The 64,812-nt window shown below is 31.9% G+C and overlaps 4 protein-coding genes across 4 annotated transcripts; all 4 read right to left on the bottom strand.

Moving 5' to 3' along the window:
- Positions 1-48,065: 48,065 nt before the first annotated feature.
- On the bottom strand, positions 48,066-49,351 carry LOC127739157 (ankyrin repeat domain-containing protein 50-like). Its single transcript, XM_052250750.1, has one exon. It carries the CDS (start codon positions 49,317-49,319, stop codon positions 48,339-48,341), a length of 981 nt encoding a protein of 326 aa, XP_052106710.1. The 5' UTR covers positions 49,320-49,351; the 3' UTR covers positions 48,066-48,338.
- Positions 49,352-49,354: 3 nt separating this feature from the next.
- On the bottom strand, positions 49,355-53,172 carry LOC127737189 (ankyrin repeat and KH domain-containing protein 1-like). The gene is made up of 3 exons (XM_052247721.1): positions 52,160-53,172; positions 51,082-51,655; positions 49,355-50,221 (listed from the first exon to the last, which is right to left on the bottom strand). Exons 1-3 carry the CDS (start codon positions 53,095-53,097, stop codon positions 49,355-49,357), a joined length of 2,379 nt encoding a protein of 792 aa, XP_052103681.1. The 5' UTR covers positions 53,098-53,172.
- A 3-nt stretch (positions 53,173-53,175) lies between these two features.
- On the bottom strand, positions 53,176-54,015 carry LOC127737188 (putative ankyrin repeat protein RBE_0220; the record flags this gene model as incomplete). Its single annotated transcript, XM_052247720.1, has 1 exon — positions 53,176-54,015. A coding segment is annotated over one exon (840 nt), but the record flags the coding sequence as incomplete, so codon positions are not given.
- On the bottom strand, positions 54,016-54,939 carry LOC127737187 (ankyrin repeat domain-containing protein 50-like). The gene has a single exon (XM_052247719.1). It carries the CDS (start codon positions 54,937-54,939, stop codon positions 54,016-54,018), a length of 924 nt encoding a protein of 307 aa, XP_052103679.1.
- Positions 54,940-64,812: the final 9,873 nt, after the last annotated feature.

Below are 64,812 nucleotides of genomic sequence, written 5' to 3'. Positions count from 1 at the left end.
ACAAACTGCCTAGGCATTAAGTTATTGCCTAAATAATGTTAGGCATTAGTCTTTTATCCTAGGATTTAAGTCTAAATCCTGAAAATTATGTCCAGGCATTAATGTTAATGCCTAAACTGAAAATGAGAACAAAACCTCAAATTTCACTTATTGCCTGAAATGATGTTAGGCAATTGGCTGAATAATCATCATCAGATTTCAGGAAATAAGCTTAATGCCTTGAAATTTCAGACAGTAACTTAATGCCTAGGCGTTAGCTTATTGCCTATGATTTAAGCTTAATGCCTAATTTCGCTTATTGCCGCAAACATATATATAAAGGAAAGATGTTGTTCGTTGGAAAAGAATGTAAAGCAAAACAAGGAAAGATATTGTTCGTAGGAAAAAAATATAAAGCAAAAAAAGGAAAGATATTGTTCGTAGGAAAAGAATATAAAGCAAAAAAGGAAAGATATTGTGGTCTTAGGAAAAGAATATAAAACAAATATGTTTTCTTAGGTGAACACATAATTTTTGAAAAATATCCTTAACTTTAAGTTACTAATAAAATCAAATTGGGGAGAATTGACAACCATTTATATGTACAATGACTATGAGACACTTCAAATTGGGATGCTCAGATGCTGCATAGAATGGGACATGCCATTATAATTTGTGAGGTTATCCTAATGACCAATTTTACTCACAAAGCACTTTTCTATTTAGAGAACATTTCCCAATTATGTATATAACAAATGTTAATCCAGTGTAATGAATATTGTATTAAAAAAAAATAATAAAATAAGTCATTGAAGTCTTCCAAGAATTTTTTTAATGCTTTTAAATAGAATCAGAACAGTTGAACTGTTCAATATGCCTATTCAGACAATTTGTATGTTTATATGTAAAATGTAATAGAAATCACATTGAAGTTCGCAGAAAATTTGTGTAAGGCCTCACTTTGACTTAAGATGAAGAACAGCAATAAAAGTGCTGTTCCTTTGCGAGAACAAACGAATAACTATAACTATAGCAATGTAGGCTGACCAGGAAGAAGGATTGGAAATTTGAACCTCCACTTAAAACAATTATGTGATCAATAAAGGCTGAAAATTTGCCTTGAAGAAGGCAATAGTGCTATGGACTCCTCATAGAAATGCTGTAAAAAGTGCTGATACCATGGCCCTAATTGTCCTAATTCTACCATGAAGGTGTCGCACAATCGGTGAGATACATTATACATCTTGCACAGCGAACGACTTCTTTAATATATAACAGAAATAATTAAATCCCCTAAAACTCAGGTTTAAAATTTAAAACAAAAAGCATATCTCAACTTGTCTTCATTTTGCATTTTATTACTTTGATCACAATAACTGATATTCGCATGATAGTGCAAGAAGCTCTATGACGACACACATAGCAACTGTGTAATCATACTATCCCAAATTTTAATAATAGTTAAAACAGGTATAAAATCCCCCTTTTGGTAACAATCGGAACATTTTGCAGTATACGTTTGAGTGATCCATATCAAAACGATTTGCATTAATTGTATAATTTCCGGATTTATTCATATGCATTCTGTAGCAAGAAAAAATTATCTTTATGCTCAAGTCGGTTGCAATATAAAAGAATATTTTTTATAAAATCATAGTGGGAAATAACCAAGTTTTGTCAATACAGGAAAGTTGGCGGTATTTTTATAAATTCAGGAAAAAAAAGTCACAGGAAACAAAGTCCCGGGAAAAAGTCACATTAGTTTTTGTATGAAAATTGTCATATGGTCTGCACATGACCAGGTTGTCTCATTGGCAATCATACCACATCTTCTTTTTTATATTTCCTATAAACATTTAAAAATCTGCCTTTTACAATAACTAATTTGATACAAGTGTATTACAACTTTTTACCATGCATTCAAAAAACATTTTAATGGTTTATTTCTTACATGTACATAATGATTTATCATGTGCATTCCAACATAGTTTTACTTAATTCCTATATCAAATTTTACTCAATCATATATTGTGACTTTTTTCTGTGATTTTTTTCTAGGGATTTGTGACTTTTCCGTTTACTATTTTTATGTAACCTAAAACATATTTACAAAACTGTACATGCAGTTTTTCGCTTATTAGATGTGAATATAAATTGTATGGTGATAGTAATCTTGCTGTATTTGAATTAACAGTGACCCAGATTTCTCTACCATAAAAGGTCAGATACCAGCCATTACTATCTCTATCTTAAGTTAAGCTTGGAGGCCTTTGCAGTGGAGGATAACAGATTAATATCACCGGTATATATTAAGCAATTCATTTTTATAGAAGTTTTAGATAAATCAGTAAACATAAAAATTCGAGGAATCACACTTAAATCTCAAAATAAACAACAACAAAAAATTGAATACATTAATGTCATAAAACAAGCAGATAGTTACGATTTCTGGGGGGGGAAATCTTTTATTTATTTTTTTATTAGGTTTAACCAAAGTATCATAACCATTAAATACTGAATGTTTTATTTTTTCATAAATTAATGAAAAAAACAACAACATTACAGCCATTAAACTAAGACAATTAATACTTCTATCTATTTGGAAAAAACAAAAACTATATAGAAAAAAAGAAATAATAATTAAAAAAACACAATCATCAATCATAGGCCGAAGTTATGGTCCGAATTTGGTATAGGCCGAGTTAACCAGTAGCGTCATAATCGACCCAAAATACAAATACAAAATGGAGTTGTCTCCCTTTCGGGTTCGGGCGACCTATTTTGGAATTTCCACGATAAAAAGTTTTCGGCAAAGTTGTAAGAACAATTTTAAGTAAAATATAAAAGATTATTACATTCAGGACATAAAATAAGAAAGCGAATTAAAACATTTAGGCAGATTTAAGTTTGGTTTAAGAAAAACTTTCAGGTTCGGGTTACCACTTTTACCGAGGTGGAAATTAATAAACCTTAAATTTATCATTGTTAGTGATGTTTGGACAAAAACCTTTTCTTACAAGAGATAAAATTTAATTATACATCAAATGTATACACGTTTGTAGAAAAAAACGAAATACAAAGAGCATAATATATGTAAAATAGATTTCCGGTTCGGCAAATTTCCAGCAAATTCCGGTTCGGGTTCGGGTTACCACTTTTACCGAGTACCTGTTCTAGTGCATTAGAACATGTTAGAGCATGTTGTTATTTACCTGGCAATTAAATAATTCATACCTAATACCAATTTTGTTAAATATATTACGTGTGTTGAACAAAAATTGTTTACTTAGAAAAAATTTTATTGTAATTATTGATGGTATATCATTTCTTTCCGAAGAAAAAAAACAATACATTTTAACTTTGTCGCTTTATTTTAATTATATGAGAATATATCTCGTTACAGAAGTGTGCCTAAGTGCAAAGGTATAATAGATAAAAGAAACCAGTGGCCATAAATCAGTGAACATTTCATATTAACGCTTTAATCACTTCACAATCTGAAAATCTCTCTTTTATGTGTAATTCTTAGTAACAAATTATATTTTGTTTGTTTCATAATTAAAAATTTAAATAAAATGTTTTTGACGATTGTTTAAAACTATTACGTAAATTTACACAGCCGTTGACATCTTATAGTCACTCCAAATCCTCGCAAGTTTCGTAAAATTTCGCTGCGACCTGGTGTTAAATTTGGTCATGTTATAAGGAAAAACCTACGATATTCAAATTCCTTTAGTATAATAGTCACAGATGTAATATGTGAAACGAAATAAAAACGGAACGAAACGAAATTGACCGATACAAAACAAAAAATCAAACGAATAATTTCTTTTTTTTTCTTCTTCATTCAAACTGGATCGTGACTTAATATTTCCTCAGATACAATTTTCTCATACTTTGCAAAATGTAGATTTTGCAATGGTTTTTTTTTTCAAAAATTATATTAAAAAGTATATGGGTCATCGTGTTATTTTTAAGTTACGATTAAAAATACTATAAGAGTTATCTCCCCTTATATGGCTTAGTTGAAAAAAAAATGAATCGAACAACATTGGTGTTTGTTAAAACAGTTTAAAACATGCCATGTAACATTTATTTTCTTCATCTTAATAAACAATATTACACATTAACAGCCAATCTGTCGCCAAATTTGCAAGGTCGGTGGTTCTCATTCCGGCTTCCTCCACCAATAAAAACTGACCGCTACGAAAAATTACAATACTGCTGAAAGTGGCGTTAGACACTAATCAATCAAACAATCAAAAATTGCAAAAGCAATGGACTAGAACGATTGTGTACTGCTATTTTACTATCCAAGATGGCGGTATACAGTTTATTTACCTTAAAATAAAAACTCTTTTTATCTTTTTAAAGTTTCAATGAGCTCCTTCTTATATGATTATACATAATGAAATATCCTGTGCGAACTTCGTTTTCTGTGTTTCTTTTTTCGTTAAAACATACAAATGAGTAGCTCAAGTCAGTGGTGAATTAATCGGGGATATAGGGGCACGCAGAGACATATATATATATGTCTCTGGGGCACGTGCCAGGGTCACCAAAGTATGTTTTAACATAATTTTATTGTGACTGAATCCAAATATTTACTCACAGCTCACAGGCACTTGTGATGTATTACAATTCATAGATGCATGGGTGTGTAAATATGAAATATTGAAAACTATATATATACATGTGTATTGTCTAAAAAGAACTTGTATTGTGTAGGAAAGAAATTCCCAACCAAAATCGATAAAGCTTTTGTTTGTTTAATTATAGGACTTAATATATATAACATACACATGTTTGTACAGTAGGGCAAATATCATTTTCTTTGAACATCTTGAAGGTAGACAGATAGATATAGATGGAAACCTGTGATTTAATTGAGACTTGAAGTTATCTATAAATTGTAACCCAAAACAATTACAGATGTTCATTATATAATTGTAACTACTAATTATTTCAAAGATGTATAAAATATCTTATAGAAGTAATATGTTTTACATTATTTCTAAGGTAACATAGCTTTTATCTGTATATTCGTATCAAACTTAAATAATTCTATGATAAAATAATGTAAAGATTCATAAAAACTTCATTAGCTAATTCAGCTAATGAAATTTGAAATAACTCTATTGAGTAATTCAAAAATTAAGATTTCCTTTATAGGTAATTAAGAAAATAACTTTTTTAAGTAACGCCCCTGACTGATGACATAGGCACCAACCAGTCATCTTTTGTGTGTGTGTGGGGGTGGGTGATTTTGTCGGACAAGCATTGTTTCGACTTTATTAAAAAGTATATTTTTTTATAACATATACAGAAACAAGAATGTTTTTTTAAAAACTCAATGTAGTATTTATTTTTTCCTTCATCTTCACTGAATGGAAACCAACAAGTCCTATTTTTATATAAAAGCAAGCTCCCAAAAAAGAGATAATTATAGGTTTCATAACGAGTGTTACATCCCAGCTCCTTTGTTCTACCAGCTGCCAGATCACCCTAGCTTGAGTTTCTTTTTTCTGCATGCTTTAAATTCCTTTGTTCTGTAACATTTTGGCGGGAATGTCAAATCCACAATAAAACTTAGAAATATTTATACGGAAAATTTATGTTGAAAAAAATCCAGTGTCTATGCTGGGAATCGGACTCGAGACCTTTAGAATATGGACCCACGAGTCCTACCCCTAAACCAGGACGACTGGATACACTCCCGTTAATTTAACATATTTAAACAATATTGTGTCCGGGGATCATAAAGGGTATACACTATATAGTAATATAAACGTATATTATAATGATTGTGTGGCGTTCTAAACTAGATTTTATGAAGCGTAAATGTTTTTTTATCTAATCTAGAACAGCTGGGATGTAAAATAGTTATCCCATTCGGACTTGGTGTGTCAGTGTAAAATCACCCTCTGGCCTCCGGGATGATCTTACACTGACACACCAAGTCCGAATGGGATATCAACTCGAGTTATTTAATTTCAATATAATAATGGACGAACCTTCGGCGAGTTTATTATTACTATTTGAATTAAATAACGAGAGTTGATATTAAGCGATATCCAATTCACAAGTTGTTAAAACTATTTCTCTTATGGTCAACACTCTCATTGTGTTGAATTAAAAATTCCGCGAATCGTTGATCTAGTCTTTTGCACATCCCAGTATAACGTCCTATGTCCTTTTCTGGTGTCAAACTTTAACATCAGACATTTAAGACTTTTTGTACGCTACAGAATGTAATAAAATTTGACAAAAAGAAGATTGTGAGGTGAAAAGTGTGAGTGTTTTGTATATTATTGAAGAAATCACATATGTCCGTTGCCATGGACGAAATGTACATTGTCATAACCTTTTAAAGTCATCAATGATCTAACAAATAGCCAATGGGAATGCCGTAATATCGTCTTATGATGCTGGATAAGCCAATCAAATTAACGTAGATTTTCGTATCACTTTTTCGTATCACACTCCGTGCAGTGTGATACGAGAAATATCTATCCATGCAAGAAATAGATAACAGACCACAACCATAAGAGAAATAATATTGTAAAAGATAGAATTAATAAAACGCCTTTATATTTTTTATAAGTAGATATAAGAAGATGTGGTATGAGTGCCAATGAGACAACTCTCCATCCAAGTCACAATTTATAAATTTAAAGTAAACCATTATAGGCCAAAGTACGGTCTTCAACACGGAGCCTTGGCTCACACCGCACAGCAAGCTATAAAGGGCCCCAAAAATTACTAGTGTAAAACCATTCAAACGGGAAAACCAACGGTCTAATCTATATAAAAAACGAGAAACGAGAAACACTTATGAACCACATTAACAAACGACAACTACTGAACATCAGATTCCTGACTTAGGACAGGTGCAAACAATTGCAGCGGGTTTAAACGTTTTAATGGACCTTCACCCTTATATCTGAAACAATAGTGTAATATCACAACATAGAAAGACACACTATAAAATATCAATTGAAATGGCTGAACTCAATCAAAAGACATATTAACACAAGTGAACATACACTGAACGAATAGATTTGATTTATGATACAATGTAAATACAAAATCAAGACTTATTACATATAATATCATTATGTTGTATGTATATTTTTTTTTTGTTACAATTACCAGTTAAAGAATAGAAAATAAATGGGTGCTTAGATATAGAGGATTATTATAAGGAAAAAAGACATACAAACTTAAGAATACAGAACACAGAAATGGATGACTTCTCCATTCTACCCCACCCCAGCCATACCTCTGAGCCATCCAGACCAACAGTGATCATAATTATGCTGTATGTATATGTTTCTTGTTACAGTTGACAGTTAAAGAATAGAAACTTGATAAATGGGTGCTTAGATATAAAAGATTATTATAAAGAAAAAAGACATACAAACTAAAGAATACGGAACACAGAAATTGACGACCCCTCTAGTTTACCCCACCCCAGCCATACCTGTGAGCCAACCAGACCAACAGTGATATCTGAACAAAAAAAATCCATGGTGACCCCTCCCCATCCCCCAAAGTCATAGAGGTTCTGTATCCGCTCCTGCAAGTTGATACTTATTTCTATTGAGGTACACGTTTTGAGGCTTGGGAACGAAAGAAAGAAAATGTGTGCGCTATACTATTTTCAAATCTTATAATTCAAACAAGATTTGTAATTGGAAACTACAAAAATCAGGTAGAGCAAAACTTAGAATAACAGGTGTACAATCTCATGTCCAGTGGAAAAATCAGCCAGTCAAGTTTGATTTTATTTTATTAAGCCGTTAAAAGGAGGGGTAGATTAACAAGTTTGGTCTTAAACCACACATAATAACAGAACTAATGCATATATGTAGCTACCTACAACTGAATGCTGTCAGGTAAAACAATATAGCCCAATAAGTCGAAAGGCAGTACACCTTAACAATACATCACCACCAGTACTACGTCACAAGCAAGGATACATTTCCATTATTTTAACAGAAATCGGCCAGCCTCAAGGTATGATGACAAATCTTTATACAACCGAAGATCATTCCTCACACTGCCATATATAGGGCATCCGCTTAATGATAGAGTGGAAGCTACCACAGTGGGGACAACTGTTTTTCCCCATTATTTTATTCAAACAAATGATCTTTGTTTTATTCATAATCCTTTACATCGATCATATCAAGGAATTTGTATAATAAATATTAAATTGTTAATTGATTATGTAAAATCGCTGATCAATTCCAGGGATTAAAAATAATCACTAGTGATTTTAATGATTCTGCTTAATCCTTGAAAAATCATATATATACTGGCCATTTCTAATAACAGGTTTATGTTTTGAGTTTCTTAAGGATGTTTGCACCTTGTTTCAAAATAAGCTTTTAAAAAGACTGTTATAAATTGATAGTATATAGATAACGGAACTTAAAAAGAAGAAAAAAATGACAGGTCAGTGACGTCCTTGTTTGTGAGATATATATACAACTGAAAATTTGGCTTAAACAATTCTCTCTAGATTTTCCATACATTTAATATTGGCACCTTTTTTCTTTCAAAAATGGTTTTTTAAACTAAATGTAATAAAATTAAGAAAAGTAAAGTAGGGGTTGGCGGGCGAAATCTTTATTGGCACTACATGGATAAAGCTAGAGGTTTCCGAATATCTGACAAAAAGTCAAAAGCAATAGTAGCATGCCAAGCAATCCTCGCTCAAAACTCCGGTGGACCACCTACCCATTAGTAGAAAGTAAAATAACAAAAATACCGAACTGCGAGTATTTAACTATTTGTAGTTAAATATTTGATTTCATTCAACAAACTAATTTATGACATGCATGTACATGTCGCTTAGAACACGACCATGTACCAAATGGTCAATATTAGTCATCCGTTTAATTTACTCTATTGGATGTTTGTAAAATTTCAACGGAGGAAATTTCTTGGCATGGCGAACATCCTTTTAGTGAATAATATTGTAAAATTTGAACAAATGTGTGTTTTCTTCCATATACTAGTAAGGTCTATTCAGCTCTGTGCGTGCACCTAGTTTTGGCGATGATTTTTTTTTACTCCAAGAACGTGTTCACAGAATGTTAAGTGAACTTTTCACAACGGCTCTTATCAAAAGATGTTACAAATAATCTCTTGCACAGGGATCGTACAAAGATTTCTTTGTAAAAAGGAAGGGGATACAGCTACCCTCAAAATGTAACTTTAACTAGAAAAGTCGAGTTTCATCATGGTAAGAAGACAAAAATTAAATAGCAAAGGAATGCAATAGTGCCATTTTCATAAAGTCTGAGAAGCGTTCTTAAATTTACGAATCAGTTGTCGACAAATGCAAAAAAAATGTTCTGTTGTTTATGTATTTCGTCGGATGTTAACACATTAATAATGATTTATGGTTTTATTTTAATTTAAAAATTTATCAAAATTTCTGATGTAATGTCACATGCGCTTGCGATTAAATCATCAAAACATTACAACTGTTGATAACAAAATGAAAATTTCAATATTTGACCATTCTCCTTCTTCGATAAACCTTTCATGGAATATAAACCTGGTGTTCACACCTTTGTGATATTTAATCTGAATTAGATTGAAATTGAAAGTCACAATTTTATGTATGTACTGGTTGAAATGCAGGAACTATAGCTTTTTGGCGGTGTTTACGCGGTAAGTGGAAACCGTATCTATTCAAAGTTTTCAAACTCTGTAAAGGTGTTCGCAAAAACAGAAGCGTTATTAGCTACTAAATGATAACAAAAATAAGCAGAAGTAGAGTGGAATGCAGTGCACTAATCAGTTTTTCTGAGGAATGATATTAATTTGCATAAAAGTGTGTGTCATACTTAAGGCGGGTCGATTCCTATTAAAATATTAGAAACGTATCCTTGCTTGTGAGGTTAACGTTGTATCCTGGACGTGATAATATTTTGTATGCAAAAGCCTTATTGTACGAAGTATATACTTAATGTTTTAATGTTGGTTCATTAACTCAATAACACACACATATATAAATATCTATATATTATATCCATTCACTATGGTTAATTTGTATTCTGCTTTATTTACTGATAGTTCTGCAAAGGATCATTGGACTTTGGCGAAGCTTGTTTTAAAGATTAAAAAAATAGTTCGGTATACGTCAATAAGACATCGACCAAACATCACAAATAATAACAAATATTAAAGCCTACTAATAGATGTATCAACATAGTCATTATCCTTATGGATTTGTATTAAAAGAAACTATTTCCTTGTTATAGTTTAAATTTGTTTATGTTTTAGGTTTTGGGGGTTTGGTGTTGGAATTCTGCAGACAATTAATATCAAATAAAGAAAAAACAAAAACACAAAGATTTACTTCGATTTAGGTCTATTAAGTAGTACATGACCTTGACCTTTATATAAGTAATTTCAAAATACAACAGATCTTTTTAATTCAGGTTACAAATTACTGTTGTGACCTTGACCATTGACCGAGTGATCTTAAAATCAATAAGGAATATCTTTTCAAAAAGATACTACATCGCAACTCGGCTTAAATAGCATCTATAGGTAACATATAATGTTCAACAATACACTGGTGTCCAACTAATATGTAAACTCTTTAAATATCTGCAACAAGATATGTCTCAACCTCTGACAAAGTTCTACAATGTAGACTAGGAACATGCATACAATGTATGATGTAGCTGAGTTTAAAACGTTTTTTTTTAGATCCTGATCCCTGTTTAAATCTAGACCCGTGGTGAACTGGGTAATGTCTATTGAAATTATGTAGGGTAAGTAGGCAGAGAAATATGGTAACATGGTCTTCTCCCGAACAACATTAATTTCCGTGTCTGAGAAAGTACCTTTAGCAATGTGGAAAATATAAATATGCAGTCATGACCGATTCCAATCGGGAAAAAATGCAATGACTTGTTTTGGGAGTGTGCTAATTGCAAGCTCTCTGCATACTCAAAAAGCCTCACAATCAATCCGGAGTTCACCGCTTTATTTTGGTGGCGGTCGTGTTGTAAACTCTTGGTTTAAAGTGTAAATTTTTTTTATTGTTGTTTGTTTCTTCGTTGCTTGTCTTTTGGGCATGGGGTTGAACTCTTATTGCCATTTGGACTTCTTCTCTTTTTGAGGTTATCCAAGGCAAGCTGTTGTAGTACGAACAATCAGTAACAAATATTCTTGTTTTTTTTTTCAAATAAGTTGTGATTGAGGGGTTTGCTCTTATGTTATTAAATGTTTGACGTATTTATTGGTCAGTTAACTTCTATTTTGTGTGCTATTTCATTTTCTCGCTTTCGCCCAGACTGTTTATTGAAATCGAATGCATTCCACAAAGTAATATGAACTATTCAGAGTAATTTTCAGGTTGATGTTGAAGATGATGATGATGATGATGATGATGATGATGATGATGATGATGATGATGATGATGATGATGATGAAAAGCATGCAGCAAGTATCAATTTTAAAGTGTTTGGTTTGATCCAGCCGAGGTTCGAACCAACGACCTCCCGCATTCGAGGAAAACGTGCTACTAATGAGACCACCGAGACGGTTTGCTAAATTTTGAAGTCCTTTCTATATACTTTAAAAGAAGAATAGTGAAACAAGCGTTGCTCCTAATCTTTTGTTTTACATCTGCGTGTGTGGCGAATTTGTTTCAAGAATTGATATACTATATCCTTTGTTTTTCAATATTCTTCACTTATTGTTTAATTTGCTCGTCCTGCATATTGGGAAAGTATCAAATTAGAAACTCGGGATAAGGCAAACATTCAAACAATAATATATTCGAATCATCTATCCAGTCTGGTAAAAGACAAAGCTACGACTCAAATTACACCCACACCCACATTCGTGTATAATCAAAGCACTCATTGTCGTTGATGTGATCCAGCCAACTAAGAGTTTGCATGTATACTGAAACATACCTGGTCATTCCCTTTTATCTAAGGCTAGAAAACTTTGACGATAATTTTCCTTGCACAATTAGTGTTGTGAAATTTTAAACTATCGACAAACAGAAGTGGCTACACGCCAAATGTAAACATTGCTTACTCACTACAACTCAACCTCAACATCGAGCTCCAAACCAAATATGAAATCATACCCTTCAATCGGGCCATTGAAAATTTGACGAAATGTTTCTTTGTACAATGAGTGTTGTAAAATTTCAAACTATCGCAAACAGGAAGTGGTTGCACGGTGGATATAGAAGCCAAGAAAACTTTGATGAAAATTTCATTCGAATTGACGGACGGAGTAGACCGGTTACTAGACCAGCTTTCGACATTGGCGACGAAGGTAAAAAGAGAAAAGATATTAAGGGACAATATAAAAACACAAGTCTAATAAAAACAGACAACACAAGGATTGGAATGCAGAACATTGGTTTCATTACTATTTCACCAAAACATTTGAGTTATTTTCTTTTTTGAAATAACCCTTTCAGCTCACGAAATACTTAGAATAAAATGTATTTATTCTGAAAATTAAAGTGAACGAAATCACCGATAGAAAGATTGGAAAAGAGAGGCGAAAGATATACCAAAGGGACCAACAAACTAATAAGTCGAAAATAAACTGACAACGCCATGGCTACAAAAGTAAAAAAAAAATAACAGACAAACAATACTACAAAAAAAAACACAACATACTAGATAACTAAAGACTGGAAAAGTTGTGTGCATAATTTCATTTATTTTAAATCAAATTATTAGATATGGCAGTGAACAAAAAATAGCTTGATATATCACTATTACATTAAGTTTAGATAGATAATTTTTTTTTTCAGTTGATAAATCAAGCTTGTCTTGTCTTCACTAGTAAATGGGTTTTTTTAGAGCATTTCTATGTTCATAGGTATATTATTTTTCTAACTCAGCTAAGGACCGTTTACTGATTTTTGATAAAAAATCATATGACACTAAAGATGAACGGTTTATTGTTTTTTTTCAGCTCAAACATCTTACTATAAAGTTTTTATTGTTTAGCAACAAGTTTGCAGAATTTCACAGTATTGATGCAGATTCTTTTGATATTTCAAGTTTAGGTGTACTGATTTTTTTATATCTTCTTTTATTAAAACACTTTTTGATTTAATGATTTTGATATGGATGGAAATAAGTATCGTCACATGAAGGTAAAGTATATTTTTATTGACGTTTGACTTAATAATTTCCAGTAAGAGGCATGGAAAATTCACCTTTTCAATAACAAAATATTAAATAATAATGTGTATACCAATCTTGAAATGAAGATTACAAGAATAAAGCTTAATAGGCAAATATAGGTACATACATTTCTGCTAATAATCAAATTAGAAAAGTTATAACAAATCTTGTTTATGTTATTTACACGAAAAAATTTAAAAAAAAATTAATTGCAAATGGAAACAGTTAAAGAACTTCAAAATTTTCTAAGGTATGATATTTTTGAAAAATTGATCATTTAAATTCAAATTCAAATAATTAAATTGAGTGATTGAATTAAATAAATAAAAGGTACATCATGATTTAAGATAAAGACAGTTGCTCAAAATGTTCATTCATCAGCTACATGTGAAAAGAAGATACAAAAAAGTGTATAAACACTAAACTCAAGATTTTATTTTAAGTTTAATGTCAAATCAGTAAACTTGTACATTACAGCAGCATACACTGCTGTCTAGAACAAGACTGCATCTTTCAACACTAACATAGTTTTCAACAACAACAACGAATAAGGTACACCTACTACTAGTATAGCATGTCTTTTAACAATATTAGCACATTTTTCAACAACCAACATTTCATCTATCAAACACAACACTACATTTTTCAACATCAAAAACAAACATATTTCATTAACAACAGCTCATTTAAAAAAGCATATTTTAGAACAAAATCTGTAACACATCTCTCAACTCGACATCACGTCTATCAACAGCAACGTTCAATAACAACGTTAACAGCACACCTTTCAACAATAACTTCAATCTCTTCACAACAAAATACATTTCACAAATAATAAAAATAGCAAATCTTTCCACATTTTTTTTATAACAGCATCACAACTTTAAACAACAAACGCAGATTTCTTAATAACAGTACAAATATATACAACAAAAATTTCCCTGCTTATTCCAAGATTTACCGCTGTTTAAACGTTTCATACATTATACTCCTAATTATTTGGTATACACAATATTGATATGTAAACTGTTTTTACCGTTTAGACGAAATGATATCATACATTAAACTAATCTTTTTTGTTTATCTAAGATCAAAAAAAAAGGTTAAAAAAATTGTAATTCAAGTGCAGTCAATCTGATAAAGTACAACAGTACAAATATAAACAACAAAAAGGACATCTCTAAATCATAACACACTTTTTACAATAAAAGCATTTTGCTTTATAAAAGTAGCTCATCACTTTACAATATAAGCACATATAAAAAGTAAAATAACAAAAATTGGGAAAATTCAAAACCCTTATCCCTTATCAAATGGCAAAATAAAAAGCTCAAACACATCAAACGACTGGAAAACAATTGCCACATTCCTGACTTGATACAGGCATTTCCTTATGTAGAAAATGATGGATTCAACCTTGTTTTATAGCTAGCTAAACCTCTCTCACTTGTATGACAGTCGCATAAAATTCCATTATATTGCCAACAATGTGTGAACAAAACAAACAGACATAATAGGTAAAAATGTCAAAAATAGGGGTACAGCAGTCAACATTGTGTTATAATCTTAATCACTATAAAAACAAACAAATATGTCAACAAAGAAAAAACTAAATAGCATATAGACAAAGCACATAAGCAAAAATGAAAGACAGGAATACAAAAATTGACCATAGCACAATAACACAATGACGGGATGTATAAATACCGAGCCACGCCAAAGTGATATTACCCGAAATGGGCTAAACAGTTAAGGTAATAATTTGCAGAGACAAAGAAAAGAACACTATAACACGTAATTAAGATGATAAACAACATCAGTACCTAGAATCATGTATTATTTGTGAAGTTGATACAGAATATTTATCAACATGGTCTTGGTATCTTCCGATGAACTTTTTTAGAAAAAAGTACTAGACGTTGTTTGAAATAACCCTGGTTCATCAACTTTCTGCTCAGGAACTGGTGACGTTTTATAAAATCTAAGTAGCAACTGCAAGCTCTTGAATACCTAATGAGTTCGGAAATGTATATCCCATATGAAGGTGGAGTTGGTATATTGCTACTAAGGTGGGGGGAAATTGATAATTTCAAAATTAAAATCATCTCGTTTGTCATAAATTCTAGTACTGAGATGACCGCTTATGTCAAATTCGAGGTATAAGTCTAAAAATAAAACATTTGTATTTATAATAGTTTGTTTCTACATATTTTTACATCAAGAGCATTTCTCTTTGCAGTAGTAGCATATCAGTTAAGATCAAAAGCATATACTAGTATATCTATTAGCAATACTATCACATCTCTATAAAAATACATATTTCATAATTAAAGATATACTAGTAATCTTTACAACAGTAGAATATTTACTGCATTATGTCAGAATACATCTTTCAACAATAGAATATTACTTTTTACGCTCATAATACATCTGTACAACATTAAGATACTGATTTAAACTGTTAGAATACAGTGAATCGTTTTTTTATTGTGTATAATTTTCGCTTATTTGGCGGCAGCTAAAAAAGGGGGAACATTACAATCCTCGTAAATTTCCCTGCTTATTCCAAGTTTTATCGCTGTTTAAAAGTTTCATACATTATAATCCTAATTATTTGGTATACACAATATTGATATGTAAACTGTTTTTACCGTATAGGCGAAATGATATCATATATTAAACTAATCTTTTGTGTTTATCTAAGATTAAAAAAAAAAGGTTAAAAAAAATTTGTAATTTAAGTGCAGTCAATCTGATAAAGTGTCTATTTATAATTTCGGCAAATTTGAGTTGCTTGTAGATCTTGTCTTAATGATCATATTTGCTATTTTAAAGAGTCTATCTATCTTTCGTAGTTTTCAGATAAATGCCAAAAACACAAAACATGGATAAAAGTCATCATTTAAGAGCAGTAACTCCAATTAAGAGTCAATTGACAATTCGGCCATTAGACGTATTTGTTCACCTTGTCTTGCTGGCCATTTTTTTTACTTATTTTAAGTTTCTATATTTCTATTTAGAATTTTAAGATATGAGGCAAAACACAAAAAAATGGTAAACATTGTCATTAAAGGGCAATAACTCCAATTAGGATTCGTCGGAAGATTCCTCCATTTGACTTATCAGTAGATCTTGTCTTGGTGATCATTTTTGCTAATTTTCCATTGATTGATTTCAAGATACAAGGCAAAACCATTAAAAAAAAGGATAATTTTTTTTATTAAAGAACAAAAACTACAATAAGGAGTCGTCTGACGATTTCAGGAGTTTTAACGCTAACGCTCGAGATAAAATTCGAATATAACGGCCCAGGCTATGAAAAAATTACCAACAAATCTATGGCTTCCATGAATTATTTCTTCAATAGACTTGTAAAGTTGTATTCCTTATTTATCATATGAATTTATTGTCATTCTCCGCCATATGTGTATTTTGTATAATTATTGTTATTAATATTACACTGATGCATTTAAAAATTTGATGTAAAAAAGTATATTCTATAAGCTGTATTGCTTCTGAATAAAAGTATTATTATTTGATAGACAATAGTAGTAGATCTCAACATTTTGAACATTTCTGCCTTATTAGATTTTCTGTTTATATAGCTGTTTTCAAGATAATAGATAAATCTTGCATTTTTCGCCTATGTTCTTGTTTAGTCATAGCGACCATGTTGGTAAGCAATCGGGGTCATTGGACACATTTTTTAAAACTAAATACCGTAATACCGTAATGATGACTGTGGCCGAGTTTGTTTATATTTGGATCAGAAGTATCAAGACTGACGACGGACGCCAAGAAATGTGAAAAGCTCAATTGGCCCTTCGGGCCAGGTGAGCTAAAAATAAAGTACCTGTTCAAATCTCGAAAAAAAAAGCCGACGCAAAAAAAACCTAACAATAGTAACATACTCTATGATGATTTAATATAATGCTGTATACTGTCAAAATACATCGTACAAAGGAAGAATCCAATATGGTAATGTCATAAACTGTCAAATACATCTCACAACAATATGATACTGTCATATACTTTCAGAATACATCTTACAACAATAGGATACTGGCATTTATTATATCAGAATACATCTTACAACAATATGATACTGTCATTTATTCTGTCAGAATACATCTTACAACAATATGATACTGTAATATACTGTCAGAATACATCTTACAATAGTAAGAACTAGCTATTTGCTGTCAGAATACATCTTCGCAACAGTAATATACTGCTTATAACTGTCAGAACACATCTTACAACAGTAGCATAATACTATTTATGCCAGAAGTAATCTTTGCACAGTAACTTATAGATTTGTAATGTCAGAATCCATTCATTACAAAATCTGAGTATCTTTTTTTATTGTGTAAACAAACACATGAAACATGTTTAAAGGAAGAATTATGACACTTACAATAGTAGCATAATGCTTTAAAATGTCAGAATACATCTTTTCAATAGTATTTTTATTGCTTTATAATCTCTTTAGAACTTCACACACTGTTAAAATACTTGAAACATTTTACAACAGTTTCCGTTTGCTGTATTTCTTAAAAGACATGTGTCCAAGTATTTCTTTAAAAAAAAGTATTGATTCTAGAAAAGTCACACATTTTTTTTTCAATAATAGAATTGAAGTATCATTTTTTCAACCAAGTTGTACATTTCTTTCTAACTTTAGTCTTGTTTCGTGATGAAATAATTTTATATCAAATACAAATTGTTCTTTATAAACTGATTACATTTTATTGAGAACCAATTTTCTGACTGTGTTGATTTATCAAATAAACTATATCGTTGTTACGGCTCCGAGAAACAATCAGTAAAGGTTACTGATCATACCTGTCACATTTGTTATAGCATAATTCTTTGGCTAACAACATCTTTACTATTTATGAATGACCATTTATACAAGCCATCATATTTTCAACCAAGTTGTACATTTCTTTATAACTTAAGTCTTGTTTCGTGATGAAATAATTTTATATCAAATACAAATTGTTCTTTATAAACTGATTAGATTTTATTGAGAACCAATTTTCTGACTGTGTTGATTTATCAAATAAACTATATCGTTGTTACGGCTCCGAGAAACCATCAGTAAAGGTTACTGATCATACCTGTCACATTTGTTATAGCATAATTCTTTGGCTAACAACATCTTTACTATTTATGAATGACCATTTATACAAGCCATCATATTAGGTGACAAACCATATTTATCACATTTACCATAGTCTACTCCTCTGTCTAACAACATCTTTACTATTTCTGTATGTGCATAATGACTAGCCTTCATTACAGGTGACTGACCCTCATTGTCACATTTATTATAGTCTGCTCCTCTTTCCAACAACATTTTTACAATATTTGTAAAACCATGTTTACAAGCCATCATTACAGGTGATTGACCATAAACATCACATTTGTTAAAGTCTACTCCCCTGTCTAACAAAATTTTCACTATATCTGTACGACCATGTTTGCAGGCCTTCATTATAGGTGACTGACCTTCACAGTCACATTCATCATATTCTGCTCCTCTGTCTAACAAAATGTTGACTATTTCTGTATGACCATGTTCACAAGCCTTCATTACAAATGAATGACCATATTCATCACATTTATCATAGTCTGCTCCTCTGTCTAACAACATCTTTACTATTTTTGTATGACCATATTCACAAGCCTTCATTACAGATGACTGACAATTTTCATCACATTTATTATAGTGTACTCCTCTGTCTAACAACATATTGACTATTTCTGTATGACCATGTTCACAAGCCTTCATTACAGGTGTTTGACCATCTTCATCACATTTATTATAGTGTACTTCTCTGTCTAACAGCATCTTTACTATTTCTGTATGACCATGTTCACAAGCCTTCATTACAGGTGACTGGCCATCTTTGTCACATTTATTATAGTCTACTCCTCTGTTTAACAACATCTTTACTATTTCTGTATGACCATGTTCACATGCCTTCATTACAGGTGACTGACAATTTGTATCACATTTATTATAGTCTACTCCTCTGTCTACCAACATATTAACTATTTCTGTATGACCATGTGCACAAGCCATCATTACAGGTGACTGGCCGTCTTCATCACATTTATAATAGTCAACTCCTCTGTCTAACAACATCTTTACTATTTCTGTATGACCATGTTCACAAGCCTTCATTACAGGTGACTGTCCCCACCATTCACATTCATTATAGTCTGCTCCTTTGTCTAACAACATATCAACTATTTCTGTTTGACTATATTCACAAGCTTCCATTACAGGTGAATGACCCCACCTATCACATTTATTATAGTCTACTCCGCTGTCTAATAGCATATTTACTATTTCTGTATGACCATGTCTACAAGCCTTCATTAAAGGTGACTGACCATCTTTATCACATTTATCATTGTCTAATTCTGTGCCTAACAGCATCTTCACTATTTCTGTATGACCATTCTCACAAGCCTTCAATAAAGATGACTGACCATCTTCATCACATTTATCATAGTCTACTCCCCTGTCTAACAACATTTTCACTATTTCTGTATGACTATTTTCACAAGCCTCCATTACTGGTGAGTGTCCCCACCTGTCACATTTATTATAGTCTGCTCCCCTGTCTAACAACATATTTACTATTTCTTTACGACCATGTCTACAGGCCATCATTACAGGTGACTTACCATCTTTATCACATTTATTAATATCTGCTCCTCTGTCTAGTAACATCTTTACTATTTCTTTATGACCTTGTTTACAGGCAATCATTATGGGCAACTGACTATAGTACGTACACCTGTTTACATTTACCCCTTGATTATAACACCACTGGACGAAGGAAATATCTCCTATGTAACAACAATGTAAAAAAGCAGTATCATAAACATTGTCATCATTATTGTAGTTGTACCTGCAATTGTCCGCACAGATATTTGCCAGTTGTCTCTGGTAAGATATATCTAAATGTATTCAAATAGCAGAGAAATTTCTGTCTGAACTGTGGAAACTTCATATTTGTGTTACTGAAAACGTCTTGTACGTTCCCTTTTGACCAGTCCTCAATTATTCTCTTAATGTACATATAATGATATTTGTGTGGTATAACAGTTATAAACTGATCCGTGTCATATCTTGTTTCTAATAAAAATCTTTCTTTAATCAAACCACTGTCTGCGTTCCTTATCAAGCAGTCCGTTATCTTTTGTCCATAAATCTTCGCAAGAAAGTCAAATATTTTATCATGTAAAATTTTGTACATGTTTTGTTCTTTCTTTGTGAATGTATGTGTGAGTAAGTCAAGTTCATCTTTTAAAACAAGTCTTGATGTTCCTCTGTCTAATCTACATGCCTCACATGTATTCTCAATAATTGTCCTGGTTTCGTCATTCACCTCTTCTGTCAATATTTCTTCCTTTAAATTGTTGTTATAAATGACACATAAAGCTAAAGCACAGAATTTAGCGCGATGTCCTTTCTCAAAAAATGTATCAATCTCTGCTTCATAAACTAAAAATGGATTCTGAAAGAAATCTGTAATATCAAGTTTAGGATTATCATGGTACAATTTACATAAAAGAGGAAAACAATCATATAGATTATAATAGCCTGTAATTTCTGAGGATTTTGATTTCAAATATAGGTCTGCTAATGACTGTTTTTCAGTTATTGACAAACAAATGTTCTCTGATAACAAATTACATATGCATGACTTAAAAACTGATAAAGACTTAAACTTTTCATCTTGGTACACTTGTAACCGACATGCTGCTAGTATTTTTGCTTGTTTTTTATCCAAAATCATTTTGATATTTTCCATGACTGGGTCCCATCTTTTGATGTCACTTTGGTCAACAGAAAAGTTTCCACATAAATCATCCAACACAAACAATGTCTTTTTTTTAGGATTGCTATAGTTCACAATGTCGCTTGGTTCTGTCACAATAAGAATATCATATCCTTCTTCTACCATCTGTAATGCCACATGTCGGAGTGTTGCTGTTTTCCCTACACCAGAACTAGCAGTAATAGTTACACAACTGTTTTCCTTTATACATTTGAGAACATGCTCAGCAGCTCTAGTCTTTATAAACATCTTGTCATCGTTGTCGTTCCAGGTTTCGAGTATATCTTCAATTCTTGCTGAAATATAAGTTTTGGAATATAAATAGCATACAGTGGAGATCACTTCTAACCTCTCATTAAATCTGTCAGAATCTGTCAGGAGAACTGTTCTAGGACAGTATGTAGAACTGTCAGCCTGACACCTTTTAGACAGTTCTAGCTAGAACAGTTCTAACCTTGAACTGATTTGGTCAGTTCTACCTAGAACTGATTTGGACAGTTCTACCTAGAACTGATCCTGACAATTCTACACTAGAACAGTTTTAGACAGTTCTACCTAGAACTGACCAAATCTTTGGTCAGTTCTACTTCTAGAACAGTTCTTCGACTAGAACAGTTCTACGGTTAGAATTGATTTATAAATTCTACGACTAGAATTGATTTATAAATTCTACGACTAGAATTGATTTATAAATTCTACGGCTAGAATTGATTTATAAGTTTTAAGAGCTCTTTGTCTTAAATATAAGGCTTCGGCAAAATAGCGATTTATATAGAGTTTTTTTATTTTGCCGGTCTTATTTCAGATTTTTAATCAAGACAACATGTTTAACCCCGCCATATTCTGCATGAATGTGCCTGTTCCAAGTCAGGAGCCTGTAATTCAGTGATTTTCTTTTGTTGATGTGTTACATAAATTATTTGTTTTTCGTTCATTTTTTGTACATAAATTAGGCCGTTAGTTTTATCATTTGAATTGTTTTACATTTGTCATTCCGGGAGTCAGGATGACTCGTATAACAAAATTATTTGACCTCATTAACCAAATGTAATAACTTGTTTCCCAATCCACTATTATAAATAAATATGTTTTTAAATTAAACATAAACTGACCATATTTGCTCTTCATCATGTAAATCTATATACATGTAGCCGCACACTGCAGAAATACAGTTATATTTTTAGGCAAGGATGGATTGTACAAATGACAGCAATTATATTGGAAAACAATGACTTCAAATTTTGTTTGCATCAATTTATAGTACCAGCATGTCCTCTTTTTATTCAAAATATTGAATCGTAAACAAATATGATATCTGTTTACGAGTAGTTTTCATACCTTGGACGGACCCATTTAACAAAAATCTTTTGACCGCATCAACCTAAACTGACATTTTTGCTCTTTTTTTCTGCAAATCTATATTGCTGCACAGTAATTCAGTTATAATTTTAGGTCAAGAGGGACTGTAATATACAAGTCACAGCAATATTGGAAAACAATGACCACAAAATTTTGTTTGCATAAATTTTTAGTGCCAGCATGTCCTCTTTTTATTCAAAATATTGAAACGTAAACAAATACCAGTAGTTTTCATACCTCAGACTGACTCGTGTAACAAAATTATTTGTCCGCATCAACCAAAACTGACCATATTTAACCGCATCAACCAAAACTGACCATATTTGCTCCTTTTTATGTGATATTTTTATGTAAGGATGGATTGTATAATACAAATGATAGCAATATTGGAACACAATGACTACCAAATTTTGTTTGCATCAATTTAGAGTGCCAGCATGTCCTCTTTTTATTCAAAATATTGCATCATAAACAAATATTAGTAGTTTTCATACCTCAGACAGACTGGTATAACAAAATTATTTGTCCGCATCAACCAAAACTGACCATATTTGCACTTTATTATGTAAATCTTAATAGCCGCAAAGTAAATCACCTATATTTTTATATCAGGATGGATTGTATAATACAAATGACAGCAATATTGGAAAACACTGACTACAAAATTATGCTCGCATCAGTTTATAGTGCCAGCATGTCCTCTTTTTATTCAAAATTTTGAATCGTAAACTAATTTCAGTAATTTTGATATCTCAGACTGACTCATATAACAAAATTATTTGTCCACATCAACCAAAACTGACCATATTTGTTTTTTTTTTATGTAAATCTATATAGCTGCACAGTAATTCAGTTATAATTTTAGGTCAAGAGGGACTGTAGTATACAAATAACCTCAATATTGGAAAACAATGACCACAATTTTTTTTTCGCATCAATTGAGAGTGCCAGCATTTCCTCTTTTTATTCAAAATATTACATCGGAAACAAATACCAGTAGTTTTCATACCTCAGACTGACTCGTGTAACAAAATTATTTGTCCGCATCAACCAAAAATGACCATATTTGACAGCATCAACCAAAACTGACCATATTTGCACTTTATTATGTAAATCTTAATATATATATATAGACGCATAGTAAATCACTTATAGTAATATCACGATGGATTGTATAATTCAAATGACAGCAATATTGGAACACATTGACTACAAAAAAAATTCCACATCAACTTAGAGTACCAGCATGTCCTCTTTTTATTCAAAATATTGAATCGTAAACAAATTTCAGTACTTTCTATATATCAGACTGAGTCGTTTTAACAAAAGTATTTGACCGCATCAACCAAAACTGAACATGTTTGTCACTTTATCATGTAAATATATATGGCCTCATTGTAAACCAATAATATTTCTATATCAGGACGGATCGTATGATAAAGATGACACCAACTTTGGGACACAATGACTACCATGACTACAAAAGTTTGTCCACATCAATTTAGAGTGCCATTATTTCCTCTCTGTACATGCTGTATCCATAATAATGAACCGTCACTAAAGTCAGTGGTTCACGATGGTTTGTTGTTTTAAACAAAACTATTTAACGGCATCATCCAACACTCACATGACTCTGGGAACAGTATATACGTATTTCATTAATATCCCATAATTCATCCACTGTACAATTTTCGTTTGAACATTTGTCAAAAAAGAATCTTAAATCATGAATGTAATTCCAAGGCAAACAAGGTAAATTACGATTAAAATTCCATGAATTAAATGCAGAGTTATATTTAGGAAGAGACTGTTAAAAACGGGGAACGAAGTAAGGTAAACCATGATGTTTATATGCAATCATATAAAAATATTTCTCCGATGAGTTCGATAACCTTTCTATCCGCTTCGATATTTGTAACGTTAGATCTACATGTAACGTTTGATCAGTAAAAATATAGAAAATCTGCTATTATACAGTAAAGTAATTGGAACTGATTTTTTTTCTAAATTCTAAGATGCCCTTACTGCAGTGACCCCCCCCCCCTTTTTGCAGTGACGTCATTTAGAACTGTTCTACAGTCCTGACTGATTTAGTCAGTTCTGCTGACAGTTCTACGGTTAGAACTGATTTGGACAGTTCTACCCTAGAATTGATCCTGACAGTTCTTCCTAGAACTGATTTAGTCAGTTCTACTTAGAACTGATTCTGATAGTTCTACTTAGAACAGTTCTAGGTAGAACTGTTCTAGGACAGTTTAGAACAGTTCTATGACAGATTATTCTGACAGTTCTAATGAGAGGTTAGAAGTGATCTCCACTGTATGTATTTATCATGTATTATTACTATACATTCTTCTTTTACATGAATGACAAATTGATCAGTATAACTGATTTGTCGATACTTACAAGAATTTAAATCTATTTTCTTTATCGATGGTCCTCTTTATTGAAAGGATTTAGTTCACTAACTCATAATCTTGTCCCTAAAAATCAGAAAAATTTTAAAAGTGATCATGTAGTGAAAACTTGATAAAAACCCATGTTAAAATGTCGAATTGTTTCGGTTAAAAAGCATATTTTCACCAATTGCGTCATTAGTGATGTAATTGTGACGTCAAAATGAAGGGAATTTCGTAAAACCTGATGTCTTGCAGAGCTCAGCCAAATTTATTACAGTTTTCTGAAAAATTAACAGTGGCGACACGCTTCGCCCGCAAATATTTCTGCTGAAATATTTTTTTATATATCATATTCTTCACTTTTCAATAAAAATTTCAATGGGTGAAAGGTGGCGCCACATACGAAATCATGAAAAAAAGGTGGAAAAATGACAAATTTCTAGAAAAAAGGTACGAAAATGTCCTATTTCAGTCTTATGTATTTATAAATATGAAGCAGATATACAATTTTCGTTTTATACTTTTAAATATCTTACATTTTGCAATGCATACCCATTAGATTTACTTTAATGGTTCAAGTTAGAAAAAAAACACCTTTACAGGGCCGTTTATTGGGGTTGCTGGCTCTACTCCTTATTACCAATTGCAACTTATCCTTATTCATAGAATACATTGTGGTCAATTCGTTTTATTTCTTTTCAAATTCCTTGTTGGACTGTTTTAAGTCTGCATTTTGAATGCATCAATTCTCCATATTCTCTATGTTTTCTATATGTTGGTATATGTACTACCAGCCCAATTTTTGTCGATTCAATATCATCTTTATGAGATGTAAAATTATTTTATCATTATAACAAACAAAACAGGTATAACAAAACACCGAATCCTAAGGCAAATTAAAAATGAGAAAATCCACAAAAGCTGACAAAATTAAACGCCATCAATCAACAGAACTTATGTAAGTTATTCTATTTTGAATACTACATGTATGTTGATTACATATACAGCACTTTTTAAGAAGGATAAACGCATTCAACTAACTGTTATGCTACCGTAACCTGCATTTACTGCTTCATTGACTGGCCTTGACTAATGTCTAATATGTTTTTTGTATAACCAAGATTGTCAGTTTTCCTATCGAAGGTCGGTGGTTTTCTCCGAATACTTGCCGCCACAAAATAGCTTAAAAGTGACGTTCAAACACGAACATTCATCAATAAATCAAAATCCATTAAGATATATTAAACCAGACTTGGTGTAAATAGTCCAGTGATTATCTTTTCAGATAAGAGTCATTGTCCCGAAGTCACTAATTTGTTTTTGTATTTACAGCTTGTCTTGTCCTTAATGATGATAGCCCGATTGTGGTCATCATTCTGTTATGACATTTCTCTCAATCAACAAATTGAACAGTAATTTCAATTGCAATGACAGTAAGATCGTGTGCATAAGAGCAAGAACACATCAAAAATATGAAAAATAAGCAGAAATAAGAAGAAATTTGTTTCTGAAATAATAATTTGAATATTAAGGAAGAAAATCCTGCTCAAAACACATGTGGTTTCACTTACGGACAAAAATCGGCAGTTTGAATTGACACTAACGAATGAAAAATGTCAGATACACCAAGATTCAGGTTATTTGTAAAAGATGGGATTTAGAGAATTTAACAGATGCTGTTTTTTGTTTAGACAATGAGCAAAAAAAAAGTACCTATATGGTCTAACTACTCATATGGTCCGGCCCGTTAATAACCAAACGAGTATAATACTTGTATAGTCCGATAATACGCGTATGGTCGGACCATACAAGTATAAGCATATGGTCATCATCATACGCGTATGGTCCCAATGCTCATATGGTCCGGAACATAACAATATGTTTTTGATCAGTGTGTAGGTGCATAATTTTTCAATGCGAGCTATTCCGGCTCCAAGGAGACTCTTGATTTATGATTAATAAATTGCATTTCCGTATGATTATTTTCATAAAGTATTCATGGAAAATCAATTATTCTATATCATTAGTTGTTATATTTATTAAGTCCAGCTCCTAGCATATGCGAGTAGTTTTAATATGCATGGTTCCCCATTTTGTTGTGGAATCTACCAGACACCAACATCATTTGCTGAGCTGGATATTTTCTCAACTGGGTATATATAAATAAAATTTGCAGATATATAAATGTTGTTTAACATTGATAAATAGGTCACGGAATACTTTTGCTCTGAAAGATGTCAAAAAATCAGCAATTATCGACATTTAGCTAAATAAGACGAACAGTTGGATGATGCTTACATTATTTTAGACAGTATTGTTATTTATATGTATTCTTATTCTCAAAGTAATGTTTTGCTAGGATCAACTATTGATATTTTATTTTCATTGCCATATTATTTTATATAAACCAGCGAAATATGCCAAAAAAAGCTTATTTTTTATGGGTTCGAGAATTTCAACTGTTAAAAGATGGCACACAAAAAACGCAAAACGGTTCAATATTTTCAATATCTTTTTTGTGTAATTATTTACATCACTGAAGTGCAACAATGTGCCAAATCTGAACTCATATGGTACAAGTGATATTCGAAATGTTTTGCATGGTTTCCTGGCAGATTGACTCTTTAGGTGTAATTCCACCAAATCATAGAACGTCACACCCGGTTGCATACGAAAAAGGAAATTTATCCTACATTTCATTGCAGTAAAAAAAATCTGTGTCATAGACATATATCTTGAGTGTTTCAAAGCACCATTATTTTTTTGTTTGGGGTTTCTATAGAATATTTTGGAAATTTGAGGTTACATGGTTACTAAAACTTGTATACAGGAAGAAAAAAGGGTGAAAATTTGATTGGTTAACTTCCAATGATGGTTATTTTCTAACATGCAATGACATTTTATGTGAATTTTTTTCTATAGTACTGGACAGGATAAAACTTAACTCATGCCAAGTATTTGTTTATTTAAAACAAGGATAAATTCTGCACAATTTTTTGAAAGGTGCAAATTTAACAAAGACTAATAGGGGAAAATAAAAAAAAAGATATATGCTCATGACCCAGAAATGTTTTACTGCAATGAAATGTAGGATTAATTACCTACAACTGTCAAATTCAAGGGAATATTTTTTTTCGACCTATTTTTGTATGCAACCGGATGTGACGTACTATGATTTGGTGGTATTACACCTATAATGAAAACTAACACTAACCACTTATCCATGATATGAGATCAATATCAGGAAAAATTGTCTGAAGCATACAAAGCAAATAAGTTTCATAACCAATATAGTTTTCATACTACTTATAGTATCTGAGAATATGATATAATAATTAAACTTTGCATTGGTCAATGAACCATGACAGTGAGGTCAAAGTCCTGCAAGACCGACATAAACATTTAAAAATCATCACAACAACCAAATGAACGTGACCATTGCTTACAGAACCAGAGAAACAAATTAGGAAAATTTATCCAAGAAACGAACTCACGTTTCGGGGAACCTTGCTTGTCTGAACATACCTTGCAATGCTAAAGGTTGCACTTTGTTAATAAACCTGTTTCACAAACCACGCCTCTTTTGGGAAGATACATTATATTCGTAGATTATTTTTATCTATCTCCTGGTCCCCGAATATGATCAACATGTTTTATTACACAAAATGGGAATTTAACCATTATTATATAGTTGGACAACGGTGAAATTTAATTCTTAAAAAACCATGTTATAGAGTTTATAGAGAACTTACAGTAGCAAGATAGAAACTTCATGCATTATAATACACGATATATAAGTCTTTTACATTTTATAATTTAAAGCTCTGAACAAAGACATAATTCCTTCGCCTGATGAGAATCAATTGAACAAAACACATACAGTATAGTCAGCTATAATGGTTTTATTCGGTTCTCGTAATATTATCCTTACACTTTCAAGATACCCTTGACATCTTTCAGTTTTGACTTTGATCATTATTAGGTATTAGCTAGGTATCAGAAATCCCCCCCTCCCCCGAACCCCAAAACTTTCATGGGAATTTTAACCACTAACATTTTAAAGTGCAAGTTATAATCAATAACATGTGTTTAACATTCTGACTTAAATGTAATTAACCTTTTTATTAATAGAATTTACAAAAAACATCTCAAACTGTTTACCTCTAATATTCCATGGTACTGTATCCTCCTGAGAGGTCCTCATTATTTCCATTTGTTTTGTCATAAGCACATGATCTTCTTGTAATATGTCATGGGATTTCTTTACTTTTTCATGGTTTTCTTGAAGTAAATTATGTGATTTTTTCACATCAATATGTGAGCGTTTCAGACTTATTAGTGATTTCTTAAGCCTCTTGATTTCATCATTAGACCGTTTGACGTCTACCATTATTTCTCGGTTAGTTTGATCTAGAGGTTTGGTTTTTAAATAATCACACTCAAGCTTCATTTGTTGTCCACCCAATCTATCAATGGCCTGTAAAACAAAAAATTATCCATTTTGCTGACAATTGATATACGCAAGAAATATTTGACAACAATTCAATAGAAATTAACTAACGTATATGCAAACAACTATAAGTCACAGGACAGCATTTAACAATGAAGAAAATCCTTACCTTAAAGAAAGTTAAGAAATAGCCCAACATGACAAAATGATTGATATATAAAACGATAAACTTGAAATAAAAAAGTCAGCAACCAACAACAATCACTAAATTACAGGTTCATTGTTCAAATATTTTTTTTTTCATAGTATATTGCTCATCAACGTTCATTGATAAAAAAAAAACATGCAAAAAGCAAACAAAAACCATGCAAAAATGATATTATATAATTATCTATGTACACACCGGTCGTACATGTAAATACCGCACATACGACGTTCACTATGTACCGCGCTTAATTGTAACATCACGTCTTCTTGACGTACTACTATAGCTTTCTAATGCATCAGTTTAGGTCATTTATATGTACACATTTTTATTTAGGAGCCAGCTGAGGCCCGCCTCCGTGTGTGGAATTTTATCGGTGCGTTGAAAACCATTGGTTTCCATCGGCTGTTTTCTGCTATTTGGTCGGGTTGTTGTCTCTTTGACATATTCCCCATTTCCATTCTCAATTTTATGTTCGATTTAGATTTAAAAAGCCGTCAAATTAGAAAACTCATTCAACCCTCACAATCAACAAGTCATTGTTTACCCGTGAATACTATCGTTTTTCAAGCCAGTAACGCTAATCCCTCTTTTTTTTCCAAACATATCATAGTTTTACCTAAATGCATTAGTGTACCTGCAAGCGACTCCTCTCAATTAAATCCGCACGCCAATTTTCTCGTGTCGACATCTTATGTACAATCAAACGCATCATGATTTTGTAATAGTAACTCCGCTATATCAAAGATTTTTGCCTCTACGAACCCCTCTATGCACAATCAAAGTGTACATTCAAAGCTGAACCTACCTACTTTTGAATGTTTTCGGTAGGCAATCCTTTTGGAGTTCATGTGAGACAGTTTTTGCACTTATCCAATAAACAACAACGTACATTTATGATATTATGGAAGCTTATAATAGGCACGAGTTGATCAGTTCTCAACTAAACTTGTTGACAAAAATAATTTCTAGATGTAAGTCAAGATATGAGGCATACTTAACTGTATTTGTTGTATCCTATATCTCAAGTTCGATGGGATAGATGAATTCAACAAAGTCTCCAAATTTTGAATTATTTAGTGAGAGAAAGTCATCTATAAAGCGGAAAGTAAAAAGTTGAAGGATACTGCTTACTTCTTTTCTTTCTTCACAAGAAGTTCCCATATGAAGTCGCAAGTCATGCAAACCATTCAAAAATTGTTATGAGTTTTATATCTCAAGAGATGAAAATGCTACCTATAATTTTCTCCCATGTTCAGAAATGGTTTAACGATTCGTAAGTCCCAAATGTATACACGTTCAACCGAATAATCAAGTCATTTTATTCAACTTACTCACATCACTACTTTTATGCCACTGAATCCATACACGATAAAGACAAAACATTTGCATGGAGTGGGAACGTAGTGTGTTTAGATTGTTCCCACGTGTCTGAAGTTGCCAAACTGAAAAACGAGAGATAGCGAAAGTTTTCAAATATTTGTGTGTTGACTTTGCAGATTTAATTTCTAAGACGTACAACCTATATTTTGATTTGTGAAATAATCAAAGAATTTATCAATAATAATGAAAATGTAAATACATGTTCAATATGCTTTAATTCAGTTAAATCAGTTTCAACCAACAGAGAGAAATATGAGCTGGCTCGAATATCGTCAACAAACACAGCCGCAAAAGATTTCAACAACTTATCCATACCAATTAAATACAGTTCGTCCTCAGTCTCGGTATCAAAACGAACAGGAACTCTATCCAACGATCAAAGTCTGGATACAAAATGGAAGCAAAGAAACAACAACAAAAAACACCGTCCACTTCAACAGACAACAATACACCAAGGAATAAAAGGCCACGACTATGCTTTTCCAATAACACACAATACAGTCTCCGGGACCTAGTGTTAAGGTACATGTACTATCATGGATTTTGCATTAACAATTAATTAACAGCTGCGTCAAGACGGTTAGACACACCCAAATTAGGCTAATAAAAATTGATGCAACAATAAAATGGGATATCTATCATACATTTGATCCGAGGCAAACTGTACGGCTATGTAGAAAGACAGGCATGCGACTAACTCAAATGAGTACATTCACCATCCAAACATCAGTGCAAGTGTTAATTTTGATGTAATTTGATCTTAGCATATTATAGCTACTGCTTGACATTTAAAAATTATCTCAACTATGAAATGATATATCAGAAATTGTTCTTAAATCTGACAAATAAAATCCCATTACTTTGAAACAGAAAAACAGAAAATTCATTGAATAAAAGGGGTTTCCTTTCGTCAATCTCAACAATAATGTTCAGTTTTGAGGAAATCAAAGCAGGCAAATGGAGTTAGAGCATGATGCGTGAATTATGCCTTAGTTTTAACGATTAAGGTGCAGTAACTCCAGTAACAGAAAAACAGAAACTTTATCAATCCCAACAATAATGTGAAGTCCTGTAGAAAACGGACGTACTGACAGACTGAAGGTTGAAACAAATTGAAATAGCATAACACGTCTTGTCTTATCCAGAACAACACTGCAAGTATTCACTGCTTGCCTTTAATAAATATTTAATCAACGGGCGTATTAAACATGACGGCAAATAATTTTCGTAAAGGTGTTGTTGGCATCCCATACACACTATTGGGGGCGTATTACGCCTTGAAATATGGTATTAATCCGGCGGAAGGGGTAGTAACATATTGAAATCGAGCAGGAAACTTAAATATAAATCATCAGCATATGATGATTACAATCCAACCTTGTATTAAAGTTAAATAAGAGTGTTGAATCACTGACTTTTCAAATCAAAGGATAATTTATGGCATTAATGACCATCAATGATTTGATTCAAGTTATATATCAATTCTCATTTAAAGATTAAACCTATGAAAGCACTGTGTCTGGCTAAAATGTATTTTTTGTAGTTTTTTAAATGACATTTTTTGTAAGCTAAAGTAATATTCTTAAATTTCAATGCATCAAATGCACATGCCATATTATGTACACAGTGTCGTGCACTGATTTACACTATCAATTAGGTGATGTATTGTGTAATGATATATTACGCCAAGATTTATTTTAACCAGCCGTACTCAAATTTGCATATTACGTCTATTTTATTCTGTTGACCATGCGTACTCATTGACTAAAATCTATTCTTGATCTAAATAATTTGAAGAAACTGTTCAAACATACGTTTACTGTCAAAAAAAAAGAAGACTGACATGAAGGCCAGAATTACAATAGTATGCCATCATTTACGTCAGGTTTCCGCCTATGTTACTCTTATTCTTCGCCTGCTTTACTTGAGCAAGCTTTCTCTCTGTATTACAACGACGACAGGTTAAGTTATGAATTTTTAGACCTGGTTTCTAAATGATTTACAGGCGTCACATCTCGTACAGGATGTTGAATTGAGATGAATATATTATATTCAATTAAATAAAAAGATATATACATACACTAGTAATATCAGGCCATGCTGTTTTGAAGAAAGTAGTGTCTATTTTGCCATCCTCCAGATGCGCTAGGTAATTCCTATATTATTTTATTCTTGCTAAATCTGCAGCAGGTGTGGTTTCTATGCCAGGAGGTAAACAGTCAAATCAACTACTCGGCGGGTTCATTGGAGTCAAATTTCTCAGCAGTAATGTCATCAAAGTCACATCAAACGTTTTAGAATCTGGTACATCTGGAAAATAAATCAGATCCCAAAAGTCATATCATAACTGTTCAAAACTGGAACATCCAGGTTATAAATCAGATACCAAAATTTATAATTTATTGTTTTCTTTTTTTTTTCATATCAAACGTATAGAATCTGGAATATTTTTAATATATATCAGCAACACAAAGTAATAAGGATACACAAGATTGACAGTTTATCAGATATTCAGCAAAGTCATAACTACAAAATATTTTAACTCAAGAATTGTAATAATTCATTGATCAATTTCTTGAATTTTTATTCCAGAGATTCTAATACCTTATTGTTCCAGCTTTCATGATCTAATATAAAACTTTCTTTTAGTTCAGGACATGATTTTTTATTTTCCCTCCATAGAGAGTATACCTAATACATACTCGTTTAGAAAAATCGTGTGTTTGTCTTGTGTGATCAAATAATCGTTACCTAGTGCGATTGTATATCGATCTTTTAAAATTTTGGATTAAAATAAAAAGGTGAGGTATTGTATATTCTTTCATCGTGTTTCACAAGTTTTTGTTTTGCTAAAGTTGTAAACTAAATGTTATTTGATGGTCTTTTTAGCTTATGGACGGGTGTCAAGTATTGTATCTAGTTATAGTTATCTTTCAATTGCTTTATGTACCTTGTGTAATACAACTATAAATGTACTAAGTAGTTGACTATCCCTAAATAAAGTTTGTAATATTTTGTTTTATTTTACAGAAACGTTTGAAAATTTATGGATCAGATTACTTTTACTTTTCATTTGTTTATCTACTTCGACGTATAATTCAAACACATTTTTTGAAAATATTGTAACTATATGTTTTGACGATTATATTCTCTGTTCTGATATGTAAATGATTTGTAGATTTAGAAACCAATCAAAGTTATGATAGGATTAATATCAAATAATGTATCCTAAGACTGTCTTTTAGCGATATTGTCTTTCAAATATTGATGAATAGTTTGTTCTTTTGTGGTATTATTTCATCAATGTCGCAGGGTAGGAACGGTTGCTAAATTATTTATCAATTGACTCCAAAATCAAGACTTATTCTGCTTCCCCGTGTTGTCCAGCTATCATTCATATGTGATATAAATTTTATTCCAATCAAGCAAAGTAAAACAAGTTGAAATGCGGAAACCATTTTTTTTTTTTTATGTTGGTAGTTTATGGCAGAATCATTGAACTTTGATATACAATTTCTAAATAATAGACTCTTTCCATTATTCCACCTAGGACATCTAAGGAACGGAAACTTTGGATATGAATATTATACAGCAGGATTGTGTGTATATTCACTTGGAATCATAAAAAAGCATTATATCATTTTTTTTTTATTTCTCTGCACTTACCTGGAAATCTTGGAAACAGAAGGTTCCACTGTGATTTGTTGATTCTATGTTTCTTTTTCAAGTCAAGCAATTTGTTATACTCTTTCTTTATTGTCGCATCTAAACATGCAGGATCAAATTCACTATCAAAGAGGGTTCTAGCTGCACGTGGAGAAACTCCTGTTAATAACAAACTCATAACCGACTGGATAACCGATTTATTTATTTTTATCTAAAGTTTCCTGGGGTTTTTTTGTGTGCAGAAAGTCATAAAAGATTTTGAAATCATGTGAAATTCATTCAGTACCTCATATAATTATAACACTGAAATAAGTACCCTACATCATTGTTATTTAAATAAGATTAATCCACCTATTTATCTAGATAAATTTGCAACCTTGATCCTAATAATCAATTTGGTGTGATACATTTTTTTGTACTTTTAGAACACACTCATACGTTCTAATCAGATATACGCAATCAATGTCTTCATTTTAAATTACATTTTGAATCTAGATAACCGATTTATTCATTTTACATAAAGTTTCAAGAGGTTTTTTTTGTGCAAAAATTGATAATTGATTTGAAATCATGTTAAATTCATACAGTACCTCATATAGTTATCACGCTGAAATAAGTAAACTACATTATTGTTATTTAGATAAGAGTAATCCATCTCGTATAATTTATATCGTCAACGCAGATACACATATCCAGCTTAATAGGAAGATATCCGCTTTTTAAATAAATGGTCCGGGTGTTTTTAAAAGAACAATTAAAAGAAAGAAGGCATTCCCAGTTATTTACTTAAATTTAGGAAGGACAATATCAAATATTCTTAATAAGTAACAAATATATAATTATGTTGATCAGATTGTAACTTTACAATTCAATTATAAATTTCTGTTCTGAAAACGATAACATTTGCGGGATTTTCTCGCTGTGTTTAAGACCCAATAGTGGCCTTCGGCTGTTTTCTGCTCTTTGGTCACATTGTTGTCCTTTTGACACATTCCCCATCAACATTCTCAATTTAACTATAACTTTGAAGTTCTAAGATATATTAGAAATCACTGGATCCTTTATTAAACGGTTTTAGAAGGACTACAAGGTACTAAATTAAATTTCATGCTGGCTCTTTTTTGACAGACAATGATATTTTTGGATTATCTCCCCTGAAATGGGTGCGCCCATGAATGAAAATTTTTAGCAGCAGAAACTGAGATATTCGACAGTTTAAGGGAATGTTGTAGAGATGACCATTTTCAATGACAATATATAATATACATACAAATATAAGGTCTCGATATTACACGGCTAAATGATTTACATGTAAGGATGAGGATAAGGTGAACGCTACTTACGGAGTCAATATATCATATATCATGAATTATGAAGTAACTATTTTTTGTCTATAACAGTATAAGAATCGTAGTCTGTGAGGTATTAAACGCAGTATTTTATCAGTGTAACGAGTAATAACGTTGATACAGCTCCAATTCAAAACAAACTCTTTACTGTCTACAAAACTACTCGTACATGAAGGATGTAGACACTGTAGTACATATATATATATATATTAAATGACGTTGAATTTATAAATTTTGTGAATATTTACACAAAAGGTGTTCCTAGTCGAATATGGCATCATTAGAACAATTTGAGGAATTAAAAACCCTTATTATGGGTGTGGATAAGAAGGTCACAGTTTTTTTTCTGAACAGTTAACTAAAGTCGAACGTAACCTGACCAGTATGATACATGAGGTAAAAGCTGATGTTAAAGTCCTCAATGTTAAGTTTGAAACGTCACAAAAAGAAATAAAAACTCTCAGGCATGATTTTACAGAGCTAGAAAGATGTGTCCGAGGTATGGATTTACAGCTTCAAGAATTAGAAAATGAAGAGCTAGCTAGTAAAACGACAAAATGTGTTTCAGCACCAAATTGATGACCTTAAAGAAAGGCCATTTTACTCGAAAAGCATGACAGGAAATATAATATACTTATTTATGGTATAGTGACAGCAATCCAGAGAAAAATGTCTATGCAACAACACGAAAACTATTCAGTGAAAAGTTGCTAAGGGACGCTCAAAAAGCCAATTCCATGCCGTTTGCAAATGCACATAGAGTTCCAACACATGGGAAGGGCCCACAGCCTATCCTAGTTCGTTTTGTACATTTTTGGGATAAACAACTTGTAATGTTCAAAGCCTATAACTTGAAGTGATCAAAGATAAGCCTACTAGATGACTTGCCAGTTTGTATGAAGGAGGAAAGAGTGCAAACACGAATAAGAGCAAAAGGGACCCATATGACTTTAACAACCGTAAAAACAGCACTGAAAATTGGTCGTTATGGGAATAACTGTTTATTGTCGGTTACATATATACACTTGGAAAAACATAGTTTATAAATTCTTAATCTAATAATTAATTTTTCTTTGTGTTTAAAGTTCATATATTTTCTCATATCAATAGTTATCAAAAACAAAGTACAGTAATTTAAGTGACACAAATGATGTTGTAATATAAGGTCTTTGAAATTTAAATTTGAAGTAAGTATAAAAAAGAAAAAAAAGTTTTTGTGTTCATTTTGGTTTCTTCTTTTTATTCAGCTTTTTAATTTTGCTTAACTTTTAGCGGAATAGTTTAATTTGCTTACTTTGCAATCTTAGTTTTGCTTTTCCTATTTGTCGCATAAATGCATGCCATAGCTTGTTATAGATACTTATATGCTATGGCATGTAGTACTAAATTCTTAATTTGTTGTTTTAGTTTTGCTTTTTTCATATATGTTAAGTAAATGCATGTCATAGCTTGTTATAGATACTTATATATATGCTACAATATGTAGTACTATATGTCAAATTTGCTGATTTAGTTTTTCTTTTTTCATATTATATTAAGTAAATGTATGCTTGATGTGTAGCTTAATCCATATACAGTATTATGCTTAAAACTTGTACATACACAATTAGAGAAATGTAAGACAAAATTTTCTTGAACAGTCCAAAAATATATTTCTGAAATTCATGATTATATATTTATCTACCGCAAGAAATAACTCTTTTTACAGAGACAGTGTTACTGTCAGAACATTGCTAGTTTAAATTATTTTCTTTCTTCTTTTAACGATAATATAAGTAAAATATAATGGAGGAAATATCCTTTATTCATGTATCATTACCACTTTACTCTACATTTCAAAAACAAAACTTGGGATTTAAACTATATATCAAGCATGAATGTTTTAGTGGAAATCACTGTCAGCTTTTAGTGAGCTGCGGCGGCGGATCCAGAAATTTTCATAATTTGGGGCCCACTGACTGCCTAAGAGGGGTCCCGCTCCAGTCATGCTCCAGTGATTCCCTATATAATCAACCAAATTTTTCCCAGAAAAGGGGGGCCCGAGCCCGTTGCCCCCCTAAATCCGCCTCTGAGCTGTATTATATGTTGGTGATTCTTAGATCTCTCTTATCTTTCTTTATAATGTATTGTGTAAGCTTACATTAAGCTGTGAATTGTAGATGACACCATGCAGTAGTGATGGTGCTATAAATAGTAGGCAAGTTTGACCAGATCAGATGAGGAAGCACAAAACAACGTGTGGTAACTTGCTTCTTGTGTGATCTCTTCTCTTTTGCCATATTAATCCTGTTCATTATTCAATGAATAATTTAGTTTACCAATTTGAATATACATTTTATGATAAAGGTGTCAAAATAATGTTAAGTATTACACATAATGATGTAGATCAATATACTTTAAAGCTTAAATATACTTAAAACACATTTAAGTTATCTTCCCTTGACCACAAGTGTAAATCTGCAATAGAATATGAAATATCTTAGTCTTTTAAATGTGTTTGCTTTTCATTTGTTTTTGTTTATTACATGTATATACTTTATATAAAATATGAAATTTTGTTACTTGGCACATATATGGTATATTTTTTAAGCAAATAGAGCATTATGTAAACAGTGCTGATATCTCAACTAAACTTCCCATTTCTTTGTGTTGGTAATTATCAATTTTCAATTCTTTTAAGACCTATTACAGTAATGGAGGATAAACATATTAAAATAATGTCTCATAGTTGTCAAGGACTTCAAATGAGAGAAAAAAAAAGGGGGACATTTTTATTTATCTGCATTCAGAAGATTTTGATATATATTGTCTTCAAGACACACACTTTGTAGAACAAGATGAAACCCTGATAAGAAGTCAGTGGAAAGGTCGATGCATTTTCAATCCGTATGTGTCTAATCAACGAGGAGTTGCTAACCTGTTTAAAAATAATTTTGAATATAAAATACACCAAGTTCAAAAAAAGATGAGGATGGCAATTTGCTGAGATTTGGTATTTATATTGAAATCAAGAGATTTACTCTGATAAATGTGTATGGGCCGAATACTGATACTCCTTGCTTCTATGACAAACTAACAGAAATCATAGACTTTTTTGATAATCAATTGTGTTTGATCTGTGGGGACTTTAATCTTGTTCAGAATTTTGACCTAGATACCCAAAATAATAAACATATAAATAATCCAAAATCAAGGGATAAAATTTTAGAAATTATAGAATATAAGAATCTTGTTGGTCCATTAAGAGAGAGAGATACCCAGATCTTAAACGATTTACATGGAGAAAAAAAATCAATTTAAACAATCACGGTTAGATTTCTTTTTGATCTCTGAAAACCTTATAGATGACATATGTGATATAAACATTGGCAATAGCTACAGATTAGACCATTCACCAGTAATTTTGACTTTAAAGATAAATGAGTTTACAAAAGGCAGAGGCCTCTGGAAATTTAACAACTCTCTCCTTTAAGATTGAAATGGGTTTCCAGTACCTTCAAATTATTGGGTATTACGTTTTGTGTTGATTTGAATAGATAATATATTTAAATGTCTGTCAATCCATGATGAATAAAAAAAATAAATTATAAAAAAAATGAATTATAAAAACAAAACAAATTATAAAAAAATAAAAAATATCACAAAGGCGAACCCCGAAGTTTTACAAATGGGGATGAGAAGTACAAAAATAAAAAAACCCAGCATAAATACAAATTAATGATAAACGCACACACACACACACACATACATTTAATCCGCATCTGTGTCATGACGTCAATACTTTAACGTTTGTTTTTTTGTTGTATTGTTACACCGATGTCCTAGGTTTGGAGGATGGTTTAGCGCTCGAAAACATGTTTAACCTCGCCACATTCTTTATGAACCCGTCTAAAGCCAGGATCCTGTAGTACCGTGGTAATCGTTGGTTTATGTCTACAATATTTTTTTTTTTCTAAATTGTTTTGGTATGAATTAGGCCGTTAGTTTGCTCGATATAATTGTTTCAAATTTTCATGTTGGGGCCTTTTAAAGCCGACTATATGGTGAGGTTTTTCTCATTGTTGAAGGCCGATCAGATGTGTATAATTGCTAACATCCACTTTATTTGAACTTTGATGGATAGTTGATTAATTGGCAATCAATCACATCTCATTACTTTTTAAAAAAAATACGGAACATTTTATGGAGTATTTCCAATGTCATTTTTTTAATTGAAAAACCCAGAAACAATATTAGAAATTCCCTACCTAGTAATATTTAAGATTATCCATAAATTTTGACTTTTGATAATAAAAAAATTTTGTAGGCCTAAAAAATATAAAGTTGTTTTCTCTTTGACTCGCAAGGTTTTTGTAGGCATATGAGTAATAGCATTATCGATGATACCATTTTTTCTTCACCAAATGCGCATTTCCACAATAAATGTCTGGTCAGTGATGCTTCAGGCCAAACAATAGAACGGTAAAAAACTAATTAAAAAAAAGAGCTTAGACCATGCATAAACCATATATAAACCAAAAAACAAAGACGTATCAGAGCTTTACATGGTGTGCATAGATTTCTTAATTGAAATTAATTTTCTAAATTTGATAGCAACAAATTCCACTTCGATTTTTTCAACAAATTGTCGGCATTCCTATTGAAACGAACTAGGCGCCTCTACTTGCCGACCTCTTCCATTGATATATCCGCCGAACTAGAAATTTAAGAAAAAACAGACATGGCTTCCTCTGTCTCATTTCAGACTTCTACCTCGAATTGGACATAAGCGGTTATCTCAGTACCAAAATCTATGACAAACAATGACAAACAAGACTATTTTAATTTTGAAATGATCAATTTTCCAACCTTAGTAGCAAAATACGAACTTCACCTGCATATGGGATATACATTCTCCAACTCATTTGGTATTCAAGAGCTTGCAGCTGCTACGCCGACTTTGTAAAATGTCACCAATGTCTGCGCAGAGAGTGGATGAACCAGGGTATGTCAAAGAACGTCTCGTCCTTTTTCTAAAAGAAAAAAAGGTTCACCGGAAGATACCAAGACCTTGTTGATAAATACGACAGTTGTTATCCATGCGTTTTATTTGTGTGAGCGTTTGATTTTGCCATTTGCATAGGGACTTTCCGTTTAGAATTTTCCTCGGAGTTCCGTATGTGCTATTTTACTTTTTTCAACAACACAATATCCGTATTTTAATGCAAGTACCTAAGTGCCTGGTATAACACATTTTAATTCTATTGCAATCTTCAGTTTCTGCAAACAGGGTGTCCAAAGAAACCAATTGCAATATAACTGGATATAAGCACTCAATTACCTTCATAACATGTTATAATGCATTTATGCTATATTTATCTTGATGACGTACTTGATTGCTCTTCGAATAAATCGATGATGTCTGTGACAACCATACGGAATTTATCTGTTGGACTGTAATACAAGTCCAGGGAAATTTTTGATTTCAGAAGAGTGTTTTAACCAGGGACTTTTAGATATCCCCTTATTAGTTATAGTATTTTTAATCTCTGTTGCAGTGGTTATACTTTATCCTGAGATTTATCCTGTTGAAATTACTTTAAATACAGGTAATGCTAACAATTAACACGGAATTTCCTAGATCTTTATAACTACATCTCTAACGGAAAGCTTAAAATCGACGATAAAATAAATGATTTGTCATTTCATTTTGTTTTTATCCATTTAAGATGGTGACGTTCCCTTGGCACCATCGTATGGTGTTTATATATTTCAACTTGTTCGATTCTCTCGTGTATGTGACAAAGTATTTGATTTTAATAAAAGAAATCTCTGCATTACTGAAACGATATAACACCAGGGTTTTTGATATCACAAAATGTTTTACTCCTTCCTCCCACTTTATTTGAAAACTGGTGGATATTTGTCTCATTAGCAATCAAACCACATCTTCTTATTTCTATATCGTAAACAACTTATAGAATAGAGATTTAAATATAATAGAGAATGGAAATAGGGAATGTGTCAAAGAAGCAACAACCCGACCAAAGAGCAGAAAACAGCATAAGGCTACCAATGGGTCTTCAACACAGCGAGAAAATCGACGTCCCACCAAACTCCAAAACATACAAATGAACTAAAATTAAAAAATTATACAAAACTTGCAAAGGCCAGAGACTCAAGACTTGCGAAAGGCACAACAAAATGGGACGGAGTTAAACATGTTTTGAGAGCCAATGTAGAATAAAAAAAACCACAGCAATACGCACAGTCAAACTCAGTTTAAAATAAGTCCTAGTCTGATGTCAGAATAGGTAACAAAAGAAACTAAGCAAAATGACAATGATATATACATTAACAAAGAACATGCAAGCTCGGGACCTCAATTAAACTGATTGAAAGATTATGTGTTCATCATATGAAAACCAAGCAAATCCCTCCCGTTAGGGGTTTAGTATCATACCATCATAAAATATATGAGAAGAACATAACCCGTATCATGCCAACAAATGGTTTTAGAATAAATGTGTTTATTTCCGATGCAAAGACCATATGAGATAATCAATATTAATACTAGTACCAAAATAATCCAACTTTAATGACCTGACAACAGTATCGTAACTATATCTCTCTTAATTAGTCTGTTTAAAGGTTTGGTTAGCTTTTGAGGTGAATGACGACATTTTTGTACTTTGTATAGAATATTGCAATCAAAGATTGGATGTGAAATACCTGAACGTATAAGATGTCTGCATGTTGATTTATATTTACGAATGATGTCCTTGCGCCGATGACAAAATTTATTAAATGTTTTCAGTAGTTTGTGATATCAAAAACCCTGGTGTAATAATTTTTCAGTAATATGGAAACCTTTTTGTAAAATTTGAAACTGCATGAATATATACATTTGAAAACTCAGAGATCAAAACTTTTATTTAGTATAGTTGAAAAATTCTCGTAGAACAGCTTTTTTCAGAAAGATAGCATATACATTTGTTTTAAATTTTACTTGATGTGGGCAAAAGAACAGCATATTTTGTTACTTTTTCTGGAGTACGGAGATTTCCTCTGAGTTTTGACAATGCAAAGTCTATGATCAGATACTGGCATAGGCTTGAAAATTTAAGTTCGTCTTTTCCATTACAAAAGGACGCAATCAGTGGAGACTCCAAATGCACAACTGTGCTGATAGAAAGCTCTGTGGCTACAACCCTTTCAAGACAAAGTTTAGTCTTGAAATATATCTCATTTTACTACGGTCCCTTTGAGCAGAGGAAAATATCCCTATATTGAGTATATTTCCTCACATAGACTAATAATTGTACAAGAGCGTTATCAGGGTACTTCTTGACATAACAAAGTATGTCTCGAGTGCATTTCAAATGTAATTCATGACGAAAAACGTTTGTTTTTTTTACATGCACATCATTTTTTAGACTAAGGAAAATGTATGTACTCCAAGATTAACTCGCTTTGCGTGTCATGAATTTATACACAGTTTAAACCGAATATTATTCAATGAATTACACGAGCACAAGAAACAAATGAAGTACTTTAATAATTCTTATTAACTGTTTTAATTTGATATCACATTTATTCATAAATAAGTAATATTCTATAAATTTAGATTTACAAAGGAACCATATCCGTATGTACAAGTGTATATCTAGAATACAGTTGCTGATCTACGAATTATTGCCCTAATTCCAATAGGGAAAATAACATGTCAATACGTTGACGATTGAAATGGTGTGTACAAATGTCTTCCAGTCATAAAATACATTATTAGTTTCAGGATATACATGTATCTTTAATTCAGAATTCAGCCAATCTTAAAATCCAGAGTGGTTACATAAACACAGCATGAGTGAACAAGCTGAAAGGTCTCACCTGATTTATTTATGTTTGAATTTATATTAAAAGTCTTTAATATAAATGTCTCACTACAAATTTAAAATAATCATGAAAATGAGATCACGTTCAAATGAACCATGCCAGACCGATATGCACATCTAATAAACATCTCATTGCAAGGAACATATATAGTTATCATATTACTCATAATAAGTGAATATTTTGCAATTTGTTTTTCAAGCAGTCAATAAGTAATGAACCAACGGCAATGGACATATGTCAGACGGAATCTTCGTAACATAGGAAGAAGTGCATACAAGATATGAATCATCCAGGTATTCTACCTTCTGAAATATAATTGTACTCCCAATGTCGCAAATTTCGTCGCAGACGAGACAAAAAAAAAACAACAATGCGAACATCGATCAGATATTCAAAAAGCGTGAACAGTATGCCATTCTTACTTGTCCTGTAGAAAGTTTTATTCCAATTTAAAAAGGTATTTTCATAGAGTTTATAAGCAGTTCATGTATCTTGTTTATTTTGTTCTGTTTAAATTGAAAAATCATGGAAACATTAATTTTTCAACAATTTGCATTTTAATTTTCGTCTTTCATTAACACAACAAAAAATCATAGATTTCCGTAAAAGCCCTATAATTATGATAAACCAGAATTAAAACATCATACAATTCATTTTGCAAACATTTTCCATTGCAACATAAGCACATTCAACAACAAATGCATATCTCTTAACAATAGTACAACTTTCAACAAAAAATGCTCATCTCTTAATAACATTACATCCTTCAACAACAACAGCACATCTATTAATAACAGTACAACATTTAACAATAAAAGCACATCTCTTAATAACTGTACAACTTTCAACACGAAAAAGTACATCTCTTCATCATAACTCACTTTTTTTAAAAATAGCATTTTGCTTTGCACCAGCTCATCTCTTTACAATATTAGCACAAATCTATGAACAGAATTATCATTATGTACAATAGTAGTACATCTCATGTCAACAAGATCACTTATTACATGTTCATCAGTTTGCTTCTACATCTTCTCACATCATGAGCATATATCCTTACAGTATAAGCATATCTATTAAACTCAAAAACATAATCTGTAAGTTTGGAAATTAATGCGCACTTTTATTATTGCGAATCACTGATCACTGGTAAACATGTTAATTCTAATGAATGCGATAGCAAAACTTTTGTGAAGGAGTTTTTATCATTGGTCCTAAATACTGTCGCATGTTTCGAATATATAAAAATATTGCAATAAGTTTAAGAATCTACAGTATTTTACAAAACTATCAAATCTCTACAACAATATATATTTTCATAATTTCAGAATGCTAGTTACTATCTTCAAAACAGTAGAATTTTACTGTATACTGTCAGAACATTTTTGACCACGGTAGCATAGTGCTTTATAATGTCAGAAAACATCTTAATAACAATAAGATACTGCTGTTTGCTGCCATAATACATCTCACAACAGAAGCATAATACTTTAAATGTCTGAATTTATTTTACATAGAAACATATAGCTTTATAATAACAGAATGCATTTTTTCAACAGTAGCGTATTGCTTTATTGTTTAAATGTTCTTTTTCAAAAGGTGATTTATTACTATCATAATACTGAAAAGTAGCTTATAGCTTTATAATGTTTATCTTTATTAAAGTAGCATATTGCTTTATTGTCAAAATTCTTCTTTAAAAGATAAAGTATAACTAAAACAATGGTAGCATATTGGTTAATAATATGTAAGAACATATCTTTACAATAGTTGAATTTTACTTTATAATGTTAGAATACATCTTTATGAAAGTAGCATATTGCTTTATTGTCAAAATTTCTCTTTAAAAGACAAAGTATGACTAATACAATAGTAGCAAATTGGTCAATTATATGTAAGAACATATCTGTACAATAGTTGAATTTTACTTTATTATATATTATTTAGAATACATCATTATCAAAATAGCATATTGCTTTATTGTCAAAATTCCTCTTTAAAAGACAAAGTATGACTAATACAATAGTAGCATATTTGGTCAATAATATGTAAGAACGTATCTTTACAATAGTTGAATTTTACTTTATAATTTTAGCATACATATTTACAATAATTTCTTTTTTTGCTTTAAAATGCAAGAATTTTAACAATAGTATCTTATTGCTGTATAATTTCAGAATACATCATTACAACAGTTTTCTATTGCTTTATGATATCAGACTACGTCTTTGCAATAGTTTCTTATTACTTTATAATGTCGGACTTCATCTTTACAATTGTTTTATTTTGCTTTATAATGTCAAAATATATTTCACAATAGTTTTATATTGCTTTGTAATGTCATAATACATCTTTACAGTAGAAGCATATTGCTTTATATTGTCAAAAATCATTTTTAAAAGATAAATTATGACTAATACAATAGTAGTAGTAGATTGCTTTATAATAGAAGTATAGATCTTTGCAATAGTTTTGCAATAGTTTCATTTTACTTAATAATGATAGAATACATCTTTAAAATAGTTTGCTATGTATTATGTCATCTTGATAGTTTTTGTATCAACAATAAACATAATAAATACAATATTTATAAAGTGGATTATATAATAACAACGATTACTTTAAGCGCTTGACAAAATACAAAAAAAAAACAAACACATAAGACATAAAATAGAAAGCACTAACTAATTGCTTCATAATGTTTTTCAACAGTTTCGTATTTCGTAAATGTCAGAAAACATTTATCATGTTTATACAAGAGTTTCGTTTTGCTTTATAATGTCTGACAACCTTTTTGCAATAGTTTCATGGTGCTTTATAATATCAGACTACGTCTTTATAATAGTTTCTTACTACTTTATAATGTCAGACTACTTCTTACCAATTTTTCCTTTTAACGTACGAATATATCTTTAAAACACTTTCTTATTGTTTTATAATGGTAGCATACATATTTTCAATATTTTTCTGTTGCTTTATAATGTTAAAACATCTTTAAGATATTGTTATTATTTTTTATATTGATAGAATAGATATTTTCAATAGTTTTGTAATAGTTTCATTTTACTTAATAATGATAGAATACATCTTTAAAATAGTTTGCTATTTATTATGACATTTTGATAGTTTTTGTATCAACAATAAACATAATAAATACAATATTTATAAAGTGAATTATATAATAACAACGATTACTATAAGCGCTTCACAAAATACAAAAAAAAAAACAAACACATCAGACAAAAAATAGAAAGCACCAACTAAATGCTTCATAATGTCTTTCAACAGTTTCGTATTTCGTAATTGTCAGAAAGCATTTATCATGTTTATACAAGAGTTTCGTTTTGCTTTATAATGTCTGACAACCTCTTTGCAATAGTTTCATGGTGCTTTATAATATCAGACTACGTCTTTATAATAGTTTCTTACTACTTTATAATGTCAGACTACTTCTTACCAATTTTTCCTTTTAACATACGAATATATCTTTAAAACAGTTTCTTATTGCTTTATAATGTTAGCATACATACTTTAAAAATTTACTGTTGCTTTATAATGTTAAAACATCTTTAAGATATTGTTTTTATTCTTTATATTGATAGAATACATCTTTTCAATAGTTTTCTATTGCCTTAAGTTGTTAGAATACATTTTTACAATAGATTCATTTTATTTGAGAATGAAACAATAGCTTATGATTGCTTTATAATGCAGGAATGTATCTTAACAATAGTTTCTTAATGCCTATTATTGTAAGAACGCATATCTACTATAACTTTTGTATTGCTTTTATAATATTAGAAGACATCTTTACAATAGTTTCTTTGTGTTTAAAAATGTCAGAATATATCTTAACAATAGTTTCTGGCTGGTTCAAAATGTCATAATACATCTGAACAATAGCTGCATTTTGCTTTATAATATTGGAATACATCTTTACACTAATTTCATTTTGTTATTTATCATAGTAAAAATAGTTTCTTTTTGCTTTAAAATATATCAGAATCCATCTTTATAATAGTTTCATTTTGCTGATAAATGTCAAACAAATCTGGCTAACAACATCTTACTTTTTTATGTGACCATGTATATAAGCCTTCATTGCAGGTGACTAACCCCTACTGTCACGTGTATTACAGTTTACCCCTCTGTCTACCAATATCTTTATTATATTTGTATGACTTTGTTCACAAACCTTCATTACAGATGACTGGCCATATATATTTTTCACACTTATAATTGTCTGCTCTTTGTCTTACAACACCTTTTTTTTTGTTTATGATCATGTTTGCAAGTACTTCATACAGGTGACTGACCACAATTATCGCATTTATTACAGCCTCTATTTCTGTTTAACATTTTTATTATTTTTGAACGACCATGTGCACAAGCCTCAACCAAATTATTACATTTATTCATTTCATCTCCTTTGTCAAATATTCTATTAAAATAGTGTTTAGAAGTAAACCTACCATGTTCATCACATTTATTACAGTATTCTCCTTTGTCCGACAACATCTTTATAATTTCTTTATGACCATGTTCACAAGCCTTCATTACAGGTGAAATGCCATCTCTGTCACATTGTTTATAGTCTGCTCCTTTGTCTAACAACATTTTAACTATTTCTGGTATTACCATATTCACAAGCCCTCATTACCGGTGAACCGCCATATTTACCACATTCATGATAATCTGCTCCTATGTTTAACAAAATCTTTAATATTTCAGTATGACCATATTTACAAGCCTTCATTACAGGTGAATTGCCATAGTGGTCACAATTTGTATAGTTTGCTCCTTTTTCTAACAACATTTTATTTATTTCTATATTACCATTTTTACAAGCCTTCATTATCGGTGAACCGCCAACTGAACAACATTTATTATAATCTGCTCCTTTGTCTAACAAAATGTTTACTATTTCTGTATGACCATGTTTGCAACCCGTCAGAACAGGTGAATCACCATTACGATCTCTTTTATTATAATCTGCTCCTTTGTCTAACAACATGTTTACTATTTCTGTATGACCATGTTTACAAGCTATACCTAGAAGTGAATTACCGTTTTCATCACGTTCTACTCCTTTGTTTAAAAACAACTTTACTATTTCTGTATGACCATGTTCACAAACCATTATTACAGGTGACTGGCCACAATTATCACATTTAATGCAGTCTACTTCCCTTTCTAACAACATTTTCACTATTTCTGTATGACCTTGTTTACAAGCTATCATTACAGATGAAAAACCGCTATTGCTCAATTTATTACAGTCTGCTTCTCTCTCTAATAAAATCTTCACTATTTCCGTATGACCATGTTTACAAGCCATTAGCAAAGGTGACTTACACAACTTGTCACATTTATTACAGTCTGCTCCGCTGTCTAACAACATCTTTACTATTTCTGTATGACCATTTTCACCAGCCATTAGTACAGGTGACTGATCATCAATGTTACATTTATTACAGTCTGCTCCTCTCTCTAACAACATCTTCACTATTTCCGTATGACCATGTTCACAAGCCATTAGCAAAGGTGACTTACACAACTTGTCACATTTATTACAGTCTGTTCCGCTGTCTAACAACATCTTTACTATTTCTGTATGACCATTTTCACCAGCCATTAGTACAATTTATTACAGTCTGCTTCTCTCTCTAACAACATCTTCACTATTTCCGTATGACCATGTTCACAAGCCATTAGCAAAGGTGACTTACACAACTTGTCACATTTATTACAGTCTGCTCCTCTGTCTAACAAAATATTTACTATTTTTGTATGACCATTTTCACCAGCCATTAGTAAAGGTGACTGATCATCCATGTTACATTTATTATAGTCTGCTTCTCTACCTAACAAAATCTTCACTATTTCCGTATGACCATGTTCACAAGCCTTTAGTATAGGTGAGTTACTCCACTTGTCACATTTATTACAGTCTGCTCCTCTATCTAACAATATCTTTACTATTTCTGTATGACCGTGTTCACAAGCCATTATTACAGGTGACTGATCATCTATGTTATATTTATTACAGTCTGCTCCTCTGTTTAACAAAATCTTCACTATTTCAGTATGACCATGTTCACAAGCCATTAGTATAGGTGAGTTACTCCACTTGTCACATTTATTACAGTCTGCGCCTCTGTCTAACAAAATCTTCACTATTTCTGTATGACCATGTTCACAAGCCATTACTACAGGTGACTGATCATCACTATCACATTTATTACAGTCTGCTCCTTTGTCTAGCAACATCTTTATTATATCTTTATAACCGTGTTCACAAGCCATCATTACAGGTGAATCATCCCACTTGTCAATTTTTTTATAGTCTGCTCCTCTGTCCAACAACATATTTACTATTTCTGAATGACCTTTTTGACAAGCCATCAGTATGGGTGACCGCTCATCAATGTCACATTTATTACAGTCTGCTCCTTTTTCTAACAACATCTTTACTATTTCTGTATTACCATGTTTACAAGCCTCCGTTACAGGTAACCGACCATATTGATCACTTTCACATTATTATAATCTGCTCCTTTGTCTAACAACATGTTTACTATTTCTGTATGACCATGTTTACAAGCTATACCTAGAAGTGAATTACCGTTTTCATCACGTTCTACTCCTTTGTTTAAAAACAACTTTACTATTTCTGTATGACCATGTTCACAAACCATCATTACAGGTGACTGGCCACAATTATCACATTTAATGCAGTCTACTTCCCTTTCTAACAACATTTTCACTATTTCTGTATGACCTTGTTTACAAGCTATCATTACAGATGAAAAACCGCTATTGCTCAATTTATTACAGTCTGCTTCTCTCTCTAATAAAATCTTCACTATTTCCGTATGACCATGTTTACAAGCCATTAGCAAAGGTGACTTACACAACTTGTCACATTTATTACAGTCTGCTCCGCTGTCTAACAACATCTTTACTATTTCTGTATGACCATTTTCACCAGCCATTAGTACAGGTGACTGATCATCAATGTTACATTTATTACAGTCTGCTCCTCTCTCTAACAACATCTTCACTATTTCCGTATGACCATGTTCACAAGCCATTAGCAAAGGTGACTGACACAACTTGTCACATTTATTACAGTCTGCTCCGCTGTCTAACAACATCTTTTCTATTTCTGTATGACCATTTTCACCAGCCATTAGTACAGGTGACTGATCATCAATGTTACATTTATTACAGTCTGCTTCTCTCTCTAACAACATCTTCACTATTTCCGTATGACCATCTTCACAAGCCATTAGCAAAGGTGACTTACACAACTTGTCACATTTATTACAGTCTGCTCCTCTGTCTAACAAAATATTTACTATTTTTGTATGACCATTTTCACCAGCCACTAGTAAAGGTGACTGATCATCCATGTTACATTTATTATAGTCTGCTTCTCTACCTAACAAAATCTTCACTATTTCCGTATGACCATGTTCACAAGCCTTTAGTATAGGTGAGTTACTCCACTTGTCACATTTATTACAGTCTGCTCCTCTATCTAACAATATCTTTACTATTTCTGTATGACCGTGTTCACAAGCCATTATTACAGGTGACTGATCATCTATGTTATATTTATTACAGTCTGCTCCTCTGTTTAACAAAATCTTCACTATTTCAGTATGACCATGTTTACAAGCCATTAGTATAGGTGAGTTACTCCACTTGTCACATTTATTACAGTCTGCGCCTCTGTCTAACAAAATCTTCACTATTTCTGTATGACCATGTTCACAAGCCATTACTACAGGTGACTGATCATCACTATCACATTTATTACAGTCTGCTCCTTTGTCTAGCAACATCTTTATTATATTTTTATAACCGTGTTCACAAGCCATCATTACAGGTGAATCATCCCACTTGTCAATTTTTTTATAGTCTGCTCCTCTGTCCAACAACATATTTACTATTTCTGAATGACCTTTTTGACAAGCCATCAGTATGGGTGACCGCTCATCAATGTCACATTTATTACAGTCTGCTCCTTTTTCTAACAACATCTTTACTATTTCTGTATTACCATGTTTACAAGCCTCCGTTACAGGTAACCGACCATATTGATCACTTTCATTGCAGTCTGCTCCTCTGTCTAACAACACCGTTACTATTTCTGTATGACCATGTTTGCAAGCCTCCGTTACAGGTAACCGACCATGTGGATCACATTTATTACAGTCTGCTCCTTTGTCCAACAACATTTTAACAATTTCTATATTACCATGTTCACAAGCCGTCATTACAGGTAACTGGCCACAATTATAACATCTATTATAGTCAGCTCCTTTGTCTAACAACATCTTTACTGTTTTTGTATGACCATTTTTGCAAGCTTCCATTACAGATGAACGGCCGTGTTCATGACATGTGTTACAGTGTGCTCCTTTGTCTAACAACATCTTTACTATTTCTGTATATCCATATTTCAAAGCCATCATCACAGGTGACTGATCCAGCTTGTTACATTTATTATAGTAAACTCCTCTATCTAACAATATCTTTACTATTTGTGTACGACCAGCTTCACAAGCTGTAAATAGAGGTGACTTCCCATTCTCGTCACATCTATTATAGTCTACTCCTCTGTCTATCAATACCTGTACAATTTCTGTTTGACCATTTCCACAAACCATCTGTAAAGATGACTGACCCCACGTGTCAAATTTGTTGGAGTCTGCTCCTCTGTCTAACAACATCTTTACTATATCTGTATGATCATGCTCCAAAGCCGTCATAATAAGTGTTTGATCGTCACTGTCTGATTTATGACAGTCTGCTCCGTGGTCTAATAACATACTAACTATTTCCGTATGACCTTGTTCACAAGCCATCATGATAGGTGACTGATGGTCATCGTCATATTTATTACAGTCTGCTCCTCTGTCTAGCAACATCTTTACTATTTCTATATGACCTTGTTTACAAGCCTTCATTATAGGTGGTTGACCATCCCTGTTACATGTATTACAGTCTGCACCTCTGTCTAACAATATCTTTACTATTTCTTTATGACCTCGTGCACAAGCCATCATTACAGGTGACAGACCCCACAGGTCACATTTATTACAGTCTGCTTCTTTGTCTAACAACATCTTTACCATTTCAGAATGACCTTGTTCACTAGCCTTCATTAAAGGAGACTGATGATAGTAATCGTCACATTTATTACAGTCTGCTCCTTTGTCTATCAACATCTTAACTATTTCTGTATGACCATGTTTACAAGCCTTCATTATAGGTGACTGATCATGCCTGGTACATTTATTACAGTCTGCTCCTCTATCTAGCAACATATTTACTATTTCAACATAACCATGTCTACAAGCTCTCATTACAGGTGATGTGTTTTCACTGTCACATTTATTACAGTCTGCACCTCTGTCTAACAATATCTTTACTATTTCTTTATGACCTCGTGCACAAGCCATCATTACAGGTGACTGACCCCACAGGTCACATTTATTACAGTCTACTCCTCTGTCTAATAATATCTTCACTACTTCTATATGACCTCGTTTACAAGCCTTCATTATAGGTGTCTGGTCTTTACTCTCACATGTATTACAGTCTGCTCCTCTGTCTAGCAAAATCTTAACTATTTCAATATGACCTTGTTTACAAGCTCTCATTACAGGTGAATGGCCTTTACTGTCACATTTATTATAATCTGCTCCTTTGTCTAGCAATATCTTTACTATTTCTATATGACCTTGTTCACAGGCCTTCATTACAGGTGACTGGTCATCTCTGTCACATTTATTACAGTCTGATCTTCTATCTAGCAACATCTTTACTATTTCTACATGACCTTCTTCACAAGCCTTCATTAAAGGTGACTGGTCATCTCTGTCACATTTATTACAGTCTGCTCTTCTATCTAGCAACATCTTTACTATTTCTTCATGACCTTGTCCACAAGCTATCAATACAGGTGACTGATCCCCTTTGTCGCATGTATTACAGTCTGCTCCTCTGTCTAGCAAAATCTTTACTATTTCTGTATGACAATGTTCACAAGCCTTCAGTACAGGTGATTTACCCAGCTTGTCACAATTATTACAGTCTGCTCCTTTATCTAACAACATCTTTACTATTTCTATATGACCGTGTCTACAAGCCATCATTACAGGTGACTGATCTTCACTGTCACATTTATTACAGTCTGCTCCTATTTCTAACAACATCTTTACTATTTCCATATGACCTTGTCCACAAGCCTTCAGTATAGGTGGTTGATCATCAACATCAAATTAATTACAATCTGCCCCTTTGTCTACCAACATCTTCGCTGTTTCTGTATGACCATTTTTTAAAGCCATCATTACAGGTGACTCACCCCATTGGTCACATTTATTACAGTCTGCTCCTTTGTTTACCAACATCTTTACTACTTCTGTATGATCATGTTTCAAGGCCAGCATTACAAGTGACTCACCTAATTTGTTACATTTATTATAGTCTACTCCTTTGTCTAAGAGCATCTTTACTATTTCTGTATGACCTTGTTCACAAGCCTTCATAACAGTTGACTGACCACGTTCATTACATGTCTTAAAGTCTACTCCTCTGTCTACCAACATCTTTACTATTTCTGAATGACCCTGTTCACAAGCCTTCATTACAAGTGAATTACCAAACCGGTTACATTTATCATAGTTTACTTCTTTATCTAACAACATCTGAACTATTTCTGTGTGGCCTTGTTCACAAGCCCTCATAACAGGCGACTGATCATTATTGTCACATTTATTAAAGTCTGCTCCTCTGTCTAATAGCAACTTAACTATTTCTGTGTTACCTCGTCTACAAGCCGTCAGTACAGCAGATTGACCATAATCATCACACTTATTACAGTCTGCTCCTCTGTCTAACAGCATATTTACGATTTCTGTATGACCTTGTCTACAAGCCGTCTGAACAGGTGATTGACCATCATCATCACAATTATTATAGTCTACTCCATTGTCTAGCAACATAAGTAATATTTTTGTATGACCATGTCTACAAGCTGTCAGTACAGGTGATTGACCAGAACAATCACATTTATAACAGTCTGCGCCTCTGTCTAACAACATCTTTACTATTTCTATATGACCTTGTTTACAAGCCATTATCACAGGTGACTGACCATACCAGTCACATTTATCAAAGTCTGCTCCTTTGTCTAACAACATTCTAACTATTTCAGTATGACCATGTTCCGATGCAATCAATATGGATGACTGACCAGAATAGGTGCACCTGTTTACATTAACACAACGATTACAACACCAATGTAAGAATGAAATATCTCCTATATCACAACAATAGAATAAAGCAGTATCATAAATATCATCCTGATCTTGATTTTTTTTCTTAACTAACGAAATAGGAATTTTTGTTTTAAACTGATAATTTTCATCACAGATATTTGCCAGTTGTCTTTGGTAAGATATATCTAATATATTCAGATAGAAGAGAACTTTCTGTCTAAACTGTGGTATCTTCATATTGATGTTACTAAATACATCTTGTAATTTACCCTTTGACCAGTCGCCAATCATTCTATGTATGTACATCTTGTGATACGCTGGAGGTATTAAAGTAATAAATTGATCCATGTTGTCCTGTCTTTCTAATAAAAATCTTTCCTTTATTAACCCAATGTCTGCGTTCCTTATCAAGCAACCGATCATTTTTTGTCCATAAATCTTTGCAAGAAAGTCAAATATTTTATCATGTAAAATTTTATATATGTAATGTTCTTTCTTTATGAATGTATGTGTAAGTGAGTCAAGTTCATCTTGTAAAACAAGTCTTGATGTTCCCCTGCCTAATCTACATGCCTCACATGTGTTCTCTATGATAGTCCTTGTTTCTTCATTTACCTCTTCTGTCAATATATTTTTCTTCAACTTATTGTTAAACATGACACATAAAGCCAGAGCGCAGTATTTAGTGTAATGTCCTTTCTCAAAAAACTTATTAATCTCTGTTTCATAAACTAAAAATGGATTCTGAAAGAAATCTGTAATATCAGGTTTAGGACTATCATGGTACAATTTACATAATAGAGGAAAACAATCATATAAATTATAATAGCCGGTAATCTCTGAGGCTTTTGTTTTCAGATATAACTCTGCTAATGATTGTTTTTCAGTTTTTGATAAACACATGTTCTCTGATAACAGGTTACATACGCATGACTTAAAAACTGATAAAGATTTAAACTTTTCATCCTGGTACACTTGTATCCGACACGCAGCCAGAATTTTTGTTTGTTTCTTTTCCAAAATAATTTTTATATATTCAATGAATGGGTCCCATCTTTTAACGTCACTTTGGTCCATAGAAAAGTTTCCACATAAATCATCAAAAACAAACAAAGTTTTCTTATCAGGATTGTTATATTTCAAAATGTCACCAGGTTCCGTCACCATAAGTATATCATATCCTTCATCTACCATCTGTAAAGCCACGTGTCGAATTGTTGCTGTCTTCCCAACACCAGAACTACCTGTAATAGTTACACAACTGTGTTCCGTTATACATTTGAGAACATACTCAGCAGCTCCAGTCTTGATAAACATCTTGTCATCATTGTCCTTCCAGGTTTTGAGCATTTTTTCAATTCTTGCTGAAATATAATTTTTGGAAAATTAATAATATATGTATATAAAATATAATGTATTTAAGATTTGAATGCTTCTTTTTGTAAATTTATTTAGGTGTAAAAGCGTTGACCGAAGTACATTTTGTATGACGCGCGGAAACGCTTCATTCTTAAAACGTTCGTACGGTCAACGCTTTTACAACCATATAAAAAGTCCTTCAGCAAATGGCAAAATCAAAAGCTCAAACACATCAAACGAATGAATAACAATTGGTATATCACAAACGACAAAAAGTACGAATTTAAGAGTATTAACAGTTACTGAAAGTCAGGTCAAAGCCAATGACAACATTATTAATAAATATATATATTCTCTCAGAATACAGTATCAATCAGTAAATATCCAACAGATTAAGTGAATAGACAATCATAAACAGATTGAGAAAAACATGGGCGTAGGGCAATGCCAAATACAAGGGATGAGTATTGACAGAAAGAAGGACCATAAAAGTTTTCATAACTGTAAAGCAATACATATCTAGTTACAAATTACAAAATAAGTTCAATGTTGACCTCTGTCATTCCAATGTATCAACTTGGGCGCCTCCTCATATTATGTCCAATGAAAATAACACTTAAGTAATTTCGTAAAATAAACCTAAGTATCATATAACCTCCGAGTGTTGACCTTCCTGATTCAAAGGTAAAAACAGTTATTGTAACAACCAGTTTTAACCTTTTACACTCAAATGTAAAAGCATATTCTCCCAGAATTAACTTCCAAAATGTCAAAGTATTAATCTGTCTTCTAAATAATTAGAGTTAACACTACTGGAACAATGCCCAGTATATTGGCCGTGAAAATGTCCGTAAAAATGCTGGTGATTTTTACAGTGTTTGTCACGGTTAATTTACGGTGGGCCGTGAAACTTATCCGTGACAATGCCGTGGAATGACTGTCGTGAAAAGGCTGTGAAAAGTTTGTGAAAAGGCCGTGAAGAAGTGCCACCAGAAAATTTGAGTGAAAAGACCGTAGAAACCCTGTGAAAAAAAAATGTACACCGTGAAAAAGTCGTGATAATGCATTATGTGCCCATTGTGAAAAGACCATGAAATGTAGATATAGTACAGTATATGCCTTTATTTGTCGTGAAAAGGTCGTGAAAAGGTGCCAACTGAAAACTTGGGTAAAGAGACCGTAGAAACCCTGTGAAAAACAAAAATGTACACCGTGAAAAAGTCGTGATAAATTATGTGCCCATTGTGAAAAGACCGTGAAATGTACATGTACTACTGTGATAAACAGCCATTCACTGATTGTGAAAACTCCTATAAAATGTTAAATGTATTTTTCAGGCCATAATTTAACAAAAAATTTAAATGCTGTTTCAATCAAGTGAAGTGAAATGCCTGAAAACCTAGTGTAAACATCTACAGACAACTTATTTAAGTACAATGCAAGTGAGACTATGAAAAACAATATTCAAATGCTGTATTTTTTTTAGAAATAATTGTGACAAAGAATTTAAATATTAATTTTAATAGAACTGTAGTAATTATGTAAAGAAAACATAAAAGCACACAAATGTCAATGTGATTAAGTAGCTAAAGTCAGCTGTAACATGTATTGTAGAAATTTTGTACATCTCTTGGGTCTGATTTTACCACTTCAGCAATATTTGTCTAATATAATCCTTCACTTCACTGCCCTTTTGAATAACTATTCCAGAAAAACATTTATAGAAGTTCCTGTTAATTCCCAGGAAATATTTTTAACTGAAAAGCTCTTCTTTCCAATTGGATTCCTGAACTATTTTATATAAAGACTGCTATATCCTTTTGCTCTTCATTCCTAGAATAAATAAAGAAACATTACATATATTATACATGTATATAAAAAAATATTTATATATTCAAATTAATTTTTGGCATTTATGTACATACATGTACTTAAAACAGCTACTATATTATTCCATGCAATACAGGACTTCACGGTTAATGACCCCATATTGAATAGGGGGCAGATTTTCATACTGGAGTGAAAATGGTATGAAAAATACTAAAACACTTCATTGAAACAGAACAGCCACTTGGAAACATGCATAGATTTTCCCATATTTTCATACCATTTTCCAGAAAATCTGCCCCTATCCAATATGGCATCATTAGCTAACGAAGTTCTGTATTGTCAACTTATAATATTTGTTTTAGATTTTTTTAAAGACTAAAGACACTTTTAAGACAAACTATTAAATTTAAATGTTTCTTTGAAGCAATAATATGTATGGCTAAAGCCAAACTTGTCTAGACTAAGTAGCCGTAATGAGTCACAGCTATTTATTTTACAGGGGGCCAGGGGCGTAGCAACTTTTACTGCAGGCACATTCGCCATACCAATTATTTTTTAAACACCTCATTGCCATACCAATTATTCTTATGATATGGCACAAACCCTTCTAGAAAGGACATTTTGCCGTACGAATATTAAATACTTTCCCTGCTACGCCTCTGATTAATCCCTTTTGAACTCTGTGTCCCGACGGCCAAGTCAGAAAATACTTAAATAGCTCCCGACAGATTCAAAGGGGGTTACGCCTCTGATTATCAGAATGAACTCCATTTCAGAGATACTTATTGCTATTATAATCATTTCCAATTATCTATGTCTATGTCTACGTAGTGTACTGTACATAAATGTCATTTTTTTTATGTGGCCAGTGTGGGGTAAAGGGCCCCCCTTTTTTTCCCCAAATACATAAACAAAACAAAACCGTAATCGTATTTAAAGGATTCGGTAAGTCTTAGAAAACATTAACCGAAATGATTAAAGGAATCAAGTGCAACAGACTCAAATATAAGTTAATATATCACATGCATGTTTGCGCGGTTTCTGCAAATTCAGTGAAAATCAGTTCAATGGAAATGCTCACAAACGTCATCAACATTTTGGTGATATGATGCATAAAAGAATAAAATATTAATAACTTAACTTACCTCAAACTTGCTGTCACTCGTCTTGCATCTATAAAGTAAATATTAATCGACCTTCGGCGTCTTTCAAATTTCCAACCTTGCGAAAATGTTACAATTACTCTAAAAGAAAGACGAATCCGGATACGGTCTGATATTCCGGGAAATTCTCGTTTTTACATGTTTCGGTTCCAATTAAAATTTATGTTTACATTGTTTATAATAATGTACAGACGAGAAGCAAAATACTTTTCTTTAAATACAAAATATTTATTGGCACAAAGTCATTAATTATAACAATGAATGGTTCCTTTTAAAAGTCAGTCCTGTACAGTAGTATTGCATATAATAATATTTAAACAGACATATATTTATAATGAAAAGTTTATAGGATATTTAGGAAAATGTGAGTGGAAATAATCAGACCATATTACAATAATCACATGGGATGTTTTAACGTGTTGTTTTCAATTTTTTAAATCTGAATTAGGATAAGAAAAAATTGACATGAAAAAATATCACGGCCTTTTCACTGGTTTTAACAACCAGTGTAAAGGCCGTGATATTTTTCATTAAGCATGAAAGGACAAATTATCACGGCCTTTTCACGGGATATTGAAATTTCACGGTCTTTTTCTAACATCAAATATTTTTCACGGCCTTTAGAAATATTTTTTTTACAAAAGTCACGGGGTATTTTCACGGGGTTTTCACGGCCCTGTGATATTTCACAGACATTTCACGGCCTTTTCATGGGCTGTTGTTACAGTAGTGTAACATTTTCAAGATTTATATGACACCTTTGAACTTTGACTTTTATTACTAGTACTTTTTTTTTATTTTCAGGTAACCGTCATTACATCCCGTTTTAAACTATTCTGACATTCGTTAGATGTGATTGAATTTTTGATTTTTGCCATTTTAAAAAGGACTTTCTGTTTTGTATTTCACTTGGAGTTCTATATTTTTGTGAATTTAGTTTTATCAAACACACCAAGGTTGGAATTTTGAACATCTACAAGTACAAGTTACTTCTTATTATAGATTCTTACATGTGTCTAAAAATAAACTCATCACAGGTACTAGGATGAAAATTGTGTACGCCAAACGCGCGTTTTGTCTACAAAACACTCGTCAGTCACGTTCGAATAAAAAAAACCTTCTGAATTTATTGTTATTTGAACCCCTCAAACTGTTTACCTCTAATATTCCATGGAACTGTATCCTGCTGAGAGGTCCTAATTTGTTTCATTTCTTCTGTCATATGTTCATGAGATTTCTTTAGCTCTTCGATTTCATCATTTGACCGTTTGATGTCGATCATTATTTCTCTATTGGTTTGATCTAAAGGTTTGGTTTTTAAATTATCACACTCTTGCTTCATTTGTTGTCCATCCAATCTATCAATGGCCTGTAAATATAAGATGATAATTTGTTATGATAATTTATAGATGTTTTTTTTTGAAAATTATCCAATAGAGATCAAATTTAATAACGCATATGTACATGCAAATAGCTATTGGTCACAGTAGGTCAATAATGAATCACACCCATACCGTTTAGTAAGGTATGCAAACCCCAATATGACACAATGTTACAGCCTGATTTATAAACAAAACAATGAATGAAAACAAGTAAGATAGTCAGAAATCAACAACAACCACTGAATCACATGCTCCTGACTTAGGGCAGGAACAAACTGAATTTGACATGCTTATCATTATTGTGCGTACTCAACTCTTCCCGTTCATGAAACAGTTAGTTTACAGCACAGCATAATCAAAGGGCTAGATAGCTCTGGGGGGAAAGATAGCTATTGTTTCCATTTGTAGAGGTATTATTTCCTAAAACAAAGTTTAAACTGCACATAAATTTGCTGTCTGTTTCAATTTTAATATAGTTTTTTAACTGAAATAAATGCATTAATCTCATTCTTGGAAATTTTCAAATTCAATTATTTTAAAAGTATTCCTTGTAAATGTTCGTATTAATTCCACATACTCAGTGTTAAGCATATATTTCTACCAGGCTAAAATCACCGTTTACAATCTGCATTTCTTGTCTTTAGAGGTATGTGACCAACAATTTTTACAAGACTACTTCGTGGTCATGATCCGTTCAAAGAAACTCATTCAATCAGTCAGCTGGTTTGCTCTAACGGATAAGATCCCTATTGTTTCCATTGATATTAGTATTATTTCTCAAAAACAATTCATTTGCACATGAAATCGCTATTTAATTGAAGTTAAAGATAGTTTTGCGCCGAAAAATTTGCCAATCTCTTTGTTACAATGTATACATATGTATATGAATGAACCATATTCTTATTTTTTTTAAATTTTGTTTTACATTTGGATCATTCTTGAAAATTCTAACATAATCAATTCAAAAATATTCCTTCTGAGTGTAATAATCAATCCCACATACTCAGTGTCAAATATAAAATATACAAGGCTCCGTGCTGAAGGCCGTACTTTAACCTATAATTGTTAACCTTTAATACAATGTGACTTTGGTGGAAAGTTGTCTCATTGGCACTCGTACCACATTTTCTTATTTATTTTCATACGAGGCTAAAACAGGTCAATCCGTCATTCTATGGTTTCAAGAGTCATATGGCTCAAAATGTTTCAAGTTCAAAACTGCAAAAATATTAATAACGGTAGAGTATGTTGTCCAGAGTAAGAAAAATACCATGCATTAAAGCTTTTGAGAGAATGGTCTCTTGTCATAATCATATCTTTAAAACAAATATACCTGCCAACTTTTGAAACTTTTCATAATGTGTTCACCTTGATTGTGCATGGTAAGACATCTTATAGGTATGATTTATAACGTCAATTTTGCATGTTTACTTTCTTTTGGAATATGTGTCATAAATCACTTAAATGACAGAAAAGATTTCATTCCGAAACCCTTTTGCATTTTTAATAGAAAACAGCTTGATTTCCATATGAACGTATATCTAAATGTATAACTTGCTAAATGCTAATATTCCGTATTGTAAAATAAAAGCATATTAAAAAGGGAAATATAAAAACTAGAGAATTTTGAGAAGAAAATTAACTGAAAATTGTTTATTTCAATCTTTGTGTTTGTTTAATTCTTAAACAAAACAATCTGAAGAATCTGAGTAATTATCACATGTAAACCACAAGACTATTGACATGAGAAAGTCTTGGAAAGTAGAAATAAACATCTAAAGTCAATGGTTAAGGTATTTAAGTTGCTTCACACCAGTCTATCCCAAAAATTTATAACTTTAAATAACAGTAGTGTTGTCAAGAAAGTATGATGGCAAACAAATTCTACCACGTATGAAAGCTTCTAGTTAATTGGTCTCTTAGTGACGAGAATTAGCGTGTTTTTGAACAGACATATATAATATGATCCAGGAGGCAGAGATCAATAAAACGTATCCTTAGACAGTACATTTAAATGTTTTCATATAGTAACTGCAAATAAATATTAGATACATTTATCAGTAAAATACAGGAACGTAGAATATTAACACAAAATCCTTTTTTTTCTTTGGAATTTGTCTTTTGAACATGATGATTTCTAAGCATCTGTCCTAATCATCCTAAAAACAAGCATTCTGAGATTGCATTGAAATACATAGCCCCCATCCGGTTAAAAATTAATTGTACTGGTACTTACTGATAATATGATCTATAATTGGTCATGGTTATACTATATACAATATCGAATCAATATCTTTAAGCCTAACAAAAGAGTGCTGAAAAATTAATATTTGTGGGGAGATAAAGTTCAAGGACCATAATTCTGGACAAAATCATCCGAAAGAAACAATTCATGCGAAATTTGAACTTAATTTGAAACTGGCTATGTTGTATGAAATAAATATCAGATCTATAATTTCAAGCACGAAGAAAAAAGTGTGGAAAACTTGATTTGGCGGACTAACGTTCGGACGGACGGACGGACAGACGGACGGACGGACAGACAGACGGACAGACAGACGGACGGAGTGGAAACATAAAGTTCCATTAAGTTTTGTCGTTCGGGGACTAATAGGGAGATGTGATATCATTTTCAATGAGACAACTATCAACCTAGCATGTAAATAATTGCTAATGATACAACTATCCATTAATTTCATCCAAATTCAAATGACGTGGATGTTATCGCTAACAAGTCAGTATACGGCTTTCAACAATGAGAAATTTTCCTAAAATTCAATGAAGAGTTCAAAGGACAAGGATGTAATTTATCAAAGGTCAGCATACGGCCTTCAACAACGGAAATATAGAAGATTTGAACAAAATCAAAATGTTTCTCCAGAATTTGTCTTTTGATCATGATGAATTTTAAGCATTTGTCCCATTCTTTGAGTACTGCATGACAATACATAGTCCCCAACCGGTTAAAAGTTCATTGTATTGGAACAAAATTCTAACATGATCTATAACTTGTCATGGTTACACTTAGTCTATCTAATAAATACCTAATCAATGTCAAGTGTGGAAAACTGTTTATTTGCATGATTTTTTATTAGCCCAAGGACAATAAATCTGCAAAACAAACCCCTCCGAACCCAAAATAATTTGAACTTGAAACGTAACTTGTCATGGTTAAACTGCATACAAAATATCAAATCAATATCTTTAAGCATAACAAAAAATGTGCTGAAAACTGATTATTTGCACTTTTGTAACAACAATATAGGAATCAGTCTAACTAAAGTCCACTTAACTTTATAACAAATCAATATCTTAAAGCAAAGCGAAAAAAAAGTGGAATATTGGTATTTTGTATTAAGTCCACCATAAATCTGCACAACATCATCAGATAGAAACAAAATTCGAACTTGATCTGAAACTGGTTATGTTATATAAACCAAATATCAAATCAATAAAAGAAAAAAAGTGTGGAAAGCTGATTTACTGGACTGACGGACGGACAGTCGAACGGAGTGCAAACATCAAGTCCAATAAGGCTTTGTCGGTAGGGGACTAATAAGGATATGTGGTACCCCTGGTCAATGAGACAACTATCCACCTCGCATGTACACGATTGCTAATGAGACAACTATTCATTAATTTTATCCGAATTCAAATGGCGTGGATGTAAACAATAATAAGTCAGCATACGGCCTTCAACAATGATAAATTCTCCCTTAATTCCATGAAGTTTTTACAAATTATAATTGTCTAAAAAAACCTTTAATCAAAGACTGTATCTAAATCTTAATTGCAAAAAATCAGTCCGCTTATAAGTAAAATACAGAAAGATAAAAAAGGAAAGATTTTTTTTAATTTCGCTCTGGATATTTTCTGGTTCATATATATTTAGTGAAGAACAAAATTATTGATGTTACGCAAAAAAAAAAATAACGACGATGGACTGTGAGACCAATTTCTCTCGCTCTTGTGACTTTCTTTGCAGGATCAACAAAAATTACTGCAATATAAGAATCAGTATTATTTAAGTCCAATCAACAGTCCTGTTCGTAGCTATGTTA

The sequence above is a fragment of the Mytilus californianus genome, unplaced genomic scaffold (assembly GCF_021869535.1).
Source record: "Mytilus californianus isolate M0D057914Y unplaced genomic scaffold, xbMytCali1.0.p SCAF_4, whole genome shotgun sequence".
NCBI classification, from domain to species: Eukaryota; Metazoa; Mollusca; class Bivalvia; order Mytilida; family Mytilidae; genus Mytilus; species Mytilus californianus.
The sequence above is the reverse complement of the archived record's forward strand: the minus strand, read 5'-3'. Positions and strand labels throughout refer to the sequence as shown.

Bases quoted from the DNA above. Each gene is read 5' to 3' on its own strand.
- LOC127737189 (XM_052247721.1), bottom strand. From the start codon at position 53,097: ATGAGAGCTTGTAGACATGGTTATGTTGAAATAGTAAATATGTTGCTA. The intron at 51,656-52,159 runs GTTAGACAAAGG...GTTGTTGGACAG, and splicing joins ACAGAAATAGTAAAGATGTT to AGGAGCAGACTATAAAAAAA. The intron at 50,222-51,081 runs GTAAATATTTTG...CCTGTAACGGAG, and splicing joins AAAATGGTCATACAAAAATA to GCTTGTAAACATGGTAATAC.
- LOC127739157 (XM_052250750.1), bottom strand. From the start codon at position 49,319: ATGTTGTTAGACAGCGGAACAGACTGTAATAAATGTGACAAGTTGTGT.
- LOC127737187 (XM_052247719.1), bottom strand. From the start codon at position 54,939: ATGTTGTTAGACAAAGGAGCAGACTTTGATAAATGTGACTGGTATGGT.